Source organism: Siphateles boraxobius, unplaced genomic scaffold, assembly GCF_051911475.1.
Source record: "Siphateles boraxobius isolate OS27281-9 unplaced genomic scaffold, OSU_SipBor_1 89, whole genome shotgun sequence".
Classification (NCBI taxonomy): Eukaryota; Metazoa; Chordata; class Actinopteri; order Cypriniformes; family Leuciscidae; genus Siphateles; species Siphateles boraxobius.
The window spans coordinates 2,422,570-2,494,658 of NW_027509218.1; the positions used below are offsets into that span (position 1 = coordinate 2,422,570).

The 72,089-nt window shown below is 43.2% G+C and overlaps 1 protein-coding gene across 2 annotated transcripts; it reads right to left on the reverse strand.

The window, feature by feature from the left end:
• Positions 1-18,608: 18,608 nt before the first annotated feature.
• Positions 18,609-44,156, reverse strand: LOC143731977 (uncharacterized). 2 transcript variants are annotated; one of them, XM_077222598.1, is made up of 5 exons: positions 43,826-44,156; positions 42,734-42,766; positions 41,815-41,895; positions 41,163-41,208; positions 18,609-19,034 (listed from the first exon to the last, which is right to left on the reverse strand). In XM_077222598.1, the coding sequence occupies exons 1-5, from the start codon at positions 43,887-43,889 to the stop codon at positions 19,013-19,015; spliced, it is 246 nt and encodes an 81-aa protein (XP_077078713.1). In that variant the 5' UTR covers positions 43,890-44,156; the 3' UTR covers positions 18,609-19,012. The 2 variants fall into 2 exon arrangements, with proteins under 2 accessions (XP_077078713.1, XP_077078712.1); XM_077222597.1 differs by lacking the exons at positions 18,609-19,034; positions 41,163-41,208 and adding an exon at positions 41,253-41,726.
• Positions 44,157-72,089: the final 27,933 nt, after the last annotated feature.

Consider the following 72,089-nt stretch of genomic DNA (forward strand, 5'->3'; position numbering starts at 1 on the left):
CACACTGAAGGTGTACGTGGCGGCCTTAGCTGCTTACCACGCCCCTTCGAGGGGAGGTTCTCTCGGGAGACACCCACTTATATCTCACTTCCTTCGTGGCGCCTTGAGGCTGAGGCCTGCAGTTCGCACGAGGGTACCAGCTTGGGATCTGGCCATCGTCTTAGAAGGTCTCTCCCTAGCTCCTTTCGAGCCCATCGAGGAAGTTTCGGAAAAGTTTCTTACGCTGAAGACTATCCTTCTTCTCGCTATCTCATCTCTAAAATGAATTGGAGATATTGAAGCACTTTCGGTGGCTCCCTCGTGGCTGGAATTTGCTCCTGGTATGGTTAAGGCCTTTCTCTGTCCGAGACAAGGTTACGTTCCTAAGCTGCCAACTACGTTTGTTAGACCTATAGTTCTGCAGGCTTTCTGTCCTCCGCCTCTTCTGACGTCAGACCAGAAGTGACTTAATTTGCTGTGCCCCGTTAGGGCTTTAGATGCTTATGTCCACAGAGCTTCCCTGTGGAGGAGATCGGAACAACTGTTTGTCTGTTTTGGGTCACCTAAGAAAGGGTGTCCGGCATCTAAGCAAAGGATGAGCAAGTGGGTGGTCGAGGCCATCTCGCTTGCTTACGGTTCGGCCCATCAGCCTTCACCTTTGGCTGTAAGGGCTCATTGCACCAGGAGTATGGCTGCCTCTACAGCTCTTCTTTCAGGAGCTTCTCTTCAGGACGTTTGTGATGCGGCAGGCTGGTCCTCACCGCACACTTTCGTTAGATTTTATTCCCTTGATCTTAGCTCCACTCTCTGGGCTCAGGTTCTCTCGTCGGTTTGTGTCTCCTAATGACACACGACGGGGATTTGGTCGTATGGGGATGTGGGTATTGCGTTCCCACTGCGATTACACGCAGCGGTAGTCCCTGAAGGGGAACGTCCCAGGTTACGTATGTAACCCTAGTTCCCCGAGGGACGGACGCTGCGTGTCCTGCCATACTCCCGGCATCCCCTTGGGTCGCTTGCTTCAGTAACTTTAAGCTGGCGTATTGTGTGCTCAGGGGATATTTATAGCTTCCTGGTCGATGACGTCACTCGCTATGACGCTCCATCTCTCCATTGACTGATTTCATTCATGCTTCAGACGCGTTACGCTGGAGGGCGTTCCCACTGCGATTACACGCAGCGTCCGTCCCTTCGGGGAACTAGGGTTACATACGTAACCCGGGACGTTAGTTAACTACATTTCCCACAATGCACTTTGTTACGGGGGTTTCCGGAAAAAGATGTTCCGGTGTTACTTCTGAGATTGCGAGCTCAAAATGAGTTTGCGATCTTCTATAGCGATCTCAAAATTCTGGCCAGTTGATAATACCTAGAATATCTAAATCGACTGCCTGCGGTAGATTTAGCACCAAAACTTTGGAACAATCTTCCTAACATTGTCCGGGAAGCAGACACAGTCTGTCAGTTCAAAGCTAGACTAAAAACACATCTCTTTGACCTAGCATTCACATAACAGTCTATAGACTTCTATAATTCAATATTAGGCTGCTTAGATTAGGTCAGCCGGAACTGGGAACACATCCCTTAAATCCTGATGTACTCGTTACATCATAAGAAGAATGGCATCTACGCTAATTTTAGTGTCTTTGTTTAATCCCGAGGTTTTCCCGCAGCCTGCCGGATCCAGGCCATTTCCAGATCTGACGAAGGACTTTCGCCTGGACCTGATGACAATGCAGTGCTGAAGTGCCAATTAGCCTCTCCCTATGGAGGATCCCTATACCACTCTACAGATAAAGCGTTGTGGAATTTTTCGGTTCGCGTACCTACCCGAAATTATAAGATAAAATAAAATTCTGCATCAAAATTTATAGACAAGACAAGTAGTTTGTTTAGGCATGGTTTGTAAGGAATTACAAACCTGCGCACATATATTCAAACGCACATAACTATAGAATCAATTCTTAATGCGCATGTGAACGCCATCAGCGTCTATCACAGGTTCACGTTTAAAGTCTGTTTAGAGAGAACGGTGTCGTCTTAGCGGCCCCTAATTTAATAACAAATGATCATTTAGACAGAAGTGAATCAATCAAAACTAACTTTAGCTGGAAAAAACATTTTTCAAGAACCACTATAAAACCAAACCAATCTCTGTTACCTTAAATTATATATTAATCTCTGTAAAGCTGCTTTGAAACAATCTACATTGTTAAAAGCGCTATATAAATGAGGATGACTTGACTTGACTTGACTAGTAGACATAGTGCTAGTGATGCACTGTCAGGTAAATTTGTGGTCTCTATGACTGTACCTTACTCAGGCTGAAACGGCTCTGCCCCAAATGCCTGTCTATCAAAAATAACCTGTCTATCAAAAATAATCCCTTCAATAACTAAGTGTCTATCAAAAAAAAAAAAAAAGCAAGCATTTATAATCAGACAGGTATGTTGTCGACTTATCTATAATATTTACATGACTTACAAATCTCTTGTCTGGATTTTATGTTTCTGTCATGTGTTTGGAAATTATAGACAGCAACAAGATTCGACAATTGACCTGTGGCTAAGCCACGTCCCCTCCACTCACTCGGACAAACAGTCAACATTCGGTGACAGGTGCTATGGCAGCTGTCACAGCAAGAGACATTTCACAGGAGGCAATTGATGATTTTTGGAGACAGAAAGATTATATAGATATATATTTTGGAAGAAAGTTGTCTAAAATATTGTGCTTTAATATGTAATTAATGGTTCATGATCAAATTAAGTATGTACAGGTCTAAGTTGCATACGTTTCCAGGACAAGCCTTTTTACCATCTTTACCAAGAGTACCTCTCCGTTAGTTTGGTGCTACAGTATTTACATGAATCATTCAGCACAACATTGCTAACACTGTTGTTATCTTGGTTATTTACAGATACGTTAATGAAGCTAAGTGACATGATGTAGGCTACAACGCAGATAGAAGCTAACGTTAACGTTTTCTAATGTTAGGCTAACATTACGTTAAAGATGTAAAAGATAACGTTCAAATTTGTTCAAAAAGTTGTTGACTTATCTTAGAACAGATGTAGACATCCTTGTTTAATTTATCCACGTTTAGTTGGTGTTGTGGTCTACCATAACTTAATCCAGACAATTATCTTGGTTGAGATGTGGCTTGGGAAAGGGTAAAAAATACACACCGTCGCCCAGCCTCTCGGGATACCTAGTGTCGGAGTTTCATGTATTCCAAGCACACTGTTTGATCTTTTTAAACTTAAAAGGACAAGAAAAAAAACATATAAAAACGAATGAAACCTGACTAACTGCAATGCATTTCAATGGACGAGGAAGCAGAGAATGTCCGATGTATGGGATAGCTATGCGCACTGTGATTGGCTCAGTGCGTTTGGGGGAGTGGCTTAGGCATAGGTCAATTGCGGCGACGGAAATTGGGCGACGAGAAAAGAAAACTCTTTGAAGCGATCAAACAATACAATGAGCTGGTGCCAGAGGAGGAGGGCATAAATGAGCAGATGGTGGATACGCGGCTGTCTATGGTGGGCCATGCCAGTGGGGAGGACAGTATAATATGACCATGGGAGGTTCACAGCACTGGTATGGAACAACTTCTGTGAGGGAGAGGGATTACATTGAGCAAACAGATGTTGACGCAGCTTAGGGGGCATGTATACTATACAACTATATTGCAGCTTACAGGTCAGTCCTGTTGACTGGCTCATTTGTATGACTTTAGAATCCACAGACATCCTCACAAAGAAGAAGATCTTCGATGCATACATGTCAAAGATGCGGCTGCAAGAAGAGAAGAGCCTAATTCTTAGGGAGATGAGACAGGACTGCACCTACCTCAGAGGGCTGGCTGATGGTATTAGGAAGCTGATTGCAGAAATGTCTTGGGGAAACCGTGGTAAGAACACGGGGATAACACTATGGAGGTGCCATGTTATAATGATTTTCAGAGATGGAAATGTATGGCAGCTATCTTAACACTCTAAACGGGTAAGAATTAATGTGTTCCATTAATGTGTGCCTTTTTGTTTTATATTTCCTCCTAGGCAGTTTAACTGACGAGTGGCATTGTGGGCTACGGTGTCTTCTACAGGAAAGGCTTGCTGATGTGGAGGAGAAGATTCAAGTCGTTTCCTCAAGATACAGCTTGGCTTTAGGACCTCTATTCCCTGAAGACTGGTCCAAGGAGATACCGGATGAGAGAGCTCAGAGGACAGTGATTTTTGAAGATGTCTAATTTGTGAATTGACATTTGTTTTTGCATTTGCTTGCCTGTGTTTTGTTATGGGGTTGGACAATACCTATTTCAATAGATAACCTCCCTCATTTATTTTACATAAATACCATTGCCTTTATTGTGATGAGTAAACTAGCAGATTTATTTCAGTGTCAGTGTGAAGTGTCCCCACCCACCAGCCCTGTAACTGGTCAAACTGATGTACTTGGTACTGACTGTTAAATAAAAGCTGTGTATAGTGTTCTTTCTGCTGTTATGCTTTATCTGCTCTGTATTCTAGGCTTAATTGTTCCTGCTGTACCACATTCACACACAGTCATAGGACCCTATTTTAACGATCTGAAACGTCTACGGTTACGTATGTAACCCTCGTTCCCTGAGTAGGGAACGGAGACGTTACGTCGGATGACGACGAATGGGGTTTCGCTTAGAAAGCCTATCAACTTCGAGTATTACAAAACGAGCCAATGCCAAAGAAATGCCATGGGTCTGCGGAATTTGCATGGCGTAACTCCGCCCCACCTCGTGGGTATAAAAGGAGGAAGCCGGCAGCAAGCAGATATGTTTCTTCGCTGAGGAGCCAAGACTGAGCTCAGGCGATCCCCGCGGTACAGCGGAAAGTGGCAGGCAGACGTAACGTCTCCGTTCCCTACTCAGGGAACGAGGGTTACATACGTAACCGTAGACGTTCCCTTTCGTTGTCACTCCGAGTTACGTCGGATGACGACGAATGGGGTTACCAGTCTAATCACGCCACCTTCTCAGCTGTCTTCCAGTGCCCTGCGTAAATCGAGATCCCTGTCAGCCTGGACAAAGGACTCCATATAACACAGGAATACCAAGGTACACTGGGAAGCATATCCCAAGCTTAGGGGAAGTATGCAATTAATGCCAGCCCGGAGGGGGGGGACTTAGAGAATACACATATGACCCGAAGGAAGCATATGGAAAACACTGGGGTGTCCAGCCGCAGGTGGAATATTTCAACCCCAGGGGTGGCAAGGTGGCTTGCCAAGGGAAAGACACACGCTCAGAGAGGCTTACAGTGGAAATACACATGTGGGGGTCGCTCAGAGGAGGGACCATGCACACGGGAGGCACCTAGCCGACGCACAGGCAATAGACACTGGCGCCGACGTCAGGAGTGCTGGAGGAGCTCAGGGCTTTCGGAGAAGCTCACCTGAGGAAAGTATCGCACGTATCCAGTCCGTGGAGTGGAATGGCGAGCAAGCGAAGACACCTGAGCGGGTCCGGTACTAGCTGGTTGAAGCGAGTACACGAGAGGACACAGGCTCCACTCGGAGATTATAGAATCTGGCGAATGTGTTAGGTGTCGCCCAGCCTGCAGCTCTGCAGATGTCTGTTAGCGAGGCGCCATGCGCTAGAGCCCAAGAGGACGCCACACTCCGGGTGGAGTGGGCAGTCACACCAAGGGGGCACGGACGACCTTGCTGCTGGTAAGCCAAAGCAATGGTGTCCACTATCCAGTGAGACAACCTTTGCTTGGAGAGAGCCTTTCCCTTCAGCTTCCCACCATAACAGACAAAGAGCTGGTCTGAGGTCCTGAAACACTGCGTTCTGTCTACATAGGCGCGGAGAGCGCGTACTGGACAGAGCAGTGCCAAGGCTGGGTCTGCCTCCTCCGAGGGCAGCGCTTGCAGGTTCACCACCTGGTCCCGAAAGGGAGTGGTAGGAACCTTGGGCACATATCCAGGCCGGGGTCTCAGGATCACGTGAGAGGAAGCCGGCCCAAATTCCAGGCACGCTTCGTCAACGGAGAATGCGTGCAGGTCCCCAACCCTCTTGATGGAGGCCAGTGCAACCAGGAGCGCTGTCTTCATAGACAGGAACTTAAGCTCGACTGATTGCAGGGGCTCAAAGGGAGCACTCTTCAGGGCAGTTAGAACCACTGAGAGGTCCCAAGAGGGAACGAGAGGAGGACGAGGAGGATTTAGTCTCCTCGCTCCTCTCAGGAACCTGATGATCAGGTCGTGCTTCGCTACCGACTTACCTTCGATGAGGTCATGATGTGCGGCAATGGCGGCAACATAGACCTTCAGGGTGGAGGGAGACAGCCTTCGCTCCAGCCCCTGTTGAAGGAAGGAAAGCAAAACACTGATCGAGCATCTCCGGGGGTCTTCTCGGTGAGAAGAGCACCAGTTGACGAAGAGGTTCCACTTCAACGCATAGACGTGTCTCGTGGACGACGCTCTAGCGGAAGTGATGGTAGCCACCACCGCTGGTGGTAGGGTACTCAAACCTGCCTCGTCCCATCCAGGAGCCACACGTGGAGGTTCCAAAGATCGGGACGAGGGTGCCATAGGGTGCCCCGTCCCTGAGAAAGAAGGTTCTTCCTCAGAGGGATCGGCCAGGGAGGTGCTGTCGCGAGGAGTACTAGTTCGGGGAACCAGGTCCGGTTGGGCCAGTAAGGGGAAACCAGAATGACCTGCTCCTCGTCCTCCCTGACCTTGCGCAAAGTGTGCGCAAGAAGGCTCACTGGGGGAAACGCGTACTTGCGGCCCTGCGGCCAGCTGTGCGCCAGAGCATCCGTGCCGAGCGTGCCCTCGGTCAGGGAATAGAACTGGGCGCAATGGGTCGAGTCGTGAGAGGCAAACAGATCTATCTGCACGTCCCCGAACTGGTCCCAAATCAGCTGAACCGACTGGGGATGGAGTCGCCATTCTCCAGGGAGGGGCTGAAGCCGTGAGAGCTCGTCGGCTGCACAGTTCAGCGCTCCGGGAATGAAGATGGCTCGAAGCGACCTCAGATGCTTCTGACTCCATAGGAGGAGGTGGCGAGCGAGTTGTGACATACGGCGGGAGCGTAGACCACCTTGATGGTTGATGTACGCTACAGTGGCGGTATTGTCTGAGCGGACTAGTACGTGTTGACCCCTGAGCAACGCCCGGAAGCGGTGCAGGGCAAGGCGTACTGCCAACAACTCGAGGCAATTGACATGCCACAGCCGCTGGGGTCCTGTCCAGGAGCCCGCAGCAGCATGTCCATTGCACATGGCGCCCCAGCCCGTGGTGGAGGCATCTGTTGAGACAACAACATGCCGGGAAGCTCGTGCCAGGGGGACACCGGCCCTGAGAAAATCGAGGTTCGACCACGGGGTGAAGAACTGACGGCAGGTCGGAGTAACTGGTACTCGGAACCTGCCGTGTTGCCATGCCCACCTCGGGACTCGGTCGCGAAGCCAAAGCTGAAGCGGTCTCATATGAAGCAATCCGAGCGGCGTGACCGCGGCTGCAGATGCCATATGCCCCAGGAGCCTCTGAAAAAGTTTCAGTGGAACCGCACTCTTGCCCTCGAATTGTCTTAGGCAAGTCAGCAGTGACTGCGCGCGCTCGCTCGTAAGCTGCGCGGACATGGCGACCGAGTCGATGTCCATACCGAGAAAAGAGATCCTCTGCACGGGGCAAAGTTTGCTCTTCTCCCAGTTGACCCGAAGGCCCAGACGGGCTAGGTGCCGGAGCACTAGGTCCCTGTGTTCGCAAACCTGATCTCGAGAGTGAGCTAGGATCAGCCAGTCGTCGATATAACTCAGGATGCGAACCCCTTGCTCTCGAAGGGGAACAAGGGCCGCCTCGACGACCTTCGTGAAGATGCGAGGAGACAGGGCTAGCCCGAAAGGGAGAACCGCGTACTGGTATGCCTGCCCCTCGAAAGCAAACCGGAGGAACGGTCTGTGTCGAGGAAGAATGGAGACATGAAAGTAGGCGTCCTTCAGGTCGATCGCTGCAAACCAATCCTGGGGCCGTATGCATTCGAAAACGCGTTTGGCGGTGAGCATCTTGAACGGCATCCGGTGAAGGGAGCGGTTCAGCACGCGCAAGTCCAGGATTGGCCGTAACCCACCGGTTTTCTTGGGGACAATGAAGTAGGGGCTGTAGAAGCCGGACCTCATCTCGGCTGGAGGGACAGTCTCGATTGCACCCTTCGCCAGCAGGGTGGCAATCTCTGCTCTCATGATAGGGGCATTGCCACCGACCAAAGTGGAGCGGACTCCCCTGAAGCGGGGAGGAGACCGTGCGAACTGAATCGCATAGCCGAGCCTGACGGTACGCGCGATCCAGTGGGACAGACGGGGAAGCTCTAGCCAGGCTCCCAGGAACTGAACCAACGGGATCATGCGAGCCACAGGCGTCCCCCCGGAGGGGCAGCGAAGCGGAGTAACTGGCCCAGATGTGGACGGCATAGCGGCCCGGAGAGGGGGCACAGTTAGCAACCGCACCCTGGCAGAGGGGGCCAGGGGAGGACCAGGCTGGTCGTCCCGCGGGGGCCTGCTCTGCCAGGGGTCTGGCGACAGAGGGGGACAGGGGCGAAGCGGTCCGTGGACGGCACGCCGTGTCAACCGCCTCTGGGACAGAGGGGGGCGAGGAGAGCACGGCTTGTGGGCGGCGCTCTGTGTCGCCCGAGAACTCTGTGAGCTCAGGGAAGAGGGGATTGTTTCTGTCTTTAACCACATTAGGGTGCTGCCCACCCGTGGGTGAGCAGCGGGGAGTGGAGAACAAAAGATTCTCCCCCGGCCCTCCACCGGGGGAAGGAGTGGTCCTGCTACCACCTCCTGAGAAACAATCATCATCCCTGAGCAGCCCGTCTCAGGAGCGCCGCTTGGCCCGGCGTTTAGCGGGGGGCGGGGCAGGAGAGGGCTGTGGCGCCTTCTTACGGCTTCCTCCGCGACCGGTCCTGGGTGGAGGCTGCTGCGTGGTCCGGGCGGGAGGGGCGGGAGCCGCAGGAGGGCGCCCTCGGCGGGAAACAGGTCGAGGCGTCTGCCCGGCCGGCAAGGTGGAGGCAGCAGCGGGCCGGCGGGGCAGAATGTGTTTGATGGCCTCGGTCTGTTTCTGGGCAGTTGAAAACTGTTGGGCAAAGTCTTCAACTGCACCGCCGAAGAGGCCGGCCTGGGACAAGGGGGCGTTAAGCAGACGGGTCCGCTCAGCGTCCCGCATGTCAGCCAGGTTCAGCCACAGATGTCGCTCCTGGACCACAGCTGTGGACATCACCAAACCCAGGGAGCGCGCGGTAACCTTCGTCGCCCGGAGAGCAAGGTCGGTCGCGGCGCGCAGCTCATCAAAGAGCCCTGGGTTTGTCCTACCCTCGTGCATGTCTCTGAGCATCTGGGCCTGGTAGACCTGCAGAGTGGCCATAGCATGCAGTGAAGCAGCCGCCTGTCCCGCCGCTCTGTAAGACTTCGCCACCAGGGTCGACGAAAATCTACAGGCTTTGGATGGGTGCTTAGGCTCGCCCCGAGAAGAAGCACTCTGAGGACATAGTTGCATGGCAACAGAGCGTTCAACCGGGGGAAGCCCAGTGTACCCACGGGCAGCTGCCTCATCGAGGGGAGGAAAGGCGGATGAGACCAGCGAGCGGTCCCGAGAAGACAGGGGGGTCTTCCAGGACTTCGAGATCTCATCATGCACATCCGGGAAGAAAGGTATTGGGGTTTGCCGAGGACGAGGGTCGGCGGCCTTACCCAAAAACCAATCGTCCAGCCGTGAGCGCTCAGGACAGGGTGGAGGCCTCCACTCAAGTCCGATGCTCGCGGCTGCCCGGGAAAGCATGGCCGTCATCTCCGGATCAGACTCGAGCACAGCCGTATGCACACCGGAAGGTGGCAGCTGTGACGAGCCCTCACTTCCAGAAGAGTCAAACCCGCCAAGTGATGCTGCAACAGACATGGCATCTTCCTCTGTAGCTTCAACTGAAGCACGCGGGCCACCAGAGGGTAGACCCGCGGGAATCAGCAGTTCACTAGCGGGCACCGTCATTGAAGAGGGGGGCTGGGGTCGCGGACACATAGTCGGCGCCTTGTTCCAGACCGTAACCCTCAGATCACCCTGGCCACCAGCCGCAGGACGGGGGGTGGATGAGGGGACTCTCACTCTTGCGAGTTCACCGAGTCTCGACCGTAATGACGCGATGGTCATGTTCCCACAGAGAGAACATGAGTCATCCACGAGCGCTGCTCTAGCATGATCAATGCCCAAACATACTATGCAACGCTCGTGCCCATCAGAGTCCGATACCAATCTGCCGCAACCAGAAGTACACGGGCGAGACATCTTTAAAAAGACGTGCCACGTGTAAGCTCTTTTAGTGAGAGAAAACTCAAGTGTTGAAGCACCCGGGGAGAAACGCACCGACTGGCAGACCACTGCAACAGATCAGCAGGAAGCACGCTCTCGCCGTAGATCGCCGTCACACCAACACTCGAGGTACTCGTTTGTAAAGCTGACAATTCAGAGATGGCTTGTGGAGAGAAGAATACACTTGGCTCCGAAGCGAAAACATATCTGCTTGCTGCCGGCTTCCTCCTTTTATACCCACGAGGTGGGGCGGAGTTACGCCATGCAAATTCCGCAGACCCATGGCATTTCTTTGCCATTGGCTCGTTTTGTAATACTCGAAGTTGATAGGCTTTCTAAGCGAAACCCCATTCGTCGTCATCCGACGTAACTCGGAGTGACAACGAAAGGGAACCCAAGTGTCAAGCGCAAAGCGCAAGTAACTTTGTGGGCGGATCTCGGCGCTGTTGCTATTCAACCGGCTGGATAAATGACTCTTGCGCTCGACGCAAATCTAAAAAGGGTTGGTCTGAAGTAGCTTCATTATTCGTAGGTGTGGTTTGGGCGTATGGGAAACAAACCAATAAGAGCTTTATTTCACATTCCCTTTAAGAGCATGATGAACGAGGTGCGCTTGTTCCATGGCGCAATACTATTATAACGGCGCATTTACCAGGCGCGCTTCAGAATCGGTTCTCAGCCGAAGAGATCAATGTTCTCATCAGTGCTGTAAAAGAAAGCGAAGTAACATTGAGGATGGGACAAACCCACCCAAATTAGCTTCGGTTAAACAAGCATATAATAATTTGGGTAAATGTGTAAGCTTTATGCCTATTTTTCCCATCGTCATGGACATAACAATGATTTCCCTTGTGTTTTAAAGGGCACCTATTATGTACAGCTGTACGTTTGAACCGGAATCAGACCCAGATGATGAAGAAACTCCGGCAGAAGAAATACAAATGAGAATGGACCAGGACGTCTCGGAATGGTTATTTGATACATTTATGTACTTATAGAGTTGTAATCGCGTCCCCTTTGCAATTATGGATGTGCAACACACACACAGACACACAGACACACACAAACTGTGATAACTTTGGCGCTATTTTTTTAAACTACAAACACAAATACTGTGATAGCGTTTGCTACGTACAAACGAAATTACATTTATGCGAGGGAAATGTTGCGTCATGTTTACATTACTTGTCGTACAGGTGCTTATGTGGCAAATGTGATAAGATGGCTACAGAACAAGAAAATATATGCTGCAGGAAGATAGAACAGGTATTAATTTATTTACATTTGTAATTGTTGCAAAAAATAATATTTGACATAAAACTTATGTGTGGTTACACACTATACAAACAAGGTTTAAATTATATACACAGACATCCTACGACGATGACAACAACTTTAGACGCATTTGTTGTTGAATTGGCTGACATCGACTGAAATGACTATTTGCTCAAAAATCATAAAATACACTTCTACAGGAGGTGACGTTGGATCGCGAACAGTAGGCAACGTTCCACACTTGAGGATTAACTTTGAAGCAAGACCTGCTTTGAATTGACCCTCGTTCACAAAACAGTCAGTCAAAAAATGATTTGCGCAAACATAAACGTATTTTGGAAGTTTAAGTGGCGCCTTTCCTTTGTAAATAAAATCCATCCACTGCGTTTTCAGTGGCTCATGATGTCGGAAGTAAGTGAAAACTACTATGTACATTATTGCATCCCACAACAGAACAGTTATGTTTCTTAGGAGACATTTTCGACAAGGCAGCACAAATCGTCAAAACACCGGCTGTCGTTGAAACAATGGAGGATGGTGTACAGATCACCGAGGACCGGGTCTATGCCAAAACTACAGTGTCAATCAAACCACATCGGTGTGGCTTGCGCAATTCTACGTCACATTGCACCGAATCTTAGATCAGCTTGTTCTGAGACAGTGCTTATGTTTTATTGAGATTGTAAAAAAAAAACTGGGTGGATTTTTATCAATCTAGGGTGGGTTTGCTCACACACTGCCAACACACATTTATGTTCAAACACCATGTAAAAGTGAATTTTGCATAATAAGTGCCCTTTAATATTTTTCCTTATAATAATGTGTCATTTGCAAAAAGGAAAATGCATCTGTGCAGATGAGAGAATCATGATGAGTGTATGCACGTTGTTCACACTCTGTATTATGGCCAAGCATGCGTGCTTAAAATAGCATCTGAATGTATGCGCAACGCGCCACTGACTTTAGACTAGGTTTTTTTCTGGTCAGTGGCGCAATTGTTTTCTGGAACTGCAAAATAGCACCAGGGATTGTTTGCGCCGGAACACGCCTCCTTTTTTTGCGCTGAACCGCAATCCCTAGATTGCCGGCGTGCTTCAGTGGAGGGAAAAGTCCGTGCGCGGGTGCAAAATACAAATGATACATGCGTCGGTGTACAAAGTCAATTGCGCTGGGTGCAAGATAGGGCCCATAGTCTGACAGTGAGTTGTTGAATGACTACCACCAAGTCTACTTCATGGATATTATAGCAACTACATTAGTCTAATATATAATGCTGCCTTTGTTGAAGCTCATCCAACTGCAGACGTGTTAGGTGAAAGTATTTGTAGTATTTTGTGCCTCTTATTAATGTCACAGAGCAACATATAAATCACCCAGTTTTGCATTGACTTTGTATTGTTCCTTCACAATTACTATTCAGACGGTCAGAGTTTGGTTAAATTGACTGTTTAATGATTCATCTGTATGAAAAACTGTGGGACATTTATTGATACAGGGGTTGGTAACACATTTGGTTTGTGAAATTTGAGACCCCTAGCTGGTTCTGTGTTGACAGAAGGCAGAGCCACAAATCTGAAAATTTTGATTTGGGGTGCAAAAGGTTCTATGAATGAGTGAGGTGTGATTTCAACTTGCTCCCTTATTTTGAATCATATTTAATTGTTTAATGCAACATCTCATTGTTCTGTTAGAAATGGTAAACCTAGGTGTAATACCCATAAAATGCATATGGGTCAAACAGGCCTTTGTATTGGTCACACTAGATAATATGGACTGCCTTTGCCATCTTTAAAATATGCCATTCAAGATAACAAGGAACTTTTAAATTCAACAAATAAGTGTGTCTTTATGCTCTACATCAATCACATATGTTTCCATTGCTGATATGTGAGCCCTGCTGAGGCCTATCTGACTCATGCAGTTCATAGGCACGATATTAAGCTTAGACCTAGGGTTGACATTTCTAACAAGAAACCTCATAGAACGATGACATTTGTTATATAATGTCCCACTATGATGTAAAGTAAGGGAGAGATGTGAAGTTACACCTCGCACACTCTTAGACTCTGTAGCGCCCCCTAGGAATGTAATATTCCCACTCTTTGCTCTGTCTCCTGGCCATACACAACCAGGTAGAGGTCTCACATTTGAAAAATAATTTAAAAAAAATAACAGCAGGGGACCCCAAACTTCTCTTTCCCGAGCCACATTAACCAGCTCTGACTGGGGGATCCCGAGGCATTCCCAGGCCAATGTGGAGATATAATCTCTCCACCTAGTCCTGGGTCTTCCCCGAGGTCTCCTCCCAGCTGGACGTGCCTCGAACACCTCCCTAGGGAGGCGTCCAGGAGGCATGCTTACCAGATGCCCAAACCACCTCAACTGGCTCCTTTCGATGCAAAGGAGCAGTGGCTCTACTCTGAGCTCCTCGCGGATGGCTTAGAAACCCATTTCAGCCGCATGAACCCGCGATCTCGTTTTTTCGGTCATGACCCAGCCTTCATGACCATAGGTGCGGGTAGGAATGAAAATTGACCGGTAGGTCGAGAGCTTTGCCTTAAGGCTCAGCTCTCTTTTCATCACAACGGTGCGGTAAAGCGAGTGCAATACCGCCCCCACTGCTCGGCCAATCTCCTGCTCCAGTCTCCCCTCACTCGTGAAGAAGACCCCGAGCTACTTGAACTCCTTCACTTGGGGTAAGGACTCATTCCCTACCTGGAGTTGGCACTCCACTGGTTTCCTGCTGAGAACCATGGGCTCAGATTTAGAGGTGCTAATTCTCATCCCAACCGCTTCACACTCTGCTGCGAACCGATCGATTGAGAGCTGAAGGTCATGGACCGATGATGCCATCAGGACCACATCATCCGCAAAAAGCAGTGACGAGATCCTAAGCCCACTGAACCGCAACCCCTCCTCACCACGACTACACCTAGACATCCTGTCAATGAATATCACAAACAGGATTGGTGACAAAGCGCAGTCCTGGCGAAGGCCAACCCTCACCTGGAAAGAGTCCGACTTACTGCCGAGTACTCGGACACAGCTCTCGCTTTGGATGTACAGGGATTGGATAGCCCTGAGAAGGGAACCCCTCACCCCATACTCCGGCAGCACCTCCCACAGTATCTCCTAGGGGACCCGGACATACGCCTTCTCCAGATCTACAAAACACATGTAGACTGGTTTGGCATACTCCCAAGCCCACTCTAGGATCCTTGTGAGAGTATAGAGCTGGTCCATTGTTCCACAGCCAGGACGAAAACCGCATTGTTTCTCTTCAATCCGAGGTTCGACTATCGGCCGAACCCTCCTTTCCAGCACCTTGGAGTAGACTCTACCAGGGAGGCTGAGAAGTGTGATACCCCTGTAATTGACACACACTCTCTGGTCCCCCAAGGGGGACCTGCAGGAACAGATTAACTGAAATACAATCTTGTAATCATCCCGAAATATTTCTCAAATATAACTTGGTGTAGCCCACATTTTTTATATACGTTGGCTAATAATAATAATAATACATTTTATTTATAACGCACTTTACATCAATTCAATGACCTCAAAGTGCTACAAATACAAAATAGAATAAAAACAGAAACATTAAAATAACACTTTTAGCCCTAAAAGGCTTTTCTAAAAAGATGGGTTTTAAGGCCTTCTTTAAAAGAGTCCACAGTCTTTGGGGCCCTTAGATGGACAGGCAGAGCATTCCACAGACTGGGTGCAACTGAACAGAAGGCACAGTCATCCATAGTACGAAGCCTTGTCCTCAAAGGCTGGAGGAGGTTGGCCTGTCCAGAGCGAAGATGGCGTGATGAGGAAAGGGGAGTGATGAGTTGTTTGAGATATAGGGGGGCAGTGCAATTGAGGCACTGATGGGACAAAAGGGAAACTTTGAATTCAATCATGTACTGGACAGGATGCCAATGGAGCGATTTGAGGATGGGTGTAATGTGGTGGTACTTCCGCACGCCCATCAGGATCCTAGCCGCACAGTTCTGGATGTACTGCTGCTGCTTGATGTTCTTGCTTGGGATCCCGATAAGGAGTGCATTGCAATAGTCCAGCCTGGAGGAAACAAAGGCATGGACCAGTTTTTCGGCATCAGGGAAAGTGAGCATTGGGCGAAGTTTTGCAATGTTCCTAAGATGAAAGAAAGAGGTTTTACAAAGATGTTTAATGTGGGCCTCAAAGGTCAAGTGAGGGTCCATTCTAACACCAAGGTTTGTGACTGAGGAAGAGAGGTGGATGTCATGACCAGAGAAGGTGATGCTGGTGATGGTGGATGACCGGGTCTGGTGTGGAGTGCCAACAAGAATGGCTTCCGTTTTTAAGCTGTTGAGTTGCAGAAAGTTAGCCGCCATCCACGTCTTTATCTCCTCCAGGCAGGTGGAAAGTGTGGATGGGGCTGCAGAGGGGTTTGGATTTGTTTTAATGTAAATTTGGGTGTCATCAGCGTAGCAATGGAAAGATATTCCATGCCGGCTGATGACATGACCAAGGGGGAGCATGTACAGCGTGAAAAGGGTGGGGCCAAGGACAGATTCTTGAGGGACACCACAAGTGACAGAGTGTGTGTCCGATTTAGCAGCACCCAGGGATACATACTCAGTTCTGTCCGTGAGATATGATGTAAACCAAGCCAGAGCAGTATCAGAGAGTCCAATGGAGGAGTGAAGGCGGTGTAGAAGAATATGGTGGTCCACGGTGTCAAATTCTGCGGTGAGATTGAGAAGGATGAGAAGTGATGGAGAGCCAGCATCAGCCGTCATCAGCAGGTCATTGGTGACCCTGACCAAGGCAGTTTCCGTACTGTGGCCAGAGCGAAAACCAGACTGGAACTTCTCATAAAGACTGTTTGTTATGAGATGATTGTGGAGCTGAGCAGAAACTACCTTTTCCAGCACCTTTGACAGGAAAGGTAGGTTGGAGATGGGGCGGTAGTTGGCAGGTACTTTAGGGTCAAGGTAGGGCTTTTTGAGTATTGGCTTAATGACCAAAGTTTTCAGAGACTTAGGGACTTGGGACTAGGGAGCTGGAGAGAAGGGAACGAATCTTTTCAACTTTTGTTTTGAAGAAGGAGATGAAGGTATTGCAACGCTCCTGCAAGTTCTCTGAGTGTAGGGGGAACTGAGGTTTGAGGAGATGATTTATAGTTGAGAAAAGTTGCTTGGAGTTACCAGGGCTATTGTTGATTATATGAGAGTAGAATTGGGACCGGGTGTCACTGAGGGACTTGCTGTAGGCCCTCTGATGTTCCCGGTACTCTAATTTGTGAACAGCAAGCCCTGAGTCCTTGAAACGCCGTTCAAGGACACGCCCTGTTCTCTTCTGCAGCCGCAGCTCCCTGGTGTATCAGGGGGCTGAATGTTTGAAGGTGACGGTTCTGGACTTGACTGGGGCATGACGGTCCAGGAGAGTGCTAAGTGATAAATTGTAAAGATCCACAGATTCAATGACTGACAGGGGGTTAGCAGCAGAGAGATGACGGAGATCGGTAGTCAGGGTGACTGGATTGATGTTTTTAAGGTTCCTGAAACTGATTTGTCTGCTTGACTTACTGAGGGGGACAGGATAGGAAGCTCCATTGAAATGGCCTCATGGTCAGACATACCCAGATCGTGCACCAAGAGATTGCTGATGAAGGTGGAATTAGTGATCAGCAGATCAAGCGTGTGGCCTCTGGAGTGTGTTGGGACGTTGACATGTTGAGTGAAATTGAGACTGTCAAGAAGATTAGTGAATTCAGCTACCAGGTAGGAAGAGGGATCATTTACATGGATATTAAAATCACCAAGTATGATGATATTCCCTGAGGTTGAGTTAAGTGTGGTAAGGAGATCATGTATCTCAGGAATGAAGGCTGCGTTCGGTTTGGGGGGCCGGTAAATCAGGAGCATTGTAGTAGAAAGTGGCAGTTTGCATTTGAATGCAAGGCAGTCAAAAGAATAGTGGACAGGCAAGGACAGGGGGGACAACTCAGACTCTACCCGGTGCACAACGGCAAGACCACCACCGTGGCCAGTGGTGCGAGCCTTACTTAGGTAGGTATAGCCAGGGGGACAGGCTTCATTTAGACTAGTTTAAACTTCTGGTTGTTGCCAGGTTTCAACTAGGCCCATGAAGTGTATATGCTCATTGATGATGTGGTCATGAATAAAAGATGCCTTATTATTAAGGGATTGTACATTTAAAAGTTCAATTTTTACTGGAGATGCTGGGTTGAAGGTAGCAGAGTGTCTCTGAAGGGGCCGGAGTAGGCTGTGATCCACTCCACGTTATATGTCCTGCTTGGAACGAAATAGCCTCTTGGTGGCAGCGCTCTGATGACGTGTCAGTTGTGCGACGGGCGTCCAGATTGACGGATTATGCTGCTCAGCCTGCTGGTGGTAAACAAAGCATCTGCGTACACTCCGATGGACATAACGGGAGCGACGCAAAATTCTGAGTTCTCTTATAATGGAGATGTTAAGTCCAGGAGTAAATGCAGAATTGAGTTTGTGGAGCTGTGAGGAGGAATAACTGAACGCCATGCCGAACAAAGACGAATGCCACCAAGCATTGGCCTGTCTGCCGATAGCCGTCTTCGTGTGTCAGCGCCGATAGCCAGCCCCGTGCATGAGACCCACAAACGGAAAACAGCCAGACACAGAAAGGCAGCCCAGACCACGAGCAGCCATAAAAAACAAAAACCTCCCAGAGTGGGCTCCAGCCAAACCCGTGGAAGACTCGTGGAACTGACGACAGAGAATGTATAAACAATCCAAAAGACTCCAGTCGAACTCGTAAAAAACAGAAACAGAGGGCTTTTTTCAGGTTGGTCAAACTTTGATTGATATAAAAAAAACAGTCCAAAGAGAGGACTAAGTCCCAGTGAGCAGCGGCAGCCAAACGCGCCTGCGTATGCTCAATCTAACTCAAACTATGCTCAGTAAAGACTATATGAGTACCTACTTTGTACAACTTGGGGCCTTTGAGAAAAAATAAGTCTCAATTACCAGTGTTGGGGAGTAGTGAACTACAAGCAATTAAACTATTGATTTTACTGCATTTGTTGTAGCTTCCTAGTAGTTCAAATACATTCTTATTTGCATATTAATTCAAATACTTAAATTACATTTTTGCCATTTTTGTGTATTTAACTACTGAAACTACCAACAAATTAGGGCCATAAAAGGAAAGGAATGATTAGGCCAAATGCTCAATGTTGGCAAATGTGAAACTGTGCCCAGTGACTTGGATCCGCTCTAAAATGTCATGGGTACTTCCTTGGCCCAGGGTACACCTTTCATGAAAATCATGCTGGTAGTTTTGCGTAATCCTGCTTACAGACAAACAAACAGCACTGAAAACATAAAGGCGGTAAAGAGTAAAGAAGATTTCCATACATACCATAAACTGCAAGGGTGCCATTTCAGAAGGTATTCCTTCCTTGCCTAATGAAAAAGCAGAATATTAAGTTAGTTTGATTGTTGTCAATACTGCCAGCTACACAACAGGCACGTGCAGAGAGGCGGGGGGGGGGGGGGGGGGGGGGGGGGCTTAGGGTGCTCGAGCACCTGCCCTTTTGCCCCTTGGTGCCCAAAGTGCCCTTTTGTCAAGGCAAAATTTCCTCTCCTTTTTTTTGTAATTAAAGGCCCTTTTGTGGATGCCTGCCCAATCTAACTAATCTAGTAAAATTAATGAATAATAATTTAGCCGTAAATAAAATGACCCACATGATGACCTTTCACCTGACGAACTCATCCGGGACGATTCCTCACGCTGCACGAGCATTTTTTAATTTCACGCGGCTACGCGCACTACCAGAGGATATCTTCAACTCTGCGGCTGCTGGTAAGTGGTGTTTTATTCTCAGCGAAGTGATTTTGATGTTTGTTCACTTATTATTATTTTACAAGAACGACGTGAAGAGCATGCTGAGATGTTGTTTATATTGCCGTGTGTAAGCTGTAGAAGTAACGTTAGCTTGCTGTTTGAGGGAGAATAGTTTCACGGGCGTCGAGGGGTCTGGTCTTTTTATGTTATTTGACTAAAAACTATTATTTTTACTTTAAACTATTATTATTATTATTATTACAGTATTTATTTAAAAAACGTATAGTGCCATAAAAATTATCACAAATCTGGAAAGAGTATAGGCTTATTATCACATAGGCTTACCAATATCTTATGTTTTGTGTGCAGAAGCCTCTGTGAACATCTCCCCTAGTACTATTTTACTATTATTATATTATTATATTATAGCAGCCTGGGCAGAATCTGCAGCGTTACAGCAGGTCAGTGAGCTAGTGAAGGTTCCAAACACTGTCAGCAATCTTTACATCTTGTCATGGTCACATGAAAATGATTTAATCAGCTAATATATCTCTATATGTTTGTTTTAATGTCTACAGTCTCAGATCAGCTCCAGCAGTATCATCAGCAGCAGCAGCAGTAACAACAACAGCAAAGGCAGCAAACTCACTTAAGGACTTTAGTAAGAATGTACCAGAACAGGTATCACATTAATGTTAAAAATCTTGTAAAGTATTAATTGCTGTTTCTGTTTGCTTTGTTTTTATTTTCATTGTATAAATGTAACTCTTTTATTTTTGTAAATCAGTTTTTGCCATGAGAATAGCCATGGATGCTGATATGGCATTAAATAAAACTATACTGTACGAAACATGGGCCACATTGATTTTGTCCTACACAGTTTACTATAACAGCTGTTCTTTATTATTCTGTATAACAGAGAAGAAAAAGCCATCAGGTTGGGACAACTTAAGATACTTCAGTTTCTAATCCCAGAGTTATTAATAGGTGCACACTGCACATTAATAATTTTTTTTAACTTTGAAACTTAAAATTTGTCTTTTCTTTTCCGTTTCTTTTTCAAAACTGCATCAATGCATTTGTTCTGGGAGCGACCTAGGCTCTACCGTGCTGATGGCCTGCACCCCAGCAGAATCGGAGCGGCTGTTCTGTCGGACAACATCTCCAAGACGTTACACACCATATGACTAGTAAGTCAAAGTCCAAATCACAGTCTTTGCTGTCCCAACTTAATTGATATAAGTAGTGTAGAACATTATATAGAAACTGTGTCTATTCCTCGCTTAGTGAGGCCAAACAATAAATCTAGTGTAGGATCTAGCAAAAATCTTATTGTAATTAAACCAGAAAATCTAAATATCAGTGAACAAAAACAATTTCTAAAGCTAGGTCTTCTAAACATTAGATCGCTCACACCTAAGGCGGTTATTGTAAATGAAATGGTCACAGATAATAGTTTCGATGTACTTTGCCTTACTGAAACCTGGCTTAAACCAAATGATTATTTCGGTCTAAATGAGTCCACTCCACCAGGATACTGTTATAAGCATGAGCCCCGTCTGATCGGTCGTGGCGGCGGTGTTGCAACAATCTATAGAGATATTCTTAATGTTACTCAGAAAACAGGTCACAGGTTTAATTCGTTTGAAGTACTTGTGCTAAATGTTACGCTCTTAGATGCAAGAAACAAATCCATATTATCTCTAGCCTTGGCTACCCTATATAGACCTCCAGGGCCCTATGCTGATTTCCTAAAAGAGTTTGCATACTTTCTCTCAGATCTATTGGTCAATGTCGATAAAGCAATAATTGTTGGAGACTTTAACATACACGTAGATAATACAAATGATGCGTTAGGGACTGCGTTTACAGATTTATTAAACTCCTTTGGGGTCACGCAAAACGTCAGTGGTCCCACTCATCGTCTAAATCATACACTAGATTTAATTATATCATATGGAACCAATCCAACTGATATAAATATTATACCGCAAAGTGATGATCTCACTGATCATTACATGGTAACTTGTATAATACGTACTGCTGAAATTTGTCACGTTGCGCAACGTTATCGACCAGGCAGAACAATCCTTCCAACCACTATAGATAGATTCTCAAATAGTTTACCTGATCTATCTCAGCTGCGCAGTGCACCCAAACAAACAGATGAACTAGAGGAAATGACTAGCAGTTTGAGCACCATGTTCTCTAGTACACTAGATATTGTTGCACCAATTAGATTAAAAAAGGTAAGAGAGAAAACTAAAGCACCATGGTACAACAGTGCTACGCATGCAATCAAGAGAGAAACTCGTAACTTAGAGCGTAAATGGAAACAAACTAATTTAGAGGTCTTTAGAATCGCGTGGAAAGACAGTATGTCACGTTATAAAAAGGCTCTAAAAGCAGCAAGGGCTGAGCATCTCCGCAAACTAATAGAAAATAACCAAAATAATCCAAGGTTTTTATTCAACACCGTGGCTAGACTAACAAATAAACAAACATCACCAGAGCAAAATATTCCATTACAATATAGTAGTAATGATTTTATGAATTACTTCAATGAGAAAATAGAAAGCATCCGAAACACAATTGTAAATATACAATCCTCTATGATGTCTTATGATTCAGCCTCAATTATGGCCCCTCTAGAACAACTACACCGCTTTACAACTATAGGACAGGAAGAGCTAAATAAACTTATCATTGCATCGAAACCAACAACATGTTTATTAGATCCAATACCCACTAAACTACTGAAAGAAGTGTTACCTGTAGTCGAAGAGCCTCTTCTTAATATTATTAACTCGTCTTTATTTTTAGGTCATGTTCCAAAAATATTCAAGCTGGCAGTAATAAAACCTCTCATTAAGAAACCGCAATTAGATCCAAATAACTTAGCAAATTACAGACCCATCTCAAATCTTCCATTTATGTCTAAAATACTAGAAAAAATTGTGTCCGCTCAATTGTGCTCTTTCTTACAAGAAAATGATATCTATGAAAAATTCCAGTCGGGATTCAGACCGCATCATAGCACAGAAACTGCGCTAGTTAAAATAACAAATGATTTACTTTTAGCTTCTGACCGAGGCTGTATCTCAATACTAGTTCTACTCGATCTAAGCGCTGCGTTCGACACTATCGATCATAAAATACTCCTGGATCGACTACAAAACTACACTGGTGTTCAGGGACAGGCATTAAGCTGGTTTAGATCTTACTTATCAGACCGTTACCATTTTGTCTGTCTAAATGGGGAAAAATCAAAGATAACGTCAGTAGACTATGGAGTGCCGCAAGGATCGGTGTTAGGCCCTCTGCTATTCTCAATATATATGCTGCCACTTGGTAATATTATAAGAAAACATGGAATTAATTTCCACTGTTATGCTGATGACACTCAATTATATATCTCATCACGACCAGATGAAAACACTAACTTATCTAAATTGACAGAGTGTCTAAATGATATAAAATGCTGGATGACGTGTAATTTCCTGCTATTAAATTCAGATAAAACGGAGGTACTACTTATTGGTCCAAAAAACTACCCACAAAATCCCTTACAATACAACTTTAATTTAGAAGGATGTCCTGTTACTTTATCCACTACAGTAAAAGACCTGGGTGTTATACTAGACCGCAACTTGACTTTCGAAAATCATATTTCATATATTACAAGAACAGCCTTTTTCCACCTTAGAAACATTGCTAAGCTACGCAACATGCTATCTGTTTCTGATGCAGAAAAGTTAGTTCATGCATTCATGACCTCGAGACTAGATTACTGTAATGCTTTATTAGCTGGCTGTCCTACATCCTCAATCAACAAGCTACAGTTAGTGCAAAATGCAGCTGCTAGAGTTCTTACTAGATCAAGAAAATATGATCATATAACACCTATTTTATCATCTCTACACTGGTTACCTATTAAGTTACGTATCAATTACAAAGTATTCCTACTGACCTATAAAGCCCTAAATGGTTTAGCTCCTGTGTATTTAACAGACCTTCTATCGCCATACAATCCATCGCGCTCTTTAAGATCACTAAATTCGAGGCTTCTGGTCATTCCTAGGATATCTAAGTCCACTAAAGGAGGGAGGGCGTTCTCGCATTTAGCTCCTAAACTCTGGAATAGCCTTCCTGATATTGTACGAGACTCAGACTCGCTGTCCCAGTTTAAAACTAGATTAAAGACGCATCTCTTTAACCAAGCATTCACTTAATGCTTAACCTTTGATACTGCTGAATCAGTTCGAATGCATTAACATTATGAACATCAGCTATGCTAATTATTTCCCATCTGCCTTTCTGCTGTTATCTCGGGACGCTAGTCCCGAGGTAAATAGCGTTCGTCAGCTCCAGTTTGTATCCAGCCTCTCACGGAGACTTCAGATGCCCCAACGCCTGTGAAGAGACGACTCGACGCCTGTGAAGAGACGACTCAAAGCCGGCGATATGTTATGCCATAAATTAATACTTGATTAACTATAACTGTATTTTTCTATGTACATTTCCGAAATGCAATTTCTGTAAAGCTGCTTTGAGACAATGTGTATTGTGAAAAGCGCTATACAAATAAATTTGAATTGAATTGAATTGAAATTTGCTACTGTATCGATACAGAATCATCCGTATTGATATATTACTGTATTGATATTTTGAGCACAGCCCTATTTAAAGCCTTGTTCCGCATGTGCTCCCTTTTATACTTTGAGCACCTGCCCCTCCAGAGGTCTCTGCACGGCCCTGCTACACAACCGAAAGAAGATAGAGATATACTGTACAGTGCATTCAGGAATTCAGACCCCTTTCACATTTTCACAATTTTTGTTCTGTTGCAGCCTTGTGTTAAAATAGTTTGAAATAATTTCCCCCCTCAATCTACACACAATACCCCCTAATGATGAAACAAAAGTGTTAAAAAAACCCTAATAACTGTAAGTAACATAATCTGTAGGTCTACACTTTAAAATACAGTAGATAAGTAGGCTGACACATGCAATAACGTCTCGGTTACGTATGTAACCCTCTTTCCCTGAGTAGGGAACGGAGACGTTACGTTGGATGACGACAAATGGGGTTTCGCTTAAAAAGCATATCAACTTCGAGTATTAAAAAACGAGCCAATGGCAAAGAAATGCCATGGGTCTGCGGAATTTGCATAGCATAACACCGCCCTAGTTTATGGGTATAAAAGGAGGACGCTGGCAACATGTAGATATGTTTCTTCGCTGAGGAGCCAAGACTGAGCTCAGGCGATCCCCGCGGTACAGCGGAAAGTGGCAGGCAGACGTAACGTCTCCGTTCCTTACTCAGGGAACGAGGGTTACATACGTAACCGAGACGTTCCCTTTCGTTGTCACTCCGAGTTATGTCGGATGACGACGAATGGGGTTACCAGTCTAATCACGCCACCTTCTCGGCTGTCATCCAGTGTCCTGCGTAAATCTGAGATACCTGTCGTGAGAGGTTTAGAGGAAATATAGGTTTAGAGGAAATATCCAATCATTGTCAACCCAGAGACGGGGGGGGGGGGGGGGGGGGGCTGGGGATTGGCTTAGAATACACATATGACCCAGAGGGATGCATATGGAGAACACTGGGGTGTCCAGCCGCAGGTGGAATATTTCAACCCCAGGGGTGGCAAGGTGGCTTGCCAAGGGAGGGAAAGACACATGCTCAGAGAGGCTTACAGTGGAAATACACATGTGGGGGTCGCTCAGAGGAGGGACCATGCACACGGCAGGCACCTAGCCGATGCGCAGGCAATAGACACTGGTGCCGACGTCAGGAATGCTGGAGGAACTCAGGGCTTTCGGGGAAGCTCACCTGAGGAGAATATCACACGTATCCAGTCCGTGGAGTGGAATGGCGAGCAAGCAAAGACACCTGAGCGGGTCCAGTACTAGCTGGTTGAAGCGAGTACATGAGAGGACACTGGCTCCACTCGGAGATTGTAGAATCTGGCGAATGTGTTCGGTGTCGCCCAGCCTGCAGCTCTGCATATGTCTGTTAGCGAGGTGCCTTGCGCTAGAGCCCAAAAGGATGCCACACTCCGGATGGAGTGGGCAGTCACACCAAAGGGGCACGGTCCACCTTGCTGCTGGTATGCCAAAGCAATGGCGTCCACTATCCAGTGAGACAACCTTTGCTTGGAGAGAGCCTTTCCCTTCAGCTTCCCACCATAACAGACAAAGAGCTGGTCTGAGGTCCTGAAACACTGCATCCTGTCTACATAGGCGCGGAGAGCGCCTACTGGACAGAGCAGTGCCAAGGCTGGGTCTGCCTCCTCCGGGGGCAGCGCTTGCAGGTTCACCACCTGGTCCCGGAAGGGAGTGGTAGGAACCTTGGGCACATATCCAAGCCGGGGTCTCAGGATCACGTGAGAGTAGGCTGGCCCGAATTCCAGGCATGCTTCGTCAACGGAGAATGCGTGCAGGTCCCCTACCCTCTTGATGGAGGCCAAAGCAACCAGGAGCGCTGTCTTCAATGACAGGGACTTAAGCTCCACTGATTGTAAAGGCTCAAAGGGAGCACTCTGCAGGGCAGTTAGAACCACTGATAGGTCCCAAGAGGGAATGAGAGGAGGGCGAGGAGGATTCAGTCTCCTCACTCCTCTCAGGAACCTGACGACCAGGTAGTGCTTCCCCACAGACTTACTTTTGATTGGATCATGGTGTGCGGCAATAGCGGCAACATAGACTTTCAGGGTGGAGGGAGACAGCCTTCGCTCCAACCCTTCTTGAAGGAAGGAAAGCACAACACTGATCGAACATCTCCGGGGGTCTTCTCGGTGAGAAGAGCACCAGTTGACGAAGAGGTTCCACTTCAACGCATAGACGTGTCTCGTGGACGACGCTCTAGCGGAAGTGATGGTAGCCACCACCGCTGGTGGAAGGGTACTCAAACCTGCCTCATCCCGTCCAGGAGCCACACGTAGAGGTTCCAAAAAACGGGACAAGGGTGCCTTAGGGTGCCCCGTCCCTGAGAAAGGAGGTCCTTCCTCAGGGGAATCGGCCAAGGAGGTGCTGTCGCGAGGAGTACAAGTTCGGAGAACCAGGTCCGGGTGGGCCAGTACGACGCAACCAAAATGACCTGCTCCTTGTCCTCCCTGACCTTGCACAGGGTCTACGCAAGAAGGGTCACTGGAGGAAACGCATATTTGCGGCCCCGCGGCCAGCTGTGCGCCAGTGCATCCGTGCCGAGCATGCCCTCGGTCAGGGAATAATACAGGGCGCAATCGGTGGAGTCGTGAGTGGCAAACAGATCTATCTGTGCGTCCCCGAACTGGTCCCAAATCGGCTGAACCGACTGGGGATGGAGTCGCCAATCTCCCGGGAGGGGCTGAAGCCGTGAGAGCTCGTCGGCTGCACAGTTCAGGGCTCCGGGGATATAAATGGCATGAAGCAACCTCAAATGCTTCTGACTCCATATGAGGAGGTGGCGGGCGAGTTGCAACATACGGCGAGAGCGTAGACCATCTTGACGGTTGATGTACGCTACAGTGGCGGTATTGTCTGATCGGACTAGTACGTGTTGATTCTTGAGCACGGCCCAGAAGCGGACCAGAGCAAGACTTACAGCCAGCATCTCGAGGCAATTGACGTGCCATAGGCGCTGGGGTCCTGTCCAGGAGCCCGCGGCAGCACGTCCATTGCACATGGCGCCCCAACCGGTGGTGGAGGCATCTTACAACAATCTCGTACAATCTCGTTACAACAACATGCCTGGAAGCTTGTTCCAGGGGCACTCCGGCCCGTAGAAAACTAAGGTCAGGGAAGGACGAACGTTCCACGAGGGTCTGCTCTGCCAGTGGGCTGGCGACAGAGGAGGATGAGAGCGGCACGGTCCGGCGACGGTGCACACTGTGATCCTGCTCTGGGACAGAGGAGGACGAGGGGTGCACGGCCCGAGGGTGGCGCAGGCGCACCGTGTCATCCGAGAACTCTGTGTGCTCAGAGATGGATGTGTTACTTCTTTCTTTAACCACATTAGGGTGCTGCCCACCCGGGGGTGAGCAGCGGGGAGTGGAGAACAAAAGATTCTCCCCCGGCCCTCCACCGGGGGAAGGAGTGGTCCTGCTACCACCTCCTGAAGAGTAACACTCAACATCCCTGAGCAGCCCGTCTCAGGAGCGCTGCTTGGCCCGGCGTTTAGCGGGGGCGGGGCTGGAGAAGGCTGGGGCGCCTTCTTACGGCTTCCTCCACGACCGGGCCCGGGTGGAGGCTGCTGCTTGGGCCGGGCGGGAGCCGTAGGAGGGCGCCCACAGCGGCGAACAGACTGAGTACTTTGGACGGTCGGCTGGGTGGAGGCAGCAGCGGGCCGTCGGGGCAGAATATGCTTAATAGTCTCAGTCTGTTTCTGGGCGGTCGAGAACTGTTGGGCGAAATCCTTGACCGCACCGCCGAATAGGCCGGCCTGGGACATGGGGGTGTCGAGCAGTCGGGACCGCTCGGCATCCCGCATGTCAGCCAGGTTCAGCCATAGATGTCTCTCCAGGACCACGGCTGTGTACATCACCAGACCCAGGGAGCGTGCGGTCGTCGCCCGGAGATCGAGGTCGGTGGCGGCGCGCAGCTCATCGAAGAGCCCTGGGTCTGTCCTACCCCCGTGCATGTCCCTTAGCATCTGGGCCTGGTAGACCTGCAGAGTGGCCATGGTATGCAGAGAAGTAGCTTCCTGTCCCGCCGCTCTCTAAGACTTCGCCACTAATGTAGACGAAAGTCTACAGGCTTTGGATGGGTGCTTAGGCTCCCCACGAGAAGAAGCACTCTGAGGACACAGTTGCATCGCAACAGAGCGTTCAACCGGGGGGACCCCAGTGTACCCACGGGCATCCGCCCCATCAAGGGAAGGCAAGGCGAATGTAACCAAGGAGCGGTCGCGAGAAGACATGGGAGTCTTTCAGGACTTCGAGATTTCATCATGCACGTCCGGGAAGAAAGCTATTGGGGCAGGCTGCGGACGGGAACGAGCAGCTGCACCCAAAAACCAATCGTGCAGCCGCGAGCGCTCGGGACAGGGTGGAGGGGTCCACTCTAAGCCGATGCTCGCAGCTGCCCGGGAAAGCATGGCCGTCATCTCTGGATCAGACTTAGCCACAGCCGTATTCACACCCGAAGGTGGCAGCTGTGACGAGTCGTCACTTCCAGACGAATCAGACCCGCCTTGTGATGCTGCGATTGACATTGCATCTTCCTCTGGAGCGCCAAAGGAAACCCGCAGGGAACCTGAAGATGGTCCCGTGGCAATCCCCTGAACACTCGCGGGTTGCAACACTGAAGAAGGTCCTGTGGGGCACGGACAGATAGTCGGCACTTTGTTCCACACAGTCACCCTCAGATCACCCTGGCCACCAGCCGAAGTAGAACCTCTCATGGAGGCGCTAGATCGGGGTGTGGATGAGGGGGCTCTCACTCTTACGAGGTCATTGAGTCTCGATCGTAGTGTTGCGATGGTCATGTTCCCACAGAGAGAACATGAGTCATCCATGAACGCTGCTCTAGCGTGATCAATGCCCAAACACACCAGACAGCCCTCGTGCCCATCAGAGTCAGATACAAGTCGACCGCAACCAGAAGTGCACGGGCGAGGCATCTTTAAAAAGACGTGCCGCGTACAAGCTCTTTTGTGAGAGAAAAACTTGAGTGCTGAAGCGCCCGCGGAGAAACACACTCACTGGCAAACCACGCGCAGATAAGCTGGAAGTGTGCACTCGCCGGGAGATCGCCGTCACACCAACACTGGAGAGTTTGCTCGTCTTGTAAGAAGCTGACAAAATCAGAGATGGCTTAAGGAGTGAAGAATTACACTTGGCTCCGAAGCGAAAACATATCTGTATGTTGCAAGCGCCCTCCTTTTATACCCACGAGGTAGGGCGGTGTTACGCTATGCAAATTCCGCAGACCCATGGCATTTCTTTGCCATTGGCTCGTTTTGTAATACTCGAAGTTGATAGGCTTTCTAAGCATAACCCCATTCGTCGCCATCCGACGAAACTCGGAGTGACAACGAAAGGGAACTATCAAGACACTTTTATAAATAAAAGACTCTTTATTTTGGAATGTATTTGGGGTTAAAGGTGCTCTAAGCGAATGTCGGGTGGCATCACTTCTTGTTGACGTTAAAGTATTGTCAAACCAAACGAAGGCTAGCTAGACCCTCCCTCCTTCTCACCTGCGCACTAACCCCCCAAACCCTTCTTATCGGTTATTGGTTGGAACCAGTGGCGGTTCTAGACCATTTCAACTGGGGGGCCAAGCTGGGGCCAATTGTACTGTTAGAGGGGCCAGTTACATATAGACCTTATTGTTGTCATATCATTTTCTGCACTGCACTGCAGTTATTAACAGGCAAATTACCATGTTTATAATCATTCAACAATGTATTTGCATTTCCATTATATTTTTACATTTGCAATACATATTCAGTATTAGTCACAGTAACTGTAATTGACATGATGTCCTTCTTTCTCTTCATTTTGGTGAGAACTATAGAGCAAAAGCAATGGGGACCAAGAAGCTTATTAATTTATTTACTGAAAATAACTGACTTGCTAGGTAAGTGTCTAACCGTTTACTAATGTACGGAAACAAAAAACAGGACTTCTCGCCGTCCACAACTCCCTCCGGGAAGAAAAAATGAAGCTAGCGAGCACTGAGGCCAATTTGACTGACGCCATTGCAGAGGCGCTTTCAAAACAACAAGTCTCGCTTGAAACTACGATTCAAAATGCAATTCGAATGGCTATGGAGGATGTTAAATGCTCTTTGATCGAGCTCCGCCAAGAAGTACAATCTCAAACCAACACGGTGCGAGACTTGGGATCAAAGGTAGACAAGATTCAGGGTGAGACGCGACAGATAAAGAAAGATCTAAACATGTGCACAACAGAGCAGCAAAGCCTCACATTGAAAATCGCAGAGTTAGAAGACAGGTCTCACCGTAACAATGTGCGTTTGGTGGGACTGTCGCAGGGCCGGGAAGGGGATGATCAATTGAATGATTTTTTTTTAATGCATATGGCTGTCACTACTGTTTATACTATACACTATGTTATATTACATACTTCATGTTCAATGGAAGAGGTTGGTTGATGTCTGGTGAACGACGGTGTATGTTGTCACGGGCCCTTATAACATTGGGGGATTTTGCGGTCTCTGATAGGGTTTTTTTGTTCATTTTATTCCTATTTATCTCTTACAATGTTTTAGTTTTGTCACAGGTCAGCAGATATATTTTGGGTTTGCAAAACATATTAAAATTCGCATAATTTTTTCATTAGATTATGGATAAACTTGAAAATTATATCGCTCAATATAAGAGGACTTAACAGTCCGAATAAGCGAGCCAAATTCTTGATCTACTTGCGCAGGAAAGCGATTGATATTGCTCTAATTCAGGAAACTCATCTAAAGAGAGCAGACGTTCCGAGATTACAGAATACATTTTATAGTGTTGCAGCCTTTTCTACTGATAACACTAAAACTAAGGGTACAATTGTTTTGATTTCTCGTAACTGTAACCTCAAAATTGACAGTGAAAGTCAAGATCAATCTGGCAGGCTTGCATATTTTTGTACAACTATTAAGGGGAAGAAAATAGCATTTGTATCAATCTATGCCCCTACTATATTTGAGGCTAGTTTTTTTTCATATGTAACTAAGCACTTGCTTTCATTGATAGACTATTCTCTGATTATTGGAGGGGATATGAATGTGGTGATAGACCCTGTTTTGGATAGATCTTCCTCCTGCAGTCAAGTTCAGCTTAATTCCTCGACTGCGCTTAATGATCTTGTAAAAGCACTGAATTTGAACGATGTTTGGAGATCTAGGAACCCCTTGAGTAGAAACCATAAATTTTTCTCCACACGGCATCTCTCGTATTCAAGAATAGACTATTTACTGTGCTCCAAGGAACTTCTGAACTCTTTTGACCAAACAATGATACTACCAGCTATTCTTGCAGATCACAATTCTTTAATGGCAGAATTTGAATGTGCTCCATCTGTTGAAAGATCTCCGTGGTGGTGTTTTAATATCTCTCTTTTACAGAACAACCAGTTCGATAAAGACTTCAAAGCCGGTCTGTCTGAATTTCTATCATTTAATATTGGCTCGGTTGAAGACCCTATATTTGTCTGGGTTACGAAAGTTTTTATCAAAGATTTCTCTATAGCCTTTGCCACTAATGTAAAAAAGACGCAGAATCAGAGAATTGACCATTTAGAAAAAGAATGTCAAACACTTGAACTGTCATTAAAATCTTCATTCTCTCATTCACATTTTAAGACGCTCCAGAACCTTAAAGGTGAATTGAACGATCTTTTGAGAAGGAAAGCAGAATTTGTGATTCACAGAAACGTCTCAGGTTACTATTGTAACCATAGTTCCCTGAGAACAGGGAACGAGACGATGCGTCCATCGACGCCATGGGAACGCCCCCAGCGTGACTGCGTCTGAAGCATCTATGTCAACTAGTCCAGTGGAAAGAATGAGCATCACGGGCGGGTGACGTCATGACCAGGAATTGATAAAAGCACATCCGGTGCAAACCGGCATTAGCTTCGAAAATTGCCGAAGCAAGCCGATCACAGGGATGCAGGAAGTATGGCAGGGTGACGCATCGTCTCGTTCCCTGTTCTCAGGGAACTATGGTTACAATAGTAACCTGAGACGTTCCCTTACGAAGGGAACTCAACGATGCGTCCATCGACGCCATGGGAACGAGAATACCCAAAGCGCCAGAATTCCAAGTACCTGAGTGTCAGTCTGTTGTAACTAAGCACTAAGCACCTGAGAACCTGGGGCAGCATCCAGGTCCAAACTGTAAAACCTGACGAATGTGAGCGGTGAGGACCAGCCTGCCGCATCACAAACGTCTTGGAGGGAAACCCCAAATAACAAGGCTTTAGAGGCCGCCATACCCCTCGTTGAGTGAGCTCTGACCACCAAGGGACACGGATGGTCAGAGTACTCGTATGCAAGTGAAATAGCCTCGACTATCCACTTGCTAACCGTCTGTTTAGAAGCCGGAAGACCCTTCTTAGGTGATCCAAAGCAAATAAATAACTGGTCGGACTTCCTCGTAGAAGATGTCCGATGAACATAAGTATCCAGTGCTCGCACTGGACACAAGAGGTTCAGCCTTTCCTGGTCCGCAGATGTAAAAGGAGGAGGACAGAAAGCCTGCAGCACGATAGGCCTCGGAATCAAGGTCGGCACCTTAGGGACGTATCCCTGTTGTGGATATAAGAATGCCTTGACCATCCCCGGTGCAAACTCAAGGCAAGTGGGGGAAACCGAAAGGGCCTGAAGGTCTCCAACTCTCTTAAGGGACGAAATAGCTAGCAGAAAGATAGTCTTAAGGGTAAGAAATTTCTCTGAAACCGAATCTAAGGGCTCGAATGGAGCCCTAGACAGGCCTTCTAGTACTAATGCCAAATCCCAAGCTGGCACCCTAGTGCGAGTTGCAGGCCTCAGCCTCAGTGTGCCACGAAGGAAACGTGTAATCAGGGGGTCTCGACCCAACGATGTACCCCCAACCAGGGCGTGGTAAGCCGCAATGGCCGCCACGTAAACCTTAAGTGTGGAAGGACATAAACCTGACGTAAAGCGCTCCTGCAAGAACTCGAGTACTGTGTTCACAGAACAGTTAACCGGATCCCACTGATGTCGGTGACACCATACAGAAAAAACTTTCCATTTCAGCGCATATAGTTTCCTAGTAGCTGGAGCTCTGGAGCTTAGGATGGTCTCAGCAGCCTCAGCTGAGAGACCACTCTCTATGAGTTGGGCCCCCTCAGAGGCCAAACCCACAGGTTCCAAATCTCTGGCCGAGGGTGAAATATTGTGCCCCCGGCCTGAGACAGAAGGTCTCTCCTGATCGGGATCTCCAAGGGAGGACCGTCTAAGAGATGGATCAGGTCCGCAAACCAGATCCGACTCGGCCAGCGTGGTGCTACAAGCAGTAGGCTTATTCCGTACTGGCGGACTCGTTCCAGAACTCCTGGGAGCAGAGCAACAGGGGGAAATGCGTACAGACGTAGCCTCGGCCACGTCTGCACCATAGCACCATAGCATCCAGCCCCAGGGGGGCTGGGTGAGTAAGGGAGAACCAAAGTGGACAGTGCGTCGTGTGCTGAGACGCAAACAGATCCACCTCTGCTTGGCCGTAAAACTCCCAAATTTTCTCCACCGCCTCGGGGTGGAGTCTCCAATCCCCTGGCCTCAGCTCCTGCCTCGACAGGATGTCTGCCCCCACATTCTGGTCCCCAGGAATATACACTGCCCTCAGGGAGAGTACCTTCCCCAGAGACCACAGGAGGATCTGGTGCGCCAGTTTGCAGAGCGGACGCGACCGCAGACCCCCCTGACGGTTCAGATAAGAGACCACTGATGTGTTGTCTGTTCGTACAAGCACATGATGGCCCCTCAGGTCTGGGAGAAACTGTCTCAACGCATTGAAGACAGCCATCATCTCCAGGCAATTGATGTGCCACGAAAGATGATGACTTTTCCACAGACCCTGAACCGAGCGGCCTTCCATTACCGCTCCCCAGCCGGTGAGGGAAGCATCTGTCGAGATCGTAACACGATGGCAAAGAGCTCCCAATACCGGACCCTGGGTTAAGAACCAATGTTTCCTCCATATAATTAAGGCACGAAGGCACCGCCGCGTGACCTTGATCATACGAAGTGGGTTTCCCCTCGGGGAGAACCCTCTGGTCCTTAGCCACCACTGTAAAGGTATCATGTACAGCAGGCCAAAAGGAATCACGTTGGACGCTGCCGCCAAGAGACCCAACAGTCTCTCGAACTGTTTCACAGTGCGTGACTGGCCTAGCTTTAGCTCTTTGGTGGCTGTCAGGATAGCAGCTACACGAACGGGCGATAGAGTGGCCCGCATCATCACTGAATCCCATACCACACCAAGGAAAGTGGTTCTCTGTACTGGAGAAAGAACACTCTTCTTGGCGTTGAGCCTCAACCCCAACATCTGCATATGAGCGAGAACGACACCTCGGTGCCGAACCGCCGACTGCTCTGATTCCGCCAGAACCAGCCAGTCGTCGATGTAGTTCAGAATACGTATGCCCTGAAGCCTGAGAGAGGCTAGAGCTGCATCCACGCATTTCGTGAACGTGCGGGGTGATAAAGCTAGACCGAAAGGAAGAACCCGATATTGGTATTCTTTGCCCCCGAAAGAAAACCTTAGGAACTTCCTGTGCTGAGGGAGGATGGAGATATGGAAGTAGGCGTCCTTCAGATCTATCGTGACAAACCAGTCCTCGGATCTGATTTGAGTCGCGATCTGTTTGAGTGTCAGCATCTTGAACTTGAGTTTCTGTACTGAACGATTCAACAGACGAAGATCTAAAATGGGACGCAACCCCCCATCCTTTTTTGGAACAATGAAATAACGGCTGTAAAAACCCGACTCTCTGTCGGGTGAGTACACCTGTTCTATAGCTTCCTTTGCTAACAGGGCCTTTACCTCTTGCTCCATTACCAGAGCCTGCTCGGGATGCACCACTGTGGGCAGCACCCCGTTGTAACGAGGAGGACGAGAACCAAACTGGATTCTGTATCCTTTCTCTACAATCTGCAGGACCCAATGAGAAATATTCGGCAGAAGCTTCCACGCTGCCAGAAAATTTACTAAGGGAACCAGCCTCTCGAGGCTGGTCTCTGGTGTTATCGAGACAGCCAATTCCGGAGCCTGAAACATAATGGCAGGAACTACCTGAACTGGCCGCTCTAAGGCCCCCCTCAGAGGGCGCGAAACCGATGCTGTGCCGCAGCATAGCATCAGCGACTCGCTGGAGACCGCTGCGCCCTGAAGCACAGAGGGTGGCAGGGTTGGCAGAACGGTCTCGTGAGGACCCCGAAATGGAACGGGCACCGTAAAATGAGGTGTACACCGCTCCACTTCGGTCGGGGCTGTCCTCACAGGCCTGATGCGTGAACATCAGGACCTTTTATTTTGAACCGAAGTCTTCTTCGCCTGAAGAACGGTCCTCAGATCCGGCTTCGACTTAGAAGACTTCGGTTGAGAGGGTTGCGTCTGTCTCCAGTCTCTACGTGGAGGTGCACGAGATGCAACACTCTCTTTCTGATGCACACGATATGATGAGCTCGACGGCTGGGGCTGCTCACGCCCAGCAGCCCCAGGGGGCTGGACACGGCGAGGGATAAACTTTTTAAAAGCGTCAGCTTGTTTTTTAGACTCCTGAAATCTCTCGACGACCGCGTGGACTGCGTCGCCGAAGAGACCAGAAGGTTCAAGCGGAGCATCTAATAAAAAAGCTTGATCTTTTTCTTTAATCTCTGACAGATTTAACCATAAATGTCTCTCAGTAGCTACCAAGGCTGCCATAGACCGCCCAATTGCTCTGGCGGTCTCCTTAGTAGCCCTGAGAGAAAGATCGGTAGCCCGACGAAGTTCTCGAATATCGTCATGAGAAATTCCCTCACTACTATCCAGATCCCCCAGCAGGTCAGCTTGATAAGCCTGAAGCACTGCCATTGTGTGCAGACATGCTCCAGCTTGACCTGCTGCCGTATAAGCTTTGCCCACTAAAACCGAGGTGGCTTTAAGCGGTCTAGTGGGCAAAGCCGAGGCTTTCAGGGACGATGCGGGACCAGGCGAAAGATAGCTGGCTAAATTCTGTTCCGCCTGGGGCATCGCCTCAGAACCATACTCTTTTAGCCCTCTTATTCTCGAATAAGTGTTAACTTGAGGGCTAAAAAGTCGTGAAGAGTAAGGTTTATTCCACGATTTCGATATTTCATTATGAAGATCGGGAAAAAAGGGAAGACCTCGTGGTGGAGATAATGTCGTGGAAGATAAAAAGCGCTCATCTAATTTACTTTTAGGACGAGCGCCTTTATTCTCAGATGGCCATTCAATATTTAATTTCTCTACAGCCCGTGACATAACATCCACCAGCTCATCATATGCTGGGGAAATAAATTGTGAATCTCTTTCCCCCATGTGTGTGCTTTCACTCTCCATACTCATAACATCGACCTCCTCGGAGGAAGAGCATTGAAGTAATGGAGGGCTCTCTCCCCGGGCGGAAGAAACCGCAGTGCGTGCTTCCGACACCGGGGGGAGAGCGCTGGATCTTCCGGGTAAGGAAGGAGAAAAGGCCCGCGGACCCGTCTCCAACCCCTCCGAAAGATCCTTCTGCGATCCCCAGGAATGCATTCTCCGCGCCGCCTCGGCAGACGCGGGTCCTGATCCCTGAGGATCGCGAGCCTGCCCACTCTTTACATCAAAGAGTGACAGGCGAGAGCGGAGCATGCGGAGCGGTAGCATTTCACAGTGTTGACACTCAGCCCCCTCGAAGGCTGAGACTGCATGCTCCACTCCCAAACAAATGACACAAAGCTCGTGTGTGTCCCCACCCGTTAAATAACGCGGGCAGGGAGGAACACACTGCTTGTACACTTGTTTCGCCATAACGTTTCCGAATAAATTGCAACAGACAACAATAAATAGACAGAGACAGTATAACACAGATCGCTTGCTGAGGCAACAGAAGCTAATGCCGGTTTGCACCGGATGTGCTTTTATCAATTCCTGGTCATGACGTCACCCGCCCGTGACGCTCATTCTTTCCATTGGACTAGTTGACATAGATGCTTCAGACGCAGTCACGCTGGGGGCGTTCCCATGGCGTCGATGGACGCATCGTTGAGTTCCCTTCGTAAGGGAACGAACAGACCTATTACTTCAGTGGTGCTAGACCTAGCAAACTTTTAGCCTTAAGATTGAAGCAAAATCAGGCGAAGCCTACATTGAAAAAATTTAACACCCATCTAAAGGACTGGTTAGGAATAGCAGAGAAATTAACTCCTCATTTTCTGATTTCTTTTCTAAACTCTATACATCCGAACTTAATCCCACAGGTCCAAGTTGTACTGCCTTTTTGCAGTCTCTTACTCTACCTCGACTTAGTCATGAGGAAGCTAAATTTTTAGGACAGCCAGTTACTTTGGAGGAACTTAAAGGGGCGTTACAAGGTGCTAAGAAAGGCAAAGCGCCAGGCTTAGACAGAATCCCGGCAGAATTATTTCTTAAATATTTTGATCTACGCGGCCCTGTCTTCCTGACAGCTATTCACGCGGCAGTAGAGGTTGGAGCCTTTCACCCACAGATGAATACGGCACTTATACCACTGATTCCCTAAAAAAGGGAAAGATCATTCGGACCGTGCGAACTACAGACCCATTAGTTTGCTTAACACCGATATAAAAATGTATGCCAGAATTCTGGCCTTGCGACTACAGCAGTATTTAAATTCATTAGTCCACCCTGATCATTTGGCTTTATGCCAAATAGATTAGCGGCGGATAACATTCGGAGACTACTGCACGCCATCCACGAATCCCGGGGTTGTCCCACTCCTGCTGCGGTTCTTTCGTTAGACGCAGAGAAGGCGTTTGACAGGCTAGAGTGGGACTACCTCTGGTCTGTTTTGGATGTGTATGGCTTTGGCAAAGGCTTCGTAAACATGATAAGAGTTTTATATAGAAACCCCACAGCCTCTGTTATGACAAATGGAGTACATTCTCTGCCGTTTAATTTACAGCGAGGCACAAGACAAGGGTGCCCTTTATCCCCAATGCTATTTGCATTGTCACTCGAGCCCCTAGCCCAATTGATTAGACAGGAAAATATCTGTTCAATTTCAGTTAACTCTTGCAAACAACATATATCACTCTATGCAGATGATATTTTACTGTTTATTTCGGATCTTCCAGTTTCATTTCCCCAGATACTGAGGGTATTTGAAAAGTTCAGTATGCTTTCTGGGTACAACATTAATTGGGATAAATCCTCTTTGTTTCCACTTAATAGCATGGCTAAGAAAGTTAGACTACCATGCACTGTTTCCATACCAACTTCAATAAGTTACTTAGGCATTGTTGTTCATTCCTCTCTTCATGGTATACCAGATGCAAATTATCTACAAATTCTAAATAGGGTTGAACAAGATCTCCAAAAATGGACCTCGTTGCCACTATCATTACATGCTAGAATAGCAAGTGTTGAAATGAATGTTTTGCCACGAATCAATTTTCTCAGTTCCATGATTCCGTTACCTGCACCCAAAATTTTTTGGCACAAACTCAATTCTAAAATTCGTAAATTCATCTGGAACGGCAAGCAACCCAGATTGAAATTTGAAACACTGCAGCGGTCAAACATAATGGAGGATTAGCGCTTCCGAACTTCGAACTGTATCATAGGGCCTCTCAAATTAAATTCATTAAGGTTCAGGTTCTCTAAAAAATTCTCTAAGGTTCCTTGGAGAGAGATAGAGGAGAGCTTAGCTGGCAAACACAGGTTACAAGATATACTGTTCTCTGGGCTAAACAACAAGCAATGTATGCAAGCTTTTGGTCCAATCATGGCCAACACAGTAGTCAATTTTAAACTTATGGAAAAATGTATTCATTATTCGCATATTTGGCACACCCATACACCCATTTGGTATAATAATAATATCCGTTCGGGAGGTACACCATTTTTCTCTAGAGACTGGATGCAGAAGGGTATTTATACATTGAAAGATATTGCTGGTCCTAATGTTAAGCTTTCAAGAACTGTGTGAGCGATATGGAACTCAACCCCCTTCTCTGTTTTTATATTTGCGCCTAAGGTCGGCCATGAAGGCCTATGGGGTGCCCTGGGGTGAAACACTTTCCACGCACCCGATCATTGCTTGGTTTGAGTTGTCCTCTTCTAGTCACTTCACTTCATGGATGTATGGGAAGGCCTTAGAGGCTACAGCAAATCGCCTAGCTATACAGCACGCATGAGAAAGAGACTATGTACAAGAGAAGGGGGTCATGGACTGGGGAAGAGTATGGCAGAACAATTTTACTTCATCTAGGAATCCTAATCACCAACTGATTCATTATAACTTCTGTCACAGAACTTATTGGACCCCACTCCACCTTCAGTCCCCTTTGTGATAAATGTCCGGACCAACAACTTGGATCCTTTTTCCATATGATGTGGGAATGTGAAAAGATTTAAAAAAATTGGATTGAGGTATGTGCTATCTTATCGAAAATCATTGAATATCCGATACCGGTGGTCCCCTCTGTATTTTTACTGAATGATGATTCTCAATTTGATTTCTCTAAACTGCAAATAATTGTCTGGCTGGCCGGTTTAAGGTCTGCAAAAAAACTCATAGCTCAACACTGGCTCCCACCACATACCCTGGATGTGTTCAAGTGGCTGATTCAACTTCGGGACATTATAATGTTAGAAATATCCATAGCTCGGGTGAACTCGGCACAAACCTCAACATTAAAAATTTGGACTATAGCTTCTGAGAAGGTTTCCAAGTATATTGTGCAAAGCAATGATCAGGACTCAGATTGAATACCCTAACACTTCATCCCACATGTTTTAAAAAAAAATATATATATAAATGTTTTATCATTCCTGTGGCTGTTCTTCGGTTGAATTATCTATCCATTATGTACCCCATTGTAAAGAGACCGCGGGGTGGGATGGGAGGGAGGGTTTGGTAGTTGATTTCATCCGTGTTTTCCTGTTCATTGTCAAAATCAATAAAAAAAAAATGTTTTGGCCTAAAATACGCGTGACATCGCTTTGAGCACTTTTAAGTTGTCAACATACAGTATATACAATAACTTGTTGTACAACCTGTTTGCACATATGTCTTGTAAATTTCTGTTCACCTAAATATTTCTGTAAATATCTCTGTACATTTCTGTTCACCTAAAATGTATTAGTTTAATTATACTTCTGTACACCATTATATATATGTCAGGATACAGGCACGGAGACAAAGATACTTGAATTCAAATGTGAGTTGATTTACAGTGAATCCAGTGCAGCGGTGAGTAAACAAAGTTCAGGTGAAGATTCGGAGATGATCGCTACGTGCAGGGCAGGTTCCAGGTGAGCAGATCCTCCTTAGGTTAGTTGAATTCAAGCAATCACAGTTCATTAATACTTGTCTTTTTCTCTTTCAGATGCAACCACGGACAAGTAGACCTCAGCGGGAATACCAGACACTCTGATGAACATCGGATCACGGGAAACATGGAATCAGGCAGGACTTCTGGGAACAGAGGGACAAGGACACAGATGTTAGTATTTCACAGGTGAGTATATTTTACTTGGTGGTTTCAGGATGATTCAAAGACTTTGGGAGGCAATGGGTTATGGTCGATTCCTGTTGGAGGCTTGACCAAGACTGAGGCTGTGGTGAGTGTTTTTATGAGCTGGCTGATGAGGCTGTTGATTGTAAACAGATGCAGGTGATAATTCAGGGGAGAGTGATTGCAGGTGCGCCAAAGAGGATTCTGGGGAATGTAGTGCAAAAGACAGACGGTGAACCGTGACAATATTCGGAATTTCTTCTTGTGTTTGTACTATGATAATATGGGACTGTCCATGGAGCAGACCTGTTTTACATTTCACTGCTGGTTATATATTCTCTATATAACTGTGTATGTGACAAATAAAATCTTGAACCACAAATGTAAAACATATGTGAAATAATAGTGGAAAATCATATGTCGTATCATATCATATCATATCATTATGTGCAATGTAGATAAGTCTTATGTGTTAATAAGTTCAGTTCTAACCCTGCAATAACATCCATTCTTTAATGTTCTACTGCCTAGTTTTTATCCATATCAGGTAATGCCTGACCAACCTCTGTAACTCGTTACCTCAAAATATCTCCCTTGTATACCTCCTGGATGCTATGGGAGCAATCTGAAATACACAATTTGTTTTTTGGTGAAATGTCCATCAATTTCCAATGCAAAACAATCACTAGATTCTTGGTCTAAAAAATAGATTAGATACATATTTTTGAAAACATATACACCCACCATTCGTCTTCTTCTTCCACTTGTTTCCTCCAGGAGTAGGGATGGCAAGAGTAGGGGCTGGGAGGGTAGGAATGGCAAGAGTAGGGGCTGGGAGGGTAGGAATCGCAAGAGTAGGGGGTGGAGGGGTAGGGATGGCAAGACTAGGGGCTGGGAGGTTAGGGATGGCAAGAGTAGGGGCTGGGAGGGTATGAATGGCAAGAGTAGGGGGTGGAGGGGTAGGACTGGCAAGAGTAGGAGCTGGAGGGGTAGGAATGGCAAGACTAGGGGCTGGGAGGTTAGGAATGGCAAGAGTAGGGGCTGGGAGGGTAGATATGGCAAGAGAAGGGGCTGGAGGGGTAGGAATGGCAAGAGTAGGAGCTGTAGGGGTATGAATGGCAAGAGTAGGGGCCCCATAATAACCTGAAAGCAACCAGTAATACAAAATGTGAAATTACAAACTGCATCTAGGGTGGAATATCAATACATTATGCAACTATGCAACACTTACTTGATGTGGCCAGTGAGTTGTCCACAGGAGGCTGTGGGATCTCTGCTGCTGAGGCTGCTACTGTCTCTGATTTATTCCAACCTAGTATTAACAGAAGTCAAACAAAAAATAAATTCAATAACACCATATAATTAAAGGGTTTAATTAATTTCAATATGGCATTACTGCTTTTTCAAGAAAAACTAAACTTACTATTTATCTAATGATGTCTTGTTTTACTTTAACAACAATAAAACAATAGTACAACAATGCCTTGCACAACAAATTCAAACCACGCCTCCATCCTCTTTAGGCAGACAGATGCAGCCTAAGTAACTTTACATCTGGGCAGAAGCACCTCACTAGTCCACGATTTGGTTCCAGGGTGGGATATAAATAACACACCCCTGGAGCCAAGGGCCTGAAACCTTTCCAGCTTCCAACAAGAGTAAAGGAAAATCTACATTATTTCTGAACATTTATGCTCTGGTAAATTTCAGAGTCAGTTAAAGCAAGTTCTTTGTATACTAACATTATGACATATGCTGCGTGCATACATATTCATAAGAACCATTTCGCTGCAATAACAGTCTTTCGGATTTTGGGATCAGCAAGTAGAAGCTTTATACAGTGATTTTTCACTCAGAAGATATTTACTTAATTATTATGAGCTACGTTCAATAAGTGGAAACCTAAAACTAAAAAATACATGTGTTTAATTACGTATGCATGCAAGCCAACAAAATAAAGTAATAGTCTGTAACATATCAACAAAGAATCCTCAGGGGGGATGTGTTATCTTTCTGGGCCTGGGACCATGTCTCTAATTTCAAATCAAATCTTTCTATTTTTTTTTTCAAACGCAGCTTGTGGGGCTGCGCTGCTTTGCAGAACTTGCACGTCTTGCAAGCCACATTGAGTGGCATAGAACAAGATGCACATTTCTTTGTAGTATAACCAGGTCCTGGCATATCTGTGTTTCACAATAATAATACAATGAAATGATATAAAAGTTTCCTAATTTTTCTGGTTTTTGGCTGATTAGTCACTAACATCAGGGCACGGTGTCTCGGGCAGTTTTTTTTTGGGGGGGGGGGGTTCTTTGGGTTGCCTCGCTGTACAGCTCGCCGTTCTGGTAGCGATGTCCCATACCTTGGCATTTCTAACAAATGCAATTACCTGTACACCTGTGCACATTCCTCTCTATACGACATTGGTTCCTAAAGTGTGGGGGTTGGTTGAGGGTGAAAATACATAATGAGAACACTAGAAAATCAACTACTGGTCAAATTAAGTATGGCATTGCCCTCGCAGCATAGTTAATAATAACTTGAACTTATTTTACGGGGGGGCTATAGCCTATAACCATCCTATTTGATAGCCTACTTTATACTTATATAATATGGTCAGGGCCTACTATTCAGCTGATTGGAAGGGACAGTTAAACTTAGCCTAATTAGCAATACAACAGACATGCGCCAAAGAATGAAACTATACATAGCCAATCATAAAACCGTATTTGATGGGCCAATTGATCCGTTTTAAACAAGAGCTCTGATCAAATAAATTGAAATGTTTAAAATGATTTATAGATTTATATATTAATAATGATTTATATATTAATATTTAAGTTTAACTGATTGATGAAATGAAGGTAACACTTTAGTTTAGTGAATACATGTTAGCAAATAACTAATGTGTCTGTATTAGAGCCTAATAAGGCATGCATTAAGCATCATCATTATTAATGTATTACGCCTGTATTCACCAATTTCCATATTCTCATTGAATAGGCCATTTATTCTTGGGAAATCCTCAATAACCCAAATACCTAAGGTTACTGATATACAGTAAGGTCAACATAGAAAGTTTATAGCTTTCCAATATACTGATGACTCAAGGTATCATCTTGTTGGAAAAATAAGACATTGACTGAGTGACCAAAGAACACCATAAACATATTAAATAAGGCAAATGGCAATAGCTCTTATATAATCACATTGTTTTACCCATTGTTGTCAACATGTCTTACCTGCTTGATGAAGTCCGAAGAGGAGGAAGTCGTGGTTGCAAGCGGGAGTTTTTAACATCATCATTAACGGGCATTAACAGGTATTTTCCCAGAATGTCCACTGCTGGAAAAACATGCAAGTGTCACATTTGAGGGTATTAATCCTGTGAAGTATTTATTCAGTGTTTTTTTTTTCTTCTTCTTTAAATTAAATTTTAGCAAATTTCGGTGACGTCACATGACGTCTTACATTCGGGTATTTTTTTCTTTCTGTCGTGTAGTTCTCACGTTTGGAGAGGGTATGCACTATTAATTTATTCTACCCAACACAGCAACATTTTTCTTCTCGGAATTAAAAAAAATAGCAAGAAAAATAGACGTTTTACTCATTACTTCATTAAAAACGTGACATTTAGACTTTTTTTCCGCGGTGCATCAAGGCAAATGAATGCTTTTCACCTTGAAAGTAATAAATGTTTTTACATTTTAAATAATTAAATAATAGAAAATTGCTCAGTGATCGTCAATACAACAAAATTCCATTTTCTCGGTTTAATGAAAACCAAAATAGGTCGTTATGGCAGAGCTTACGGCGATACCGTGTAGAATAGGTCAATATCCGGGTATTTCTCCACTGGAACGTGTTAACGCTAACGTGCAAGTTTCACGTTTGAAGGGGTTAAACCGTGACATCTACACAGTTTCCAAAGTTGACCAATGTGATTATTTCACGTCTTGTCGTGATACCGGGTTGGACACACAGGATTTGATTTCAACAAAAAAATAGCAAGTGTTGGGATGTGTTTATGGGATATGGAAAACGTCTCAGGTTACGTATGTAACCCTGGTTCCCTGAGAGGGAATGAGACGCTGCGTTGAGACGCGGTGGGAACGCTCTGCGTGATTGCGTCGTGAAGCACGTGTATAATCAGTCCAATGGAAGAGCAAGACGTCATAGGCGGGTGACATCGTAGACCAGGAAGCTATAAAACACCCCTGAAAACAGACCGCGACAGCTTCTGAGCAAGTCGATCAGGGCATGCAGGAAGTATGGCAGGAGAACGCAGCGTCTCGTTCCCTCTCAGGGAACCAGGGTTACATACGTAACCTGAGACTTTCCCTTTCAAGGGAACACAAGCTGCGTTGAGACGTGGTGGGAACCCCATACCCACTACGCCATAATGAGAAATGCCCGTTCTGTGTGAAGTCCTTGCGCACACTAAGAAGCAAGCAACCTAGCCCCGGGAGTGGAGAGGTCTAAGTCATAGAATCGGACAAATGTATGTGGTGAGGACCAGCCTCCCGCATTACAAATATCCTCAAGGGAAACACCCGAAATTAAAGCCTTAGAGGCAACCATACTGCTTGTAAAATGGCCCCGAACAGCCATTGGTGAAGGCTGTCCGACCGCTTCATAAGCAAGTGAGATAGCCTCAACTACCCACTTGCTCATTACCTGTCTCGATGCAGGGCAACCTTTCTTGGTTGAACCGAAGCAGACAAATAACTGCCACAGGGCAGCTCTGTGAACGTAGGCATCCGAAGCCCTAACGGGACATATCAGATTTAGACTTTCCTGATCTGGGGTATTAAAAGGTGGAGGGCAAAAAGCCTGCCGCAAAATAGGGCCCGCTACATTAGTGGGGACCTTAGGAATGTAACCCGGCCTAGGGTGTAAAAAGGCTATCACCATACCAGGTGCAAATTCCAAACATGAAGTAGCCACCGACAGCGCTTGCAGATCTACAATTCTCTTGATGGAAGAAATAGCAAGTAAAAATAAAGTTTTTAGTGTAAGGAACTTCTCTGAAACCTCTTCAATAGGCTCGAAGGGAGCCAAGGCCAGACCCTCAAGTACAATGGCCAAATCCCAAGCCGGTGCTCTAGAGTGCAGTGCAGGCCTCAGCCTCAATGTACCACGGAGAAAACGAATAATAAGAGGATCTCTCCCAAGAGAAGAAGCCCCCAGAGGGGTGCGATAAGCAGATATAGCCGCTACGTACACCTTTAAGGTGTAGGAAGATAATCCAGCAGAGAAACGGTCTTGTAGGAAATCGAGAACTGTACCAACCGGGCAGTTAACAGGATTTAAAAAACGTTCTCTACTCCATGTAGAGAACAGTTACCAATTCAATGTATATAGTTTTCTCATGGAAGGAGCACTGGATTGAAGGATGGTCTCAACGACCTCAGTCGAGAGACCGGATTCTATGAGCTTGGCCCCCTCAGAGGCCAAGCCCCCAGTTTCCACAACTCACTTTAGGCCACCGGGTTAGGAAAGGGGTCCACGGACAGCTTAAAAGGTAGTCCGTGGTAGGAGGTTAGCGGACCCCCGCGCGACGCCCCCTAGGTGATTTTTTCAGATCCGGGCATCGGCCACAGGGGAGCGACTCGCCGACCGCCCTCAGTCGATTCGACGCGCGCCGAACAGGTTGCGGGCGGGCGTCCACGGATCGCACGTGCATCCCCCTAACCGCCCATTCGCGAAATTCCCTGACCGCACCCACCGACCACGGAGCGCCCGTCCGTCCCACCTGTGACCTGCGAACAGCCCCCTGGCCACGCCCACTGACACGAACAGCCTATTCGTCCCACTGACCGCCTGTGTGACCACGAACGGCCTTTTCGCCCACGGCCAACCTGGGTGACGGCCCCTGGCCCTGCCCACTGACACGAACAGCCTATTCGTCCCCCTAACCGCCTGTGTGACCACGAACGGCCTTTTCGCCCACGGCCAACCTAAGTGACGGCCCCTGGCCCCGCCCACTGACACGAACAGCCTATTCGTCCCCCTGACCGCCTGTGTGACCACGAACAGCCTATTCATCCCACTGACCACCTATGTGACCACGAACGGCCTATTCATCCCACCGACCGCCCAGTGACCACGGACAGCCTGTTCGTCCCACTGACAGCCTATGTGACCACGAACGGCCCGTCCGTCCACCGCCAATCTAAGTTATGGCCCGTGGCCCCGCCCAGTGACCACGGACAGCCTATTCGTCCCACTGACAGCCTGTTTGACCACGAACGGCCCGTCTGTCCACGGCCAATCTAAGTGACGGCCCGTGGCCCCGCCCAGTGACCACGGACAGCCTATTCGTCCCACTGACAGTCTGTTTGACCACGAACGGCCCGTCTGTCCACAGCCAATCTAAGTGACGGCCCGTGGCCCCGCCCAGTGACCACGGACAGCCTATTCGTCCCACTGACAGCCTGTTTGACCACGAACGGCCCGTCTGTCCACGGCCAATATAAGTGACGGCCCGTGGCCCCGCCCAGTGACCACGGACAGCCTATTCGTCCCACTGACAGCCTGTTTGACCACGAACGGCCCGTCTGTCCACGGTCAATCTAAGTGACGGTCCGTGGCCCCGCCCAGTGACCACGGACAGCCTATTCGTCCCACTGACAGCCTGTTTGACCACGTACGGCCTTTTCATCCCACTGACCGCCTGTCTGGCCACGGACAGCCTATTCGTCCCACTGACTGCCTGTTTGACCACGAACGGCCCGTCTGTCCACGGCCAATCTAAGTGACGGCCCGTGGCCCTGCCCAGTGACCACGGACAGCCTATTCGTCCCACTGACAGCCTGTTTGACCACGAACGGCCCGTCTGTCCACGGTCAATCTAAGTGACGGTCCGTGGCCCCGCCCAGTGACCACGGACAGCCTATTCGTCCCACTGACAGCCTGTTTGACCACGTACGGCCTTTTCATCCCACTGACCGCCTGTCTGGCCACGGACAGCCTATTCGTCCCACTGACTGCCTGTTTGACCACGAACGGCCCGTCTGTCCACGGCCAATCTAAGTGACGGCCCGTGGCCCCGCCCAGTGATCACGGACAGCCTATTCGTCCCACTGACAGCCTGTTTGACCACGAACGGCCTATTCATCCCACTGACCGCCTGTCTGGCCACGGACAGCCTGCTTGACCACGAATGTCCCGTCCGTCCACGGCCAATCTAAGTGACGGCCCGTGGCCCCGCCCAGTGACCACGGACAGCCTATTCGTCCCACTGACAGCCTGTTTGACCACGAACGGCCCGTCTGTCCACGGCCAATCTAAGTGACGGCCCGTGGCCCCGCCCAGTGACCACGGACAGCCTATTCGTCCCACTGACAGCCTGTGTGACCACGAACGGCCCGTCTGTCCACGGCCAATCTAAGTGACGGCCCGTGGCCCCGCCCAGTGACCACGGACAGCCTATTCATCCCCCTAACCGCCTGTGTGACCACGAACAGCCTATTCATCCCACTGTGCACCTATGTGACCACGAACGGCATATTCATCCCACTGACCGCCTGTGTGGCCACGAATGCATAATTATGCATAATTAGCCTAAAAATTTACTCTCCACGAACAGCCTATTTGGACACTGTCAAATAAGTTACAGGTGGGCAAATTAAGGGCCCACTGTAGCCTAAAAATGCATTGACCACGGACTGCCTATTTGGACCCTGTTGAATAAGTTACAGGTGGGCAAAGTAAGGGCCCACCTGTAACTTATTTGACGGGGTCCAAATAGGCTGTCCGTGGTCAATGCATGAATAGGTCATATTTCATAATTACAGTGGTTTTATTAGGTGAAACCTACTGTACACCACACTGGGGACACAAGACAACACACTGATGTACATTAAAGCTATTAATTATGTATAATTAGCCTAAAAATTTACTCTCCACGAACAGCCTATTTGGACACTGTCAAATAAGTTACAGGTGGGCAAATTAAGGGCCCACTGTAGCCTAAAAATGCATTGACCACGGACTGCCTATTTGGACCCTGTTGAATAAGTTACAGGTGGGCAAAGTAAGGGCCCACCTGTAACTTATTTGACGGGGTCCAAATAGGCTGTCCCTGGTCAATGCATGAATAGGTCATATTTCATAATTACAGTGGTTTTATTAGGTGAAACCTACTGTACACCACACTGGGGACACAAGACAACACACTGATGTACATTAAAGCTATTAATTATGTATAATTAGCCTAAAAATTTACTGTCCACGAACAGCCTATTTGGACACTGTCAAATAAGTTACAGGTGGGCAAATTAAGGGCCCACTGTAGCCTAAAAATGGACTGTCCATGAACAGCCTATTTGGACCCTGTCAAATAAGTTACAGGTGGGCAAAGTAAGGGCCCACCTGTAACTTATTTGGCGGGGTCCAAATAGGCTGTCCGTGGTCAATGCATTAATAGGTCATATTTCATAATTACAGTGGTTTTATTAGGTGAAACCTACTGTACACCACACTGGAGACACAATACAACACACTGATGTACATTAAAGCTATTAATTATGAATAATTAGCCTAAATATGGACTGTCCACAGACAGCCTATTTGGACCCTGTCGAATAAGTTACAGGTGGGCAAAGTAAGGGCCCACCTGTAACTTATTTGACGGGGTCCAAATAGGCTGTCCGTGGTCAATGCATAATAGGTCATATTTCATAATTACAATGGTTTTATGTGGTCAAACCTACTGTAAACCACACTGGGGACACAATACAACACACTGATGTACATTAAAGCTATTAATTGTGCATAATTAGCCTAAAAATGGACTGTCCACGAACAGCCTATTTGGACCCTGTCAAATAAGTTACTGGTGGGATCTTTTTTATATTTTGATGTCATGATTGATAAAAATGCATAATAATGATTAAATGTCAATTTTAGGTTCATCTTTGGGCCCCCCTGAGCAATTAGCAGCCTTCAAAAGCCCGAAATTCCACTGTCCACGAACAGCCTAAATTTTTGAATGGGATAAGTTGCAGGTGGGACGTCCAGATCTCAGCCTCTGGACACAATTTGGAGCTGAAACCTGCGCTCCTGTGCTCACCTGGACATGCCTTGCCCATGGTTTGAATTTCAAAGAGATTGGAGAAACTTGAAAATCCGACCCAAAAAATCTCAAAGGGAGATGTGTAATGTGTAAGCATCCTCACCAGCCAGCCATTCTGAAACCTGTTTATCGCTTAGACGGACTCCGCTATCTTTTAAGACGGCATCTTTTAATTGTTTTTTTACCCCCTAAAGAACCTGGATTGGACGGGGTATAATAAGCCTTTTTCATGAGCTCAGACATGATGATGTTTCAGCCGCTGTGAAAGAATGAGAGGTACGGATGATTTGAATCAATCTTTTATTAAAAAAAAAATGAAGTTACAGGATACACGTTAAGTAAAAAAAATAATGAGGTTACAGGATACACATGCTAAGTAAAAATGGTTATAATGACATGCATGATCAAAGTAAAAATGAATATAATGACATGTCTACATGTTCAAAGTAAAATGAATATAATACGACACACAAAGTAAAATGGTTATAATGACATGCATGATCAAAGTAAAAATGGATATAATGACGTGTCTACATGTTCAAAGTAAAATGAATATAATTCAACTGTCTAATTACAATTACAATCACAATCTAGCCAGAATAAAAAGTTGCGGGACACAAACATGTTTCTGTCTAGGACATAATCGGTAAACAGTTCAATAATTTGGTCGACGTTGTTAATCAATTGTCGACGTTCGACCATCTCCTCCTCATCGTCAGTGTCTAACCCCTTTGACCTTTTGACCAAATGGATACATACATCGACTACAAACGTGAACATGCACAACGTGTCGAAGACACTGATGTCGGACTGTGAACGGTACAGCCAATCAAGAACCTGTTTTATCACATTGCATACTGGTTCGTTATTGTCAAGACATGCGGAGGTCATAGAGTACCATGTATTGTTACGACCCAGACTTCTTACATTTATCATCATTTTCTTGAGATTGGCCTCACGCGTAGTGTCCTCATCATCACGTGGAATTTCAAACAGGGAATCAGGTGCGTCCTCAATAATCTTGTTCATAAGACCGATGATCTGGTCTTTGTAATGATCTTTAAACATGGATGCGATAAAACGCGTTATACTCACCCGCAACACCCATGTCGGAGGAGGTTTGATCACTGGTCATTGACGATTGAGAGACCTTCCCAGAGATCAACGACGTCGTAGATGATCTCCTTGCAGGGTTTGTCCAGAAGTCGCCCCCTGATTTCTTCTAGCTTGGATGCAATGAATGGTTCGTCTTTTAATTCACGCAGAATAGCTCCGACTGTTCCTTGAATACGGTGGGGTCGAGATTTTAACCCGCACCGGTTGAGGATAATAGCGATGATGGAATGAAAATTGGGTTTAAACAGCTTGCCTGACAGTTCGTCAAAGTGTGTGTCGAAGAAGTAAGTAGAGGGGTCAAACAGGCATGAATGTTGCAGCTGGCTAGGATGATCGATCGCACACCCGTCACATTCGTCCTTGAGCTTCTCACCGATGAGATGTTGCAGCAGCACCATGACCGCTGCTTTTATGATTTTGAAGCCAACGTCGCTGAAACAGCCGTCTGTAGTGTCGAAACATGGTTTAGCAACCGGATCGTCACCTTCATCAAACGAGTAAGTCGTGTTGTAAGGTTCGTAGTCTGTGCACAAATCTGCACCCCAGTCTTTGTGGAGGTCCGATGGGCCGGCGTCGATTAAATTGTCATCGAGAAAACTACCGAAAGAGATACCGCAGCTGCAAACGTGCGCGGGTTCTGGACCTCCGTCTTCAGCCATGGTTTATATGTGTTTGCTCGGGTAGGTCTGCTCGCCGGAATTTATGGGGTGTAGAAGAGGGCGGGACGTTCTAGACTTTCAACCACGGTTTATAAAGACGCTTGGGAGGGTCTGACAGTTGAGCTTGACGATGACTGTAGTGAATGGGCGTGGATGGCTTAGTAAACGAACTGCTGCGCTCGCATCTCTCGGGGTGGAACAGCTGCACTTTGATTTTGTTGTACCCGTCATGCATGTCACACCAATTGAACATTTTGTTGATGGCTGAAAAAACAGTACTCAGCAGAATCAGATCGCACCAATTGAACACAAACTGCATTTCATACAGAGCGTGATGCTCGTTAGGCCGAATGACTCCTGATAGGGTGCTGTTGAGCTTTGTCTTGTCTTTACAGCAGAATATGTAGACGGAATCATTCGGCTTCTTTTTAGTATGTTCACCAACCACACGGTACCGGGTGTTCGGGCTTACCCCGTCCCACTCGGCAGTGTACAAAGGCTCTTCGCCGATGTCGTGCAGATCCTTACAGACAAACGTGTAAAATAGAGTCCAGTCTTTTTCAGGAAATACAACGCATGCATCTTCCGCAGGCTGAAACTCACCCACGCCGTCAGCGGTGTAGAGTACAACAATTCGCGAGGGTTTATGAAATATGTACCCGAATACACGGTTACTACACATCATATATTCAGCTTGAGTCCATTCCGAAGTTTCATGGAGAAAGTTTGTCAAACGGACGTGCCCGATGGGCTTTCTCGGCGCCATAGTCAGGCTTTCCATCATCTTGCTGGTCAGCCCCGTCTCTGGGGTTTTAGGGGAGGATGAACCGTCCATGCTCTCGTAGCTCATGTTTCTCTTTCTGGTTGTAGGGCAACACAGGACCTCCATTTATATAGCGTGCTCAGGAATGCCAGGATATCGGATGTCACGCACACACTCACACACACACAGACACACACACACACACACACACACACACACACACACACACACACACACACACACACACACACACACACACACACACAGTGAAGAAAACTGTCAGATGCAAAAGGCCGGTGAGAGAGAATCACTCGGAGGAACTCTTTCAAAAGATCCTCAACTCTTTTCAACTTAAACCCAATTCTCTGAAACGGTAAGATGATTTTACTTTTTGTTTTGAAAAGATTATTCTAATCTATATGCGACATTAGAAAAATTATTTTCTCACTAACCACGACACGGCTGGCATGGAGGGGATTTCCCACAGCAAAAAGTTATTTCCCCCGGGGGTCAATAGGCCAAAATCAATGGGCAAAGACAACTGTCAACTTGATATATCATACCCACAGATCAAAGACAACTGTCATACCCCACGATCAAAGACAACTGTCAACTTGATCGATCGATAGGTCAAAGGTTAATCCCTACATCAAAGGACCTCCGGAACATCCTCCTCAAGGTCAAAGGTTAATCCCTACATCAAAGGACCTCCGGAACACCCCTCCGGAAGGTAAAAGGTTAATCCCTACATCAAAGGGACCTCAGGAAGGACAAAGGTTAGCCCCGCTCACCTGTCAATCATAGGGTCAATCATAGATAGAAAGAAAGAAAGATTAGTTAGAAACAAAGACAGATAGATAGATTAGGTAGAAAGAAAGATTAGTTAGAAAGAAAGGTGGATTTGTTAGAAAAAAAGATGGATTAGTTAGAAAGAAAGAAAGAAAGATAGATTAGTTAGAAAGAAAGATAGATTAGTTAGAAAGAAAGAAAGATTAGTTAGAAACAAAGAAAGATAGATAGATTAGTTAGAAAGAAAGAAAGAAAAATTAGTTGGAAAGAAAGATAGATAGATTAGTTAGAAACAAAGATAAATTAGTTATAAAGAAAGAAAGATAGATTAGTTATAAAGAAAGAAAGATAGATTAGTTATAAAGAAAGAAACATAGATTATTTAGAAAGAAAGAAAGATAGATTAGTTAGAAAGAAAGAAAGATTAGTTAGAATAAAAGAAAGATAGATAGATTAGTTAGAAAGAAAGAAAGATTAGTTAGAAAGAACGTCTCGGTTACGTATGTAACCCTAGTTCCCTGATAGGGAACGAGACGCTGCGTCAAACGCTGCGGGAACGCCCCTGCGTTGTGCGTCATGAAGCACGTATGGAATCAGCCCAATGGAGAGATGAAACGTCATAGGCGGGTGACGTCATCGACCAGGAAACTATAAAGCACCCCAAAAACACAAGCGCATTAGCTTCTGATAGGCTTGAAGGAAGCGCTAACGGGAGTGCCGGGAGTATGGCGGAGCGACGCAGCGTCTCGTTCCCTATCAGGGAACTAGGGTTACATACGTAACCGAGACGTTCCCTTTCAAGGGAACTTCGAGCTGCGTCAAACGCTGCGGGAACGCGAATACCCACGTCGCCATAGGACCAAATGACCGTCATGTGAGACTAGCGCACAGAGGACGAGAGCACCTGTGCCCCAGGGGTAGAGCTTAAGTCTAGGTCATAGAACTTAATAAAAGTATGCGGTGAAGACCATCCAGCCGCATCACAAACATCACTCAGGGAAACCCCCGACAAAAGAGCTTTAGAAGCAGCCATACTCCTGGTAGAGTGAGCTCGGACAACCAAAGGTGAAGGCTGGCCAGCCGACTCATAAGCAAGTGAGATAGCCTCAACCACCCACTTGCTCATTCTCTGTTTAGACGCCGGACACCCTTTCCTGGGTGGCCCGAAACATACAAAAAGTTGTTCTGATTTCCTCCACAGGGCAGCTCTGTGGACATAAGCGTCTAATGCCCTAACAGGGCAGAGTGAATTAAGTTTCTCCTGGTCCGATGACATAAATGGAGGAGGACAGAAAGCCTGCAGAACCGTAGGTCTAACAATATTAGTAGGAACCTTAGGAACGTAACCTGGTCTAGGATGCAGAAAAGCTTTAACCATGCCAGGTGCAAATTCCAGGCACGAGGGTGAAACCGACAGAGCCTGCAAATCTCCGATTCTTTTTAGTGAAGAGATAGCAAGCAAAAAGATAGTCTTAAAAGTGAGAAACTTCTCGGGAACTTCTTCGATAGGTTCAAAAGGAGCTAGGGAAAGACCTTCTAATACAATGGCCAGATCCCAAGTCGGCACCCTCGTACGAACTGCTGGCCTCAGCCTCAAAGTGCCACGGAGGAAACGAGTTATAAGCGGGTGTCTCCCAAGAGAAACTCCACTGAAAGGGACGTGGTAAGCAGCTAGTGCCGCCACATACACCTTTAGTGTGGAGGGGGATAACCCTGTGGAGAAGCGCTCCTGCAGGAATTCCAGCACTGCACCCACTGGGCAGTTAACTGGGTCCTGCAGGTGTTCTCCACACCAAGAAGTGAAAAGTTTCCACTTCAAGGCATAAAGCTTCCTCGTGGATGGAGCTCTGGAGTTAAGAATGGTCTCAACAACCTCGGTTGAGAGACCGGAGTCTATGAGCTGGGCCCCCTCAGAGGCCAAGCCCACAGTTTCCACAATTCTGGGCGGGGGTGAAGTATCGTGCCCCCCGCCTGGGAGAGTAGATCCCTCCTGACCGGGAGCTCCAAAGGAGAACCGTCCAGGAGAGAAATCAGGTCCGCAAACCATACTCGGGCCGGCCAGAACGGGGCTACTAGTAGTAGACTGACCCCGTCCCGGCGGACCCTCTCCAGAACTCCTGGTAACAGAGCAATCGGGGGAAAGGCGTACAGACGTGACCTCGGCCACGGCTGCACCATAGCATCCAACCCCAGGGGGGCTGGAAGAGTGATGGAGAACCACCGATGACAATGAGTGGTCTCCTTGGAAGCGAATAGGTCCACCTCGGCGCGACCGAAACTCAACCAAAGGAGCTCCACCACCTCGGGGTGGAGTCTCCATTCCCCTGGCCTCGGCCCCTGCCTCGACAGGGAGTCTGCTACCACATTCAAATACCCAGGGAGATACATTGCTCTCAGAGATAGTAGCTTCCCTTGGGACCACAGGAGGATCTGACGGGCCAACTTGTAAAGCCGGCGAGACCGCAGGCCCCCCTGATGATTTATATAAGAGACCACCGACGTGTTGTCTGATTGAACTAACACATGATGGCCTCTCAGGTCTGTTAGGAAGTGTTTCAGAGCCTGAAACACAGCCAACATCTCTAGACAATTTATGTGCCACGAAAGATGATGATCCTGCCACAGACCTTGGGCTGGGCGACCACTCATGACCGCCCCCCACCCTGTGAGGGAAGCATCCGTCGTTAGCGTTATGCGACGACAAAGAGCCCCCAGCACAGGACCTTTGGATAGGAACCAAGTTTCTCTCCACATGACCAGAGCACGAAGGCAGCGCCGCGTGACTTTGAACGTGCGGAGCGGATTTCCCCTCGGGGAGAATCCCTTGGTCCTGAGCCACCACTGTAGCGGTCTCATGTACAACAGGCCGCAAGGTATAACGTTGGACGCTGCTGCCATCAGACCCAACAGTCTCTGAAACTGCTTGACAGTGAGTAGCTGGCCTAGCTTCACTTGTTTCACAGCTGAGAGAATCGAAGCGATGCGGGTCGGAGAGAGTCGCGCCCGCATCGATACCGAATCCCAAACGACACCCAGAAAAGTGGTCTTCTGGGAAGGAGATAATACACTTTTCTTTGCGTTCAGCCTCAACCCCAACTTTCTGATATGAGCGAGGACGACATCTCGATGCCGAACCGCCATCTGCTCGGTCTGAGCTAAAATCAACCAATCGTCGATGTAATTGAGAATACGAATGCCCTGAAGCCTCAGAGGCACTAGTGCTGCATCCATGCATTTCGTGAAAGTGCGGGGAGATAAAGCTAGGCCAAACGGAAGAACCCTGTACTGGTATGCCTCGCCCCCGAAGGCGAACCTCAGGAACTTCCTGTGTTGTGGAAGGATGGACACATGGAAGTATGCGTCCTTCAGATCTATCGTGACAAACCAGTCCTCGGACCTGATTTGAGACACGATCTGCTTGATAGTGAGCATCTTGAATTTTAGCTTCCCTACCGAGCGATTCAATATGCGCAGGTCTAAAATTGGACGCAACCCCCCATCCTTCTTTGGAACGATGAAATATCGGCTGTAATAACCTGACTCCAAACTGGGAGGAGGAACCCGTTCTATAGCCTCTTTTTGAAGGAGCGTTTTCACCTCTTGTTCCAATACCAGAGCCTGCTCGGGGCCCACCACTGTGTGCAGAACCCCTCTGAATTTTGGTGGACGACACCTGAACTGGATAGCATAACCCTTTTCTACTGTCTGCAGGACCCAATGAGATATTTTTGGAAGGCTTTTCCACTCTGCCAGAAATTCTACTAAGGGTACCAGCCTCTCGAGACTGGCCTCTGGTGTAACTTGAGCAGCAGACGCAGCGCCCTGTAACGGCGCACCGGCAGGGAACAACTGGTCTGACCGCTCTGAGACCCTCCTCAGAGGGAGCGAGCGTCCCTCGGGAAAGCGCTCGCTGGGATCGTCTGTGCCCCGGCATAAAGGCGGGGTTGGCAGAACGAGCCCCTGAGGGCACCGAGGAGGAATGGGCACCGTAAAAAGAGGTGAACACCTTTCCGCCTCGGTGGGGACCACCCTCAGCATCCTGAACGGCTTGGCGTCAGGACTTCTTCTTAGCCGAAGCCTTCTTAGCCAATATAACTGTCCTCAGATCAGTTCTACTGGGAGAAGGCTTCGGCTGAGAGTGTCGCGGCTGAGCCCACTGTCCAGCAGGGGGAGCACGAGACGCGACACTCTGCCTCTGCTGCGCTCTATGTGATGAGCTCGAAGACGGCCGGGGCTGCTCCCGCCCAGCAGCCCCAGGGACATGAACTTTAAGGGGAAGAAACTTTTTAAAAGCTGCAGTTTGTTTCTTTTCTTCTTGGAATTTATCGATAACTGAATTCACAGCATCACCAAACAACCCCATGGGAGAAAGAGGAGCATCTAAAAGAAAAGCTTTTTCTCTCTCTTTAATATTAGTCTGATTTAACCACAAATGTCTTTCTGCGGCCACCAGAGCTGCCATAGAACGACCCATTAATTTGGCCGATTCTCTGGTGGCACGCAGGGATAAATCAGCAGCCTGACGCAGTTCGCGAACTACGTCAGTACTGACCTCCTCACTCTCACTCATGTCCCTTAGCAGATCAGCCTGGTATGCCTGCAAGATTGACATAGTATGCAGACATGACGCAGCCTGACCTGCTGCCGAATATGCTTTACCCACCAAAGCCGAAGTGTTTCTTAAAGGCTTGGTGGGTAATGCCGGTGCCTTAAAAGATGATGCTGCTTCGGGGGAGAGATGGCTCGCAAGCGTCTCTTCCACACGAGGCAACGCACCATAACCATGAGCCTTGGCTCCCATAATATTAGCGTATGTTGAAGTCTGGGGACTAAACACTCTATATGACACCGGTTTTCTCCATGATTTCGACACCTCGGTGTGGAGATCATGGAAAAACGGCAGGCACCGGCGTGGAGGCTGCACACGTGACGGCAAAAATCTCTCATCCAACTTTGATTTAGAAACAGACTCCTGTCTAGTCACTGGCCATTCAATATTAAGTTTTTCAACAGCTCTTGTTAACACCTCCATAAGCTCATCACTCTCAGGAGTGTGGGGTGGCGAATCCTCCACATCTCCCTCAACACTAACAACATCAAGTTCCTCAGAACTGGATAGCATTGGTGCCTCAGCCCGAGCGGAAGAAACCGCAGCGCGTGCTTCCGAACCCGGGACTGAGGCACTGGATCTCACAGGTGAAGGGAGAGATAAGGCAGAGCCCGTCTCAAACCCCGCTGTGAGATCCATCTGCGATCCCCACGATAAGCGCCGCCGCTCTGCCTCGGCAGAAGCGGGACCCGAACCGCGGGGAGCGCGCACCGAACCGCTCTCCTCAAAGAGCGACCGGCGGGAGCGGAGCGTCCTTAACGGCAAACGCTCGCAATGCTCACAGTCTGCTCCCTCGAGAGCAAACTGGGCATGCTGAACTCCCAAACAAACAACACAAAGATCATGTGTATCCCCGCTCGTTAAATAACGCGAGCAGGGAGGAACACACTTTCTAAACTGCTGTTCGTCCGCCATAATCTCTCAATATATATATATATAGGGATAAATTGTTTGTGTGGTGCAGGGTATGTAAGACAGACAATATCACACAGGGACAGATTCACATGTAGCGCGACTGAAAGCACAGAAGCTAATGCGCTTGTGTTTTTGGGGTGCTTTATAGTTTCCTGGTCGATGACGTCACCCGCCTATGACGTTTCATCTCTCCATTGGGCTGATTCCATACGTGCTTCATGACGCACAACGCAGGGGCGTTCCCGCAGCGTTTGACGCAGCTCGAAGTTCCCTTGAAAGGGAAAGATGGATTTGTTAGAAAGAAAGATGGATTAGTTAGAAAGAAAGATGGATTAGTTAGAAAGAAAGAAAGATAGATTAGTTAGAAAGAAAGAAAGATTAGTTAGAAACAAAGAAAGATAGATAGATTAGTTAGAAAGAAAGATGGATTAGTTAGAAAGAAAGATGGATTAGTTAGATAGAAAGAAAGATAGATTAGTTAGAAAGAAAGAAAGATAGATTAGTTAGAAAGAAAGATAGATTAGTTAGAAAGAAAGAAAGATAGATTAGTTAGAAAAAAGATAGCTTAGTTAGAAAGAAAGAAAGATTAGTTAGAAAGAAAGAGAGATAGATAGATGATTAGTTAGAAAGAAAGAAAGATTAGTTAGAAAGAAAGAAAGATGGATTAGTTAGAAAGAAAGATGGATTAGTTAGAAAGAAAGAAAGATTAGTTAGAAAGAAAGAAAGATTAGTTGGAAACAAAGAAAGATAGATAGATAGATTAGTTAGAAAGAAAGATTAGTTAGAATCAAAGAAAGATAGATAGATTAGTTAGAAAGAAAGAAAGATTAGTTAAAAAGAAAGAAAGATTAGTTAGAAAGAAAGAAAGATTAGTTAGAAAGAAAGATTGATTTTTTAGAAAAAAAGAAAGATTAGTTAGAAAGAAAGAAAGAAAGATTAGTTAGAAAGAAAGAAAGATAGATATATTAGTTAGAAAGAAAGATAAATTAGTTAGAAAGAAAGAAATATAGATTAGTTAGAAAGAAAGATGGATTAGTTAGAAAGAAAGATGGATTAGTTAGAAAGAAAGAAAGATAAATTAGTTAGAAAGAAAGAAAGATAGATTAGTTAGAAAGAAAGATAGATTAGTTAGAAAGAAAGAAAGATTAGTTAGAAAGAAAGAGAGATAGATAGATAGATAGATTAGTTGGAAAGAAAGAAAGATTAGTTAGAAAGAAAGAAAGATGGATTAGTTAGAAAGAAAGATGGATTAGTTAGAAAGAAAGAAAGATTAGTTAGAAAGAAAGAAAGATGGATTAGCTAGAAAGAAAGAAAGATTAGTTAGAAACAAAGAAAGATAGATAGATAGATTAGTTAGAAAGAAAGATTAGTTAGAATCAAAGAAAGATAGATAGATTAGTTAGAAAGAAAGAAAGTTTAGTTAGAAAGAAAGAAAGATTAGTTAGAAAGAAAGATTGATTTGTTAGAAAAAAGAAAGATTAGTTAGAAAGAAAGAAAGATAGGTAGATTAGTTAGAAAGAAAGAAAGATAGGTAGATTAGTTAGAAAGAAAGATAAATTAGTTAGAAAGAAAGATAAGTTAGTTAGACCGAAAGAAAGATAGATAGATTAGTTAGAAAGAAAGAAAGATTAGTTAGAAAGAAAGATGGATTAGTTAGAAAGAAAGAAAGATAGATTAGTCAGAAAGAAAGAAAGATAGATTAGTTAGAAAGAAAGATTAGTTAGAAACAAAGAAAGATAGATAGATTAGTTAGAAAGAAAGAAAGATCAGTTAGAATGAAAGAAAGATGGATTAGTTAGAAAGAAAGGTGGATTAGTTAGAAAGAAAAAAAGAAAGAAAGAAAGATGGATTAGTTAGAAAGAAAGAAAGATTAGTTAGAAAGAAAGAAAGATTAGTTAGAAAGAAAGAAAGAGAAAGAAAGATAGCTTAGTTAAAAAGAAAGTTTAGTTAGAAAGAAAGGAAGATAGATAAGTTAGATAGAAAGAAAGAAAGAGAAAGAAAGATGGATTAGTTAGAAAGAAAGATAGATAGATTAGTTAGGAAGAAAGATTAGTTAGAAAGAAAGAAAGAGATTAGTAAGAAAGATAGATTAGAAAGAAAGAAAGATTAGTTAGAAAGAAAGAAAGATTAGTTAGAAAGAAAGATATATTAGTTAGAAAGAAAGATAGATTAGTTAGAAAGAAAGAGAGATAGATTGGTTAGAAAGAAAGAAAGATTAGTTAGAAAGAAAGATATATTAGTTAGACAGAAAGATATATTAGTTAGAAAGAAAAAAAGATAGATTAGTTAGAAAGAAAGAAAGATTAGTTAGAAAGAAAGATAGATAGATTAGTTAGAAAGAAAGATTAGATTAGTTAGAAAGAAAGAAAGATAGATTAGTTAGAAAGAAAGAAAGATAGATTAGTTAGAAAGATAGATTAGTTAGAAAGAAAGATAGATTAGTTAGAAAGAAAGAAAGATTAGTTAGAAAGAAAGAAAGATTAGTTAGAAACAAAGAAAGATTAGTTAGAAAAAAGATGGATTACTTAGAAAGAAAGAAAGATGGATTAGTTAGAAAGAAAGATTAGTTAGAAACAAAGAAAGATAGATAGATTAGTTAGAAACAAAGAAATATTAGTAAGAAATAAAGAAATATTAGTTAGAAAGAAAGATTGATTTGTGAGAAAAAAGAAAGATTAGTTAGAAAGAAAAAGAAAGAAACATTAGTTAGAAAGAAAGAAAGATAGATAGATTAGTTAGAAAGAAAGATAAATTAGTTATAAAGAAAGAAACATAGATTAGTTAGAAGAAAGAAAGATAGATTAGTTAGAAAGAAAGATAGGTTAGTTGGACAAAAAGAAAGATAGATAGATTAGTTAGAAAGAAAGATGGATTTGTTAGAAAGAAAGATGGATTAGTTAGAAAGAAAGAAAGATAGATTAGTTAGAAAGAAAGAAAGATAGATTAGTTAGAAAGAAAGAAAGATTAGTTAGAAACAAAGAAAGATAGATAGACTAGTTAGAAAGAAAGAAAGATAGATCGATTAGTTAGAAAGAAAGATGGATTAGTTAGAAAGAAAGATGGATTAGTTAGAAAGAAAGAAAGATTAGTTAGAAAGAAAGAAAGATTAGTTAGAAAGAAAGAAAGAAAGAGAAAGAAAGATAGCTTAGTTAGAAAGAAAGTTTAGTTAGAAAGAAAGGAAGATAGATAAGTTAGAAATAAAGAAAGAGAAAGAAATATATTTTAGTTAGAAAGAAAGATAGATTAGTTAGAAAGAAAGATTAGTTAGATAGAAAGAAAGAGATTAGTAAGAAAGATAGATTAGTTAGAAAGAAAGAAAGATTAGTTAGAAAGAAAGATAGATTAGAAAGAAAGATAGATTAGTTAGAAAGAAAGATGGATCAGTTAGAAAGAAAGATAGATAGATTAGTTAGAAAGAAAGATAGATTACTTAGAAAGAAAGAAAGATAGATTAGTTAGAAAGAAAGAAAGATAGATTAGTTAGAAAGAAAGATAGGTTAGTTAGAAAGAAAGAAAGATTAGTTAGAAACAAAGGAAGATATATTGATTAGTTAGAAAGAAAGAAAGATTAGTTAGAAAGAAATAAAGATTAGTTAGAAAGAAAGATGGATTTGTTAGAAAAAAAGAAAGATTAGTTAGAAAGAAAGAAAGATGGATTAGTTAGAACGAAAAAGAAAGAAAGAAAGAAAGAAAGAAAGAAAGAAAGATGGATTAGTTAGAAAGAAAGATAGATTAGTTAGAAAGAAAGAAAGATAGATTAGTTAGAAAGAAAGAAAGAAAGATATATTAGTTAGAAAGAAAGAAAGATAGATTAGTTAGAAAGAAAGAAACATTAGATAGAAAGAAAGAAAGATTAAACAGAAACAAAGAAAGATAGATAGATTAGTTAGAAAGAAAGATTAGTTAGAAAGAAAGATAGATTTGTTAGAAAGAAAGATGGATTAGTTAGAAAGAAAGAAAGATAGATTAGTTAGAAAGATAGATTAGTTAGAAAGCAAGAAAGATTAGTTAGAAACAAAGAAAGATAGATAGATTAGTTAGAAAGAAAGAAAGAAAGAAAGAAAGAAAGAAAGAAAGAAAGAAAGAAAAATTAGTTAGAAAGAAAGATAGATAGATTAGTTAGAAAGAAAGATAGATTAGTTATAAAGAAAGAAAGATAGATTAGTTATAAAGAAAGATAGACTAGTTAGAAAGAAAGAAAGATTACTTAGAATAAAAGAAAGATAGATAGATTAGTTAGAAAGAAAGAAAGATTAGTTAGAAAGAAAGATGGATTTGTTAGAAAGAAAGATGGATTAGTTAGAAAGAAAGATGGATTAGTTAGAAAGAAAGAAAGATAGATTCGTTAGAAAGAAAGAAAGATTAGTTAGAAACAAAGAAAGATAGATAGATTAGTTAGAAAGAAAGATGGATTAGTTAGAAAGAAAGATGGATTAGTTAGAAAGAAAGAAAGATAGATTAGTTAGAAAGAAAGAAAGACAGATTAGTTAGAAGGAAAGATAGATTAGTTAGAAAGAAAGAAAGATTAGTTAGAAAGAAAGAAAGATGGATTAGTTAGAAAGAAAGATGGATTAGTTAGAAAGAAAGAAAGATTAGTAAGAAAGAAAGAAAGATGGATTAGTTAGAAACAAAGAAAGATTAGTTAGAAACAAAGAAAGATAGGTAGATAGATTAGTTAGAAAGAAAGATTAGTTAGAATCAAAGATAGATAGATTAGTTAGAAAGAAAGAAAGATTAGTTAGAAAGAAAGAAAGATTAGTTAGAAAGAAAGATTGATTTGTTAGAAAAAAGAAAGATTAGTTAGAAAGAAAGAAAGAAAGATTAGTTAGAAAGAAAGAAAGATAGATAGATTAGTTAGAAAGAAAGATAAATTAGTTAGAAAGAAAGACATATAGATTAGTTAGAAGAAAGATAGATAAGTTAGAAAGAAAGATAGGTTAGTTAGACCGAAAGAAAGATAGATAGATTAGTTAGAAAGAAAGAAAGATTAGTTAGAAAGAAAGATGGATTAGTTAGAAAGAAAGAAAGATAGATTAGTTAGAAAGAAAGAAAGATATATTAGTTAGAAAGAAAGAAAGATTAGTTAGAAACAAAGAAAGATAGATAGATTAGTTAGAAAGAAAGAAAGATTAGTTAGAAAGAAAGAAAGGTGGATTAGTTAGAAAGAAAGATGGGTTAGGTAGAAAGAAAAAAATGAAAGAAAGAAAGATGGATTAGTTAGAAAGAAAGAAAGATTAGTTAGAAAGAAAGAAAGATTAGTTAGAAAGAAAGAAAGAGAAAGAAAGATAGCTTAGTTAGAAAGAAAGTTTGGTTAGAAAGAAAGGAAGATAGATAAGTTAGAAAGAAAGAAAGAGAAAGAAAGATAGATTAGTTAGAAAGAAAGATAGATAGATTAGTTAGGAAGAAAGATTAGTTAGAAAGAAAGAAAGAGATTAGGAAGAAAGATAGATTAGAAAGAAAGAAATATTAGTTAAAAAGAAAGATAGATTAGTTAGAAAGAAAGAAAGATAGATTGGTTAGAAAGAAAGAAAGATTAGTTAGAAAGAAAGATATATTAGTTAGAAAGAAAGATAGATTAGTTAGAAAGAAAGAAAGATTAGTTAGAAAGAAAGATAGATAGATTAGAAAGAAAGATAGATTAGTTAGAAAGAAAGAAAGATAGATTAGTTAGAAAGAAAGAAAGATAGATTAGTTAGAAAGAAAGATAGATTAGTTAGATAGATTAGTTAGAAAGAAAGAAAGATTAGTTAGAAAGAAAGAAAGATTAGTTAGAAACAAAGAAAGATAGATAGATTAGTTAGAAAGAAAGAAAGATGGATTAGTTAAAAAGAAAGATGGATTAGTTAGAAAGAAAGAAAGGTTAGTTAGAAAGAAAGAAAGATGGATTACTTAGAAAGAAAGAATGATGGCTTAGTTAGAAAGAAAGAAAGATTAGTTAGAAACAAAGAAAGATAGATAGATTAGTTAGAAAGAAAGAAAGATGGATTAGTTAGAAAGAAAGATGGATTAGTTAGAAAGAAAGAAATATTAGTTAGAAACAAAGAAAGATAGATAGATTAGTAAGAAAGAAAGAAATATTAGTAAGAAAGAAAGAAAGATTAGTTAGAAAGAAAGATTGATTTGTTAGAAAAAAGAAAGATTAGTTAGAAAGAAAGAAAGAAAGATTAGTTAGAAAGAAAGAAAGATAGATAGATTAGTTAGAAAGAAAGATAGATTAGTTATAAAGAAAGAAACATAGATTAGTTAGAAGAAAGAAAGATAGATTAGTTAGAAAGAAAGATAGGTTAGTTAGACAAAAAGAAAGATAGATAGATTAGTTAGAAAGAAAGATGGATTTGTTAGAAAGAAAGATGGATTAGTTAGAAAGAAAAAAGATAGATTAGTTAGAAAGAAAAAAGATAGATTAGTTAGAAAGAAAGAAAGAAAGATTAATTAGAAAGAAAGATAGATTGGTTAGAAAGAAAGGTAGATTTTTTAGAATGAAAGAAAGACAGATTAGTTAGAAAGAAAAAATATAGATTAGTTAGAAAGAAAGATAGATAGATTATTTAGAAAGAAAGAAAGAAAGATAGATAGATTAGAAAGAATAGTTAGAAAGAAAGAAAGATACATAGATTAGAAAGAAAGAAAGATTAGTTAGAAAGAAAGAAAGAAAGATAGATTCGTTAGAAAGAAAGAAAGATTAGTTAGAAAGAAAGAAAGAAAGATAGAAGGATTAGTTAGAAAGAAAGATGGATTTGTTAGAAAGAAAGAAAGATGGATTAGTTAGAAAGAAAGATTAGTTAGTTAGAAAGAAAGAAAGATGGATTAGTTAGAAAGAAAGAAAGAAAGAAAGAAAGTAAGAAAGAAAGATGGATTAATTAGAAAGAAGGAAAGAAAGAAAGATTGATTAGTAAGAAAGAAAGAAAGAAAGAAAGAAAGAAAGAAAGAAAGAAAGAAAGAAAGAAAGAAAAAATGATAAGGTAGAAAGATAGATAGATTAGTTAGAAAGACGAAATATAGATTAGTTAGAAAGAAAGAAAGATGGATTAGTTAGAAATAAAGAAAGATGATTAGTTAGAAAGAAAGATTAGGTAGAAAGAAAGAACGATAGATTAGTTAGAAAGAAAGAAAGAAAGATAGATTAGTTAGAAAGAAAGATAGATTAGTTAGAAAGAAAGAAAGATAGATTAGTTAGAAATCCGTTAGAAAGAAAGATTAGTTCAAAAGAAAGGAAGATAGATAAGTTAGATAGAAAGAAAGAGAAAGAAAGATAGATTAGTCAGAAAGAAAGATAGATATATTAGTTAGAAAGAAAGATAGCTAGATTAAGTAGAAATAAATAAAGAAAGAAAGATTAGTTAGAAAGAAAGAAAGAGATTAGTAAAAAAGATAGATTAGTTAGAAAGAAAGAAAGATATATTAGTTAGAAAGAAAGATGGATTAGTTAGAAAGAAAGAAAGATAGATTAGTTAGAAATAAATAAAGATAGATAGATTAGTTAGAAAGAAAGATAGATAGATTAGTTAGAAAGAAAGAAAGATAGATTAGTTAGAAATAAAGAAATATAGATAGATTAGATAGCAAGAAAGATAGATTAGTTAGAAAGACAGAAAGATGGATTTGTTAGAAAGAAAGATGGATTAGTTAGAAAGAAAGATGGATTAGTTAGAAAGAAAGAAATATAGATTAGTTAGAAAGAAAGAAAGACAGATTAGTTAGAAAGAAAGATAGATTAGTTAGAAAGAAAGAAAGATTAGTCAGAAAGAAAGAAAGATAGATAGATAGATAGATTAGTTAGAAAGAAAGAAAGATTAGTTAGAAAGAAAGAAAGATGGATTAGTTAGAAAGAAAGATGGATTAGTTAGACAGAGAGAAAGATTAGTTAGAAACAAAGGAAGATAGATAGTTTAGTTAGAAAGAAAGACAGATTAGTTAGAAAGAAATACAGATTAGTTAGAAAGAAAGATGGATTTTTTAGAAAAAAAGAAAGATTAGTTAGAAAGAAAGAAAGTTGGATTAGTTAGAAAGAAAAAGAAAGAAAGAAAGAAAGAAAGAAAGAAAGAAAGAAAGATGGATTAGTTAGAAAGAAAGAAAGATTAGTTAGAAGGAAAGAAAGAGAAAGAAAGAAAGATTAGTTAGAAAGAAAGATTAGTTTGAAAGAAAGATTAGTTAGAAAGAAAGAAAGAGACAGAAAGATAGATTATATAGAAAGAAAAAAGAAAGATAGATTAGTTAGAAAGAATGATGGATTAGTTAGAAAGAAAGATTAGTTAGAAAGAAAGAAAGAAAGAAAGAAAGAAAGAAAGATAGCTCAGTTAGAAAGAAAGATTAGTTCAAAAGAAAGGAAGATAGATAAGTTAGATAGAAAGAAAGAGAAAGAAAGATAGATTAGTCAGAAAGAAAGATAGATATATTAGTTAGAAAGAAAGATAGCTAGATTAAGTAGAAATAAATAAAGAAAGAAAGATTAGTTAGAAAGAAAGAAAGAGATTAGTAAAAAAGATGGATTAGTTAGAAAGAAAGAAAGATATATTAGTTAGAAAGAAAGATGGATTAGTTAGAAAGAAAGAAAGATAGATTGGTTAGAAAGAATAGTTAGAAAGAAAGAAAGATAGATAGATTAGTTAGAAAGAAAGATAGATAGATTAGTTAAAAAGAAAGAAAGATTAGTTAGAAAGAAATAAAGATTAGTTAGAAAGAAAGATGGATTTGTTAGAAAAAAGAAATATTAGTTAGTTTGAAAGATAGATAGATTAGTTAGAAAGTAAGATGGATTAGTTAGAAAGAAAGAAAGAAAGAAAGAAAGAAAGAAAGAAAGATGGATTCGTTAGAAAGAAAGATTAGTTAGAAAGACAGAGAAACAAAGATAGCTTAGTTAGAAAGAATGATAGATTAAGTAGAAAGAAAGAAAGAAAGAAAGTTAGAAAGATAGAAAGAAAGACAGAAAGAAAGAAAGAAAGAAAGAAAGAAAGAAAGAAAGAAAGAAAGAAAAATTAGTTAGAAAGAAATAAAGACATACAGATTAGTTAGAAAGTAAAAAGATTAGTTAGAAAGAAAGAAAGATTATTAGAAAGAAAGATATATAGATTAGTTAGAAAGAAAGATAGATTAGATAGAAAGAAAGAAAGAAAGATAGATTAGTTAGAAAAAAGAAAGATAGATTAGTTAGAAAGAAAGATAGATTAGTTAGAAAGAAAGAAAGATTAGTTAGAAACAAAGAAAGATTAGTTAGAAACAAAGAAAGATAGATAGATTAGTTAGAAAAAAGAAAGTTGGATTAGTTAGAAAGAAAGATGGATTAGTTAGAAAGAAAGAAAGATTAGTTAGAAAGAAAGAAAGATGGATTACTTAGAAAGAAAGAAGGATGGATTAGTCAGAAAGAAAGAAAGATTAGTTAGAAACAAAGAAAGTTAGATGGATTAGTTAGAAAGAAAGAAAGAAAGATTAGTAAGAAAGAAATATTAGTTAGAAAGAAATATTGATTTGTTAGAAAAAAGAAAGATTAGTTAAAAGAAAGAAAGATAGATAGATTAGTTAGAAAGAAAGATAAATTAGTTATAAAGAAAGAAACATAGATTAGTTAGAAGAAAGAAAGATAGATTAGTTAGAAAGAAAGATAGGTTAGTTAGACAAAAAGAAAGATAGATAGATTAGTTAGAAAGAAAGATGGATTTGTTAGAAAGAAAGATGGATTAGTTAGAAAGAAAGAAATATAGATTATTTAGAAAGAAAGAAAGATAGATTAGTTAGAAGAAAGAAAGATTAGTTAGAAACAAAGAAAGATAGATAGATTAGTTAGAAAGAAAGAAGGATTATTTAGAAAGAAAGATGGATTAGTTAGAAAGAAAGAAAGATGGATTAGTTAGAAAGAAAGAAAGATTAGTTAGAAAGAAAGAAAGATTAGTTCGAAAGAAAGAAAGAGAAAGAAAGATAGCTTAGTTAGAAAGAAAGTTTAGTTAGAAAGAAAGGAAGATAGATAAGTTAGAAATAAAGAAAGAGAAAGAAAGATAGATTAGTTAGAAAGAAGGATAGATTAGTTTGAAAGAAAGATTAGTTTGAAAGAAAGAAAGAGATTAGTAAGAAAGATAGATTAGTTAGAAAGAAAGAAAGATTAGTTAGAAAGAAAGAAAGATAGATAGATTAGGTAGAAAGAAAGATAGATAGATTAGTTAAAAAGAAAGAAAGATTAGTTAGAAAGAAATAAAGATTAGTTAGAAAGAAAGATGGATTTGTTAGAAAAAAGAAATATTAGTTAGTTAGAAATATAGATAGATTAGTTAGAAAGAAAGATGGATTAGTTAGAAAGAAAGAAAGAAAGAAAGAAAGAAAGAAAGAAAGAAAGAAACAAAGGAAGAAAGAAAGATGGATTAGTTAGAAAGAAAAATGGATTAGTTAGAAAGAAAGAAAGATGGATTAGTTAGAAAGAAAGATGGATTAGTTAGAAAGAAAAATGGATTAGTTAGAAAGAAAGAAAGATTAGTTAGAAAGAAAGAAAGATGGATTACTTAGAAAGAAAGAAAGATGGATTAGTCAGAAAGAAAGAAAGATTAGTTAGAAACAAAGAAAGTTAGATGGATTAGTTAGAAAGAAAGAAAGATTAGTAAGAAAGAAAGAAAGATTAGTTAGAAAGAAAGATTGATTTGTTAGAAAAAAGAAAGAGTATTAGAAAGAAAGAAAGAAAGAAAGATTAGTTAGAAAGAAAGAAAGAAAGATAGATAGATTAGTTAGAAAGAAAGATAAATTAGTTATAAAGAAAGAAACATAGATTAGTTAGAAGAAAGAAAGATAGATTAGTTAGAAAGAAAGATAGGTTAGTTAGACAAAAAGAAAGATAGATAGATTAGTTAGAAAGAAAGATGGATTTGTTAGAAAGAAAGAAATATAGATTAGTTAGAAAGAAAGAAAGATAGATTAGTTAGAAAGAAAGAAAGATTAGTTAGAAACAAAGAAATATAGATAGATTAGTTAGAAAGAAAGATGGATTAGTTTGAAAGAAAGATGGATTAGTTAGAAAGAAAGATGGATTAGTTAGAAAGAAAGAAAGATTAGTTAGAAAGAAAGAAAGATTAGTTAGAAAGAAAGAAAGAGAAAGAAAGATAGCTTAGTTACAAAGAAAGTTTAGTTAGAAAGAAAGGAAGATAGATAGATTAGAAATAAAGAAAGAGAAAGAAAGATAGATTAGTTAGAAAGAAAGATAGATTAGTTTGAAAGAAAGATTAGTTAGAAAGAAAGAAAGAGATTAGTAAGAAAGATAGATTAGTTAGAAAGAAAGAAAGATTAGTTAGAAAGAAAGAAAGATAGATAGATTAGTTAGAAGGAAAGATAGATAGATTAGTTAAAAAGAAAGAAAAATTAGTTAGAAAGAAATAAAGATTAGTTAGAAAGAAAGATGGATTTGTTAGAAAAAAGAAATATTAGTTAGTTAGAAAGATAGATAGATTAGTTAGAAAGAAAGATGGATTAGTCAGAAAGAAAGAAAGAAAGAAAGAAAGAAAGAAAGAAAGATGGATTAGTGAGAAAGAAAAATTAGTTAGAAAGAAAGAGAAAGTTAGATAGATTAGTTAGAAAGAAAGATAGAAAGAAAGATTAGTTAGAAAGAAGATAGATAGAAAGAAAGATTAGTTAGAAAGACAGAAAGATCGATTTGAAAGAAACATCAGTAAGAAAGAAAGAAAGATAGAGTAGTTAAGAAAGAAAGATAGATTAGTTAAAAAAATTAGTTATAAAGAAAAAAGATAGATTAGTTAGAAAGAAAGAAAGATAGATTAGTTAGATAGAAAGAAAAATAGATTAGTTAGAAAGAAAGAAATGATTAGTTAGAAAGAAAGAAGGAAAGGATTAGTTAGAAAGAAAGATGGATTTGTTAGAAAGAAAGAAAGAAAGAAAGAAAGGATTAGTTAGAAAGAAAGAAAGGATTATTTAGAAAGAAAGATGGATTTGTTAGAAAGAAAGACAGATAGATAGATAGATAGATAGATAGATAGATAGATAGATAGATAGATAGATAGATAGATAGATAGATAGATAGATTAGTTAGAAAGAAAGAAAGATAGATAGATTAGTTAGAAAGAAAGAAATATTAGTTAGAAAGAAAGAAAGATTAGTTAGAAAAAAGAAAGATAGATTAGTTAGAAAGAAAGAAAGATTAGTTAGAAAGAAAGAAAGATAGATTAGTTAGAAAGAAAGATAGATAGATAGATTAGTTAAAAAGAAAAAATATAGATTAGTTAGAAAGAAAAAAGATAGATTAGTTAGAAAGAAAGATTAATTAGAAAGAAAGAAAGATAGATTAGTTAGAAAGAAAGATAGATTAGTTAGAAAGAAAGAAAGATAGATTTGTTAGAATGAAAGAAAGATAGATTAGTGAGAAAGAAAGAAAGAAAGACGGATTTGTTAGAAAGAAAGAAAGAGATTAGTTAGAAAGAAAAAAGATAGATTAGTTAGAAAGAAAGATAGATAGATTAGTTAGAAAGAAAGATAGATAGATTAGTTAGAAAGAAAGAAAGATAGATTAGTTAGAAAGAAAGATAGATAGATAGATTAGTTAGAAAGATAGATAGATAGATTAGTTAGAAAGAACGATAGATTAGTTAGAAAGAACGATAGATTAGTTAGAAAGAAAGAAAGATAGATTAGTTAGGAAGAAAGAAAGATAGATAGATTAGTTAGAAAGATAGATAGAAAGAAAGATAGATTAGTTAGGAAGAAAGAAAGATAGATAGATTAGTTAGAAAGATAGATAGATATAGATAGATATAGATATATAGATAGATAGATAGATAGATAGATAGATAGATAGATAGATAGATAGATAGATAGATAGATAGATAGATAGATTAGTTAGAAAGAATGATAGATTAGTTAGAAAGAAAGAACGATAGATTAGTTAGAAAGAAAGATAGATTAGTTAGAAAGAAAGAAAGATTAGTTAGAAACAAAGAAAGATAGATAGATTAGTTAGAAAGAAAGAAAGAATAGTTAGAAAGAAAGATGGATTTGTTAGGAAAAAAGAAAGATTAGTTAGAAAGAAAGAAAGATGGATTAGTTCGAAAGAAAGAAGATTAGTTAGAAAGAAAGAAAGATAGATTAGTTAGAAAGAAAGATAGATAGATTAGTTAGAAAGAAAGAAATATTAGTTATAAAGAAAGAAAGATTAGTTAGAAAGAAAGAAAGATTAGTAAGAAAGAAATAAAGAAAGATAGTTAGATTAGTTAAGAAGAAAACATATAGATTAGTTGGAAAGAAAAAAGATAAATTAGTTAGAATGAAAGATTAATTAGAAAGAAAGAAAGATAGATTAGTAAGAAAGAAAGATAGATTAGTTAGAAAGAAAGAAAGATAGATTTGTTAGAATGAACGAAAGAGAGATTAGTTAGAAAGAAAGAAAGATAGATTTGTTAGAATGAAAGAAAGATAGATTAGTGAGAAAGAAAGAAAGAAAAAAAGAAAGACAGATTTGTTAGAAAGAAAGAAAGAGATTAGTTAGAAAGTAAAAAGATAGATTAGTTAGAAAGAAAGATAGATAGATTAGTTAGAAAGAAAGAAAGATAGATAGATTAGTTAGAAAGAAAGAAAGATAGATAGATTAGTTAGA

What these genes read in the sequence shown, in the direction of transcription:
- LOC143731977 (XM_077222597.1), bottom strand. Translation starts at nt 43,889, where the DNA reads ATGATGATGTTAAAAACTCCCGCTTGCAACCACGACTTCCTCCTCTTC. An exon ending in CTTCGGACTTCATCAAGCAG is followed by an intron (nt 42,767 to 43,825) that starts GTAAGACATGTT and finishes TGTGAAACACAG; the next exon opens with ATATGCCAGGACCTGGTTAT. An exon ending in CAACTCACTGGCCACATCAA is followed by an intron (nt 41,727 to 41,814) that starts GTAAGTGTTGCA and finishes GGTTGCTTTCAG; the next exon opens with GTTATTATGGGGCCCCTACT.